Source organism: Phalacrocorax aristotelis, chromosome 5 (assembly GCF_949628215.1).
Source record: "Phalacrocorax aristotelis chromosome 5, bGulAri2.1, whole genome shotgun sequence".
NCBI classification, from domain to species: Eukaryota; Metazoa; Chordata; class Aves; order Suliformes; family Phalacrocoracidae; genus Phalacrocorax; species Phalacrocorax aristotelis.
The window spans coordinates 53,575,412-53,631,501 of record NC_134280.1 but is presented as its reverse complement, the minus strand read 5'-3'; the positions used below and the strand labels follow the sequence as shown (position 1 = coordinate 53,631,501).

The 56,090-nt window shown below is 48.9% G+C and overlaps 2 protein-coding genes across 2 annotated transcripts; both read right to left on the bottom strand.

Moving 5' to 3' along the window:
* Positions 1–679: 679 nt before the first annotated feature.
* On the bottom strand, positions 680–3,940 carry TSSC4 (tumor suppressing subtransferable candidate 4). The gene is made up of 2 exons (XM_075094590.1): positions 3,864–3,940; positions 680–2,797 (listed from the first exon to the last, which is right to left on the bottom strand). Exon 2 carries the CDS (start codon positions 2,713–2,715, stop codon positions 1,678–1,680), a length of 1,038 nt encoding a protein of 345 aa, XP_074950691.1. The 5' UTR covers positions 2,716–2,797; positions 3,864–3,940; the 3' UTR covers positions 680–1,677.
* Positions 3,941–13,578: 9,638 nt separating this feature from the next.
* CD81 (CD81 molecule) lies at positions 13,579–46,761 on the bottom strand. The gene is made up of 8 exons (XM_075094585.1): positions 46,610–46,761; positions 34,275–34,389; positions 22,348–22,445; positions 20,356–20,430; positions 17,473–17,580; positions 16,923–17,021; positions 16,498–16,587; positions 13,579–15,797 (listed from the first exon to the last, which is right to left on the bottom strand). The coding sequence occupies exons 1-8, from the start codon at positions 46,673–46,675 to the stop codon at positions 15,735–15,737; spliced, it is 714 nt and encodes a 237-aa protein (XP_074950686.1). The 5' UTR covers positions 46,676–46,761; the 3' UTR covers positions 13,579–15,734.
* Between the last annotated feature and the right edge of the window lie 9,329 nt (positions 46,762–56,090).

Here is a 56,090-nt window from a genome sequence, read left to right as displayed (position 1 = left end):
TGCATTCTGCTTCTAAAATCAAAAAGTTAATTTCAAAGGACAGAGCGCTATTACTCATTTTACATTGCTTTCTGCTTCTGCTGCCAAATGATGCATCTGTGCAAACACAAAAACCCCAAATGATTTGGGCCTACCAGTCAATGACTGATAAGATGCTGACACCCCCACACAGGAAGTAACTTCCTCAAATATCCTTCGGTTTGAGTCTAGCAAGAAAGATCACAAATTCTAAAGTAGTCTTTCACTACAGGTTATAAATACTAACATTGGGGTTGGTTAATTTAGAATACTGGCAAAAAAATGTCAGTCCAAACTGACCTCAACTAATTTGAGTTTCAAATCATACAGCGTTTCAAACAATTTCATCTTTCAACCTTATTATATCATTTATTAACATTCTGTGTGAAAAACTACTATACTGGACATTCACTACAACATCATTCATTGTATGACATGATTCATCCTATGAGGTGCTTCTCTATATATTGTAAAATGATTGAAAATGTTAAAAATGCCAATTTTAGAATCTAAAAATATAAAACTTGAGGGAGAAGTTACAAGATGTTAAGCTTAGAGTACCGTTCTAGATTTTCAAGACAATTCTCAAATCTAATAAACAGAGTATCTGTTAAAACTCCTATAGCTGCATTAATCAGCATGGTTCAAAGAGATGAAGTAATCAAGCAACAGCTGAAAGTTTATTGAATCCCAAAGAACACAAAAGTATCCAGTTCTGGTTTAAATACCTCATTCCCACCAAATCCACACGCAGAATCTATGTGGAAGCAGTGCCACCTGGAAAGGACGTACAAATGTGCAGGCCAAGAATCATCATGTCATATCACACCAGTGAGGAAAAGCTGCTGCCCAACTTCCCAACTGAAGCTGTTGCGAATTCTGACCTACGCTCAACGTAGTGAGACTTTACTGAAGCCATCCTGAGCACATCTTCACCAGGATGTATCTAGAGTTGTACCTCTCCACAGGAAACATTATGTTTTTTAAAATCTTTACCATGTAACACTAAATAAGGTAAATACTAAGCCAACCTTAAAATAATACTGGTTTTGCCAGTTCCCCCCTGGGCCCTCCAAACTCACGACTGGGCAACACTGCACTCTCACTCTCAATGGCAATGACAGGATGTATTACAAGAAAAAAAAAAAAAAAAAAAAGGTTAAAAAAAGGGTTTTCCTCCCTGTGACAGGGCCAGGAGAAATCACATCTAGTGGAAGACTAAGTTTCATTCACATTGTTTAAAAATCTCTCCATAATGAGTTCATCTTTGTTCCAGAATTCTAAACAATTTGGGAACAGTTCTAGATTTGGGAGTTAGTAGAAAGCCTTGCAGCCTTTTAGCTAACACATCTTTTTCTTTGGCTACTTCAGCTCCAGAGCAAGCCCCAGGGAGCTGCTCAGGCAAACAAAGCACACCTTACTCTCTCCTGGTAGGGTGCAATTATCCTGTGCCCACAAAATTCTCATGAACAAAAAGTTTGGAGTATATTTTAGGTAGCTTAATTTCTAACAATATAAAAAGTTCTTAATGGCTACAGTGCAAACCATTCGACAAAACGCTATCACATGGTTTCGAGACCAGAAAAAGAAGTCAGAGGAAAAACTGAACATATGCAAAGACAATACAAGTCCTTGGATGTCTCCAGTGTGCTCCATCCTTCAGGACTCTTCCTCCTCCCCTTCATCATCTACTTTAGGTCGGAAATTTTTCCTGTTCTTCTTCTTACTGCAATGGAATCCAACTGTTTCCACCAGTGGCTCTTCACCTGCTCCACTAAACCTTGCACTAAGCTTACCTTCTACATTCAGGTCCCCTGCCATCATGCGCTCCTCCTCATCTGTTGCCTTTCCACTTCCACTATCTAAGTGCCCCAGCTCTACCTTATCCTCATCCTTCAAGTCATCAGTCATCTTAAGAGATTTTCCTTTCAGATCTGTTTTCATGTGTTTTTTATCCTCCCCTGCTGATGTTCTCTCTTCCAGTCCATCAACACCCCTTTTTGCTCGTTTGGTGAAGACAATCCTCCCAGCCCCACAGCTGGAAGGGTCCTGGTTGAAGCATGGGGTGTAGCTATCTCGGGTAGCTGAGCTTAGTTCCTCCCCTCTTTTCTTCAAACCCTCTAGAAATTCCATGGCTGCTGCCCTGTTTGTCTTGTCACTAGACTCTGAAACTCCATCTAGGCTGTATTTGGTCCAGCGCTCTGGGTGTGCCACATAGTCCGGCACTGCAGGAGAGGTTTTGGGAGCCTGCACTGGTTTGGCTTGCTTTCCCTGGCTTTCTGGAACCATGCTACCTGAAACTGTGGTTAGAGGCAATGGACGCTTAAACCTCCCATCAACAACATTATCTTCAGGCATTGAGGGCACAGACAACTTGGCTGCCTCTTCCAGGCAATCAAAAATGCTCTGGCTACGGAGAGAGAATGTAGAACTCATGCCTCTCAGGTGGAATGGCTGGACAGGAGATCTGTAACTGCTGTTTGGCGGGTCGGGGGTCTCCCCCGATCTGTAATCCCCATCATCTACAGGTGGCTCCTCAGGAGATATTGTATCAACTTCTGCTTCATCCGCTAACCCCAAATCATCGGAATCCGAATCACTGAGTGACACCGTGTCTGAGGGCAGGGCTCCTTCGTAGTCTGTGGTACCACCAGCCACTATCCCCAGAAAGGGTTCACCTGCATCCTGATCTCCCATCTTTGAGCGGTCACTCCACTGAGGTCTTTGATGTGGGAACAGCTGTAAATACAGTTTTCCAAATGCCCAGCGAGCTTACTGCCTAGAATACAAGGGAGCATAAAAATTCAACTGTGAAATGAGAACTAAGTGAGAGACTATCATTCTGTGCCATGCAAAATCATTATTATTGCAATATAACAGGCAGCTGCACTTCAGAGATTCCTAATCGATTTTGTTTGAAAGAAAAACATTACTTAAAAAATGAATGCACATTAAAGACTTACACAAGACTCAATACAAGAATACCAAGTAAATAAGAATAGTGTTGCACACCAAATGCCATTAAAGGTTACAGCAGGTCCAATTACTAAAAGATGAGCATAATGTTTTTGAGCAAATCTGAATACCCCATAGCAGTCTTTCACATCTTCCAAGTGACAGCAACAACCTCTCCAGATTACACCCTGCACTTATCATACTGTATAAATCCACAAAAACACATCCTAAACTCTCACACTTTCTTTTGGCCATTATTATCCTTTATTGCATTAGCTGCTGTACCTCCTGCACCAATAATCATCACCTTCTGCCTATTATAAAGGACGCTATGACTGACCGAGGTCAGTGGCAGGGAAGCACAAAAATATCAGGGCTACAGTTTCAGGATTGCTTTAAAGTGATATAAAGTGCAAGCTCCACTCCTTCCCTGGCCTTAAGCTCTCATGCTATTACTAGATTCCTGTAATCAAAAACGAACCAGCTCAGGAAATCAATCCCACTGGATTAAGAAAACTAATGAGCCATGCTTGTGCATGGAAACAAGGGGCAGGCACAGCCAAGGGTCTGGAAGAGCTGGCCCTTCAGTCAGTAAAAAGACAGTGTGTCTGAAGCCTGATCCAGTAGTGGCTGGAACACCTGATTCACTCTTCCACCACTCTTCCCTGCAAAGGTAACCTTGCAGAACTGAGGCGGTTGTTGGTCACACTACTGCTTGCCGGGCAATGAGAAACGAAGTCAGCAAACACACAGTTCAGTTCTACTCACCAAAATGTGAATTACAGAAACAGTTCCAATATATTATCAGAATAAGCTCAACTACCTAATTATAGGTTCTTCTGAAACAGTACAGTAAACAGACATGGAAAGTCTATTAAATAGTCACTCACTTTCTCTTGAGACTGAGTCAGCTTCCCCTTCTGAGAGTCAGTTAAATCCACCAAAGATCTCAGCAGTTCCACCCTAGAAAACAAACATTTCCATCAAGATACTGGAAATGTAGTTTCAGAATGAGTTTTAAAAATAATTCCTTCTCCCTGAATCATCCAAAACTGCAGAACTGAGTTCTAAATCTGACACAAACTCATGCAGGTATAAAAGTCTGCAGATATTCCTGGATTTTTGGCAAAAGAACAACACACAGCTTAATAAGGCAGGCACCACTATGTTTACTTGCTCTCCACATTCACATTGCCAACCTTATTCTGTAGTACAGAAGAGAGGTTTTAAAAAAATAAAACTGTAACTTGCACGTGCAGTAAACCATTACTAAATGAGCAATATTAAAAGCAGCTAAGAAAATATAAAAATAATAGTTATGCAATGCAAGTACTAAGTGCTGCTAGGTGGGAAGACCAGAGATACCACAGGCTTCTGTTTTCAAAGAACAGTCATATTCAGTTAGGGCCAGATCTTTGTGAGGCATTAAAACATGGAGAAACTTCTGAAGAACTCAACGGACTGAGTGCTACATTCCACGTAAAGCCTGGCTGTCTTTGACAAAAGGGATCTGATGCCTACTTTTGAAAACATGGAACTGAGTGTAACCCCTAAATGGGAAATAATAATCTGAAAATTACACATTTTTCCACCTGGCTTTACAACGCATAAAAAGCAATGCCTACATCCCAAAAGACACATTGAACCACATAACTTGACTAAAATAGCTGTTTTCAGTCATCAGTGTAAGTGCTTATCACTGGCTGTGAATCAGGGTATCTCTTATCTGAGGGCAGTTACACAGAAAGGAAAAATTTTGCTCCTAAGGAGATGTTTTAGCCTTAACAGCATTAGTAACCGAACACACTGACCCTTAGAGCACACCAGACTCACAGGTTTGTTAGGGTGACGTGTTCGCACCACAACTCGTATAGGATGGTGTCTCTCTGGATGGGAAGGTCCCCGTTGGACTCTTCCATCCTGGTCTTACCCCAAAAAAAAAAGGCTCTGTGCGTCTTCGTGCAGCCTGTGAGAAAAACAGAGACCCCAGTCACTCCCAACCACGGACACGAGCCTGCTCCCATCGCAGAGACAGCACTGCAGCAAAGCCGGCCAGCAACCCCGCGCCACCAACAGCGCAGCCCTTCGGGTCGGTGCTCACACGGGCCGCCATACCAACGAAGAGGGCAGCAGCCCCCGGGCCCTGAGTGCACACACTTGGAGGTGTGAGCGCCCCCCCCACCCCAGGGAGAAACCAGAGCCCACGGCCTTGCCCAACACGACAGGTGCGGCCCACAGCTTCGGCCGTCCTGCCCGTCCGCCCCGGGCTCAGCTCCCTTCCCCGGGCCGGCATCGTGTAAGGTACAAACACGACGCCTCCACCCCCCGCAGGCCTCTGCGCCCTCGGGGGCTGCCACCCTCCTCCAACCCCTACACCTTTCTCCTCACGACACGGGGGCACCTGGAACCGCCCCCCCCCCCCAGGCCTCTGCGCCCTCGGGGGCTGCCACCCTCCTCCAACCCCTACACCTTTCTCCTCACGACACGGGGGCACCTGGAACCCCGCTCCCGCCTATCACCGCACAAGGAGGCCGCCAGCCCACCGCCACCTCCGAACAGACAGCGCGAAGGGGGGAGACGCGCCCCGCACCTCCTCACAGCGCCCGCACGCCTTTTCCGCCTCCTCCCCTCCCCGCGCGGCCTGCTGGGACACCGAGTCCCTGGCAGCTGCCGCGGGGCGGCGGGCGCGGCGGCGAGACTACAACTCCCAGCAGGCAAAGCGGTGCGGAAGGGGCAGGAAAGTAGGGGCATCGGCACCTCCCTTCACCGCCTCTCTCTCCTTCGCGTCCCGGGAGTTGTAGTCGCCCGCTTTTTCCCCCGGCGGGGGACATTTTGAGAACCGGGGAGTCGGAAAAATATCATGGGCCTGCCGCAAAACGGGGCTGAGCTCTCCCATCCGCCGGCGGAGGGACTACAGCTCCCGGGGTGCACCGCGCCGCACGCTCGCCCGCCATTTTGCAGCCTGAGATGAGTTGCGAGGTGCCTGCGCTGCCGCCGGCGCGGGGGCGAGTTTGGGGCTCAGCACCCCAGAGAGCCTGCGCTGGTGGGGGCTGGGAATGGCGGGGCTGGCTCCGCCGCTGAGGGGGCTGAGGCACGGCGGCACCCCTGCGCCGGCCCGGGGCCCTGAGGGGGCCAGCGGGGCTGGCACGGCGCCGCCTCCTTCAAGTTTGGAAAAAAAAAAATGTCAAGCAGCAGGTTTTTTTCTCATCAGAAAAGCAGAGTTTGGCTACAATGAAAACTTCAGAGGAAGTGTCTGGGGTTTTTTGTTCGATTTTTTTTTTTTTTGGTATGTATTTCTAACCAGAAAATCCCAAGTCACTTGGGGCATAAAACCACTATCCATTAAAAAAAGAAAAGTTTCCATTTTCTGTCCCAGAAGAACATTTTTTGTGTGTGCATCAAGCAGTGGAATTCTGTCCAAAAACATTTTATTGGTGTTGGCCAAAGACGCCTGATTTCTTTTACCCCCTTCTTAAAGCAAAAAGCTTAAATTTTCAGTGGAAACAAATTTCCTAAATAGGTTCAATATTTAGTTTGTTTACCTTATGTTAAGGAGAAAAGGCAAGGCCACTGCACCAGCATGTGGCCCAGCAGCTTGCAGGGCTCATCTCCACTCTTCCCCAGGGTCATGCTCTCTTACCACCTCGCCTGGTGCTGGGGCTGCATTGCTAAATTAAATTAATGACTGCAAAGTGCCTGAGCCTCTAAAGGTCGAGCCTTTATCTCTTCGGATCACCCTGCTCTGAGGGATTTGCTATAGGCCATGAGTATAAGCAAAGCTCATCTATGCCATCGTTTTGCAACAAAAGAAGAAATTACCCTGTAGCCCCACTTTGTCTGATTTTGGTGGTGCTTTAGTTCCTGCTGCCCCTCTCCCTCCCCCTGGCACCCCAACCCTGCTGCACCACTGGTTGCTTTGCCGATGGGTGTGCTAGAGGGAAGGCTGAACCCACAGCTGAGGAGACTTCACTGGCTCCCTTCAAGCGGGGCCTCGCTGTGAGTCACCCATAATATAAACTGCAGCCACTTCATTTGCATTGTCAGCTTTTAGATCTACGCTTTTGCCTGCTGGAGTGTTACTAACTATGGTAATTTATGAGATGAGGGCTGAGTTTGGAATACATTTGGCAGCAATGATGAGGTTAGCACAAAATGTCTTCTATCTGGCTGGAGTCACGCTGTAGTTTTAAACAACAGATCTAGAGGTATTTCCCTGTTTGGTGATCCTATTTTTTCAATGTATACACATATGGTAGTACAGTCACAGGCATTCACATGGGTTCCCAGCTGGAGGGGGGTAGGGAGGAAAACACAAGTCCTCTGGTAGGCGAGCAGGAACAGATGGGAAGAGGGCAGTAAACAGGCAAAGGGAGCCAAGAGTAAACCGTGGGTGAAGGCTACCAGGGCTGGGCAACACTGTCCAGGGTGCCGGGGACACACCTGGCACGAGTCTCAGGGTACGAAGGAGCAGGCAGGAACATGTGGAGTAAGTAGTAGCATGGCCCATTTTTGTACGGCTGGAAACAAGCAGGATGGTGCTCTTTTGTTTTGAGCCCTGGTTTTAACGCTAGATTAGGGGCTCAGAGGGGCAGAAGAGGGCTATACCACCTCCACCATCTTCACCTCCTGTGGATGTGGGTGCCTTCAGAGACAAGCCCCGTTCTTCCATTTCCAGAGGCTACAAGTTTTCATTTTTTACCTGGATGCCTGTGTGTTGATGACCAAGGTCACCTTTAGAAGCTGGCTGTACCCTTTTTCTCCTTCCTGTCTTTTGGCAGAAGATTTAGTATTGCACACTGCAGAGAACCAGGGATGAGCTGCTTTTTCTCTGGCGGCTGAGGCCAAGACAGTTTGCAGTGGTGGATATGCTGGTGTGTTGGGATTTTCGCTATTGCTTGGTGACAGCTGAAATAAAAATAATGAGTCAGACTCTGAAGACAAACAGATGGCAAAGCATTTTACCCTTGCCAGCATGAACTAAGGTGACTTGAAGAGGGGTGGGGGGCTGGAAGGCGGATCTGCGCTGCAGCGTGGGACATCATCCAAGCGAGCGGGCTGTCTGGTGCGTGGGCTCCAAGGGGCCCGCTCCCTTGCAGAGATGGCCGCATGCATCTGCAGGAAGCCTGTGCGTTCCCACGTGTAAGGGCGGTGTGTGCAAATGCATACCAGTCTCAGCCCCATTGCTGGGATCCTCATGCTCCTTTCTTTCAAATAAATCTGCTGTCTGGCCCCCATCCAGTAATTGTTTCTGTTGCTCACTCGCAAGCTCCTGCTGCTCCTGCACTCAGAGCCTAGGCAGGCACCTGGCAGGGACTGCTGGCCCTTCTCACGGCTATAGGAAAGCAGCAGGCAGTTCCCTAGCAGCCACCCAGATCCTGCAAGCCAGAGTGATCAGATGCATTTTCAGCATCTCCTGTGTCTGGAAGCAGTATGGAAGTTAGTCTGGTATGGCACCACACAGCTGATGCAGGAGCTCCTGAGGGCAGGAGTAGGCTCCTGCAGGCAAAAAGCAAAGCACAGTAGTGACCACCACATCCTTCTCTGCTGGGAGAAAGCAGTCACACCAAGCCAGAATGGGTACAGGCTGAAGAAAATAATTTGAGTTGCCCTCTCCCATTTGCAGGAAGGAAAGCCTACAAATGGCCTTGAAATCTCCCTGTGGGGCAAATTTCCAGAATTCAGTGCTTGACACCACCTCTCTTCTACACCGAGCTTTGCTTACCTGTTTTACTTTGCACTTTCCTTTGGTCCTGGCTGACCTGCAAGCAGGTTTGATTTATTCGAGTGCTGTTTACCTATGCGGGTGCTTTTTCCACCTAAGGTAACTACATAGAATTAGTTCCTGTGGAGTGACTTTTAATGCCGGCTGGCTAGGAAGGTCTTTACCAACTTGATTCTTCACAGTAACAATGTTATTGCTGGCCTGGAGGGGACCTGCAGGGAGAACCCGCAACCCCTTTTCTGTTAGAGGCACTGCATGTACGGGAGGGAACTGAAGTCACTTAAGAGCAAAATTAATACTCTGTGCAATTATTTGAAATTTTAAAAAGAAACAAAACCAGTTGAGGAAGCGGTTGTCTCTGTTCATTTCAATTTAGCTACAGAATATTCCTACTACAATCCCCCTTCTAATTCTTGCTGCTTTTTTTTTTTCTTTCCTATCATTGGCCCCAGTGTGTCTAATACTAACAGCAGTAGCGGAGGGCTGAAAGAAGTTGTGGGAGCCAGCTGAGAGCCTTGAAGTCAACGTTAAGAAAAAAAAAACAAAACCCACAAAACCCTAAAACTCCCAAGATCTCGTTAGAACATAACCTGTAGGAGCTTCATTAACCAACACAACTTTGAAGCCAACACAGGGCTTTGCATTTAACACCACTAACCCTCACCGGAGGAAATCTTACCAATTTACTTGCAGCCAGCAGGCAGGGTGTTGTGTGTGTGCCATCTCACCTGGCCTAACACCAACACCTCTTTAGTACTCAGCAAAGCTGTGTTCTAACATGAGGGAATACCCTAGCAAAGCAGGGCCAAGAAAGACCTGTGATTATGGCATGATTAAACTCTAATTAGAAATGTTACTTGCAAACCACTGGCACTCGAGCTGGGTCATCTAAACCCCGTGAGAAATGCCAGGCAGTCCACACTAGCATGCGTAGCTGCAAAGTGTATGTAACCTCTAATGTAACTGCAAGTGTGAAAAAAATGTGGGTTTCAGTTATGCAGCAGTTTTAGCATCCAGAAGATGTTTCCTGTTTGCTTCAGGTCCCTGGGGTTTGAAGTGAAAGCATCAGGCCACCTTCATCAGACCAGCTGCTAGACGTTGGCTGAAGAGCTTGCATCAGAACAGTGCTTCTGTGCTCTCCTGCTTAGGTTATACCCCAAGCAAGGTAACCTGATGCTCCCTGGGCTGAAACAGAGGAGTAGTCAGACAAAAGGACACAGATTAACACTGCACCTCTAGTTCAGCTGCACAGCGTGGTACATATGGGGTTCAGGGTTTCTAGCCTGTGTCTTTATCACTTAATCAAGAGCTGGTCAGGTAGTTAATTGTTTCCCTCTCGCCTTCAGCACCCACTGATGGCAAATGTTCCCTCGCTGGGGGCTGTATTTCCACTCTCGCCTCCTCCCTGGTGCAGCCAGAGCTTCCCAGCCCTACCACGACCCTGCCAGTATCTGAGGTTGTTGAAATAATCACCTTTTTTTTCAGAGCCGTCTCGTCTGTTGTCAGCAGCTTGCCCTGGAGCTGAAACTCCCTCCTCTCCCCTAATGGGAAGGGCCAAGCTGCCATGCCCAGCAAAGGAAATGGCAGTTCAGAGCAGGAATGCGAACACAGCCACTGTCTAACACATCCTTCATCTTGGAGCCTGGCAAGAGGAGCTGGCAGATGGAGGGTGCAGCCAGGATCCGGCAGCAAGGGTGCTTTTCTCTACAGAAACCTCTGCCATAAACAGCATGGGAGAGCTAGCTGGGATTTTTCCCTCCTATGGGAATATTGCAAATCTTGGATAGAACTTAGTCTCCTATTGGGGAATGGACATAAGCAATTTATACATTTGTCACAGCTGTCTTAGTAGGAAACAATTAGGCACATTGCTACTTACAAACAGCCCAGAAGAGACGTATGAAATAGAGCTCGCCAAAGCAAAAATACCTCCAAACTGTCTTGTTACAAACAGTCTAGAGAGTTGTTTTTTTTTTTTTTAAATAACAGTTTGGGAGGGGGGAGGAAAAGAATTCCACTGGAAAAAATCCCAACTTGGTCTAGCTTAAAAAATGCAAGCATGAATTTTTCTTTTTTTTTTGGTGAAAATTCTTGTTTCACAAAAACAAGATACCATGGTCATATTCCTAGGAGTCAGAAGTCCACAGTAAGGTCTCCAGTGACAAGTCTTTCAGACCTCTGGAGGAAAATGTTTGAGAGAAGCGTAAGCCAGGGTTGCTGGTGCAATGAGAAGAAGTGGGCTGCAAGCATCCACCCACCCCTTCCCCTCACAGTGGTTTATGCCTGCAGCCTCACATGCTCCTACACAGCAGGACTGCTGTTTTCCAAGAATAACCCATGTCTTCACTCATCAGCACCTTTAAGGGGCCTGGTTTGCCCTGTCCTCTCCCAGCATCTCACCTCAAGCATCACGTACAACTCATCTGTTTCAAGCACATCAGTGTTAATACTCAGACCTGAAGTGCAGAGGGGACTGCATTGAGCCAGGGGAGGTTTAAGATCCCAGCTATGCTTCCAGGCTGAGGTCCAAAGGCACACGCCCTGAATGCCAAACACGCACTGTGCTTTGCCAGTTAGTTTCCACTATCGTTTCTCTCCCTGTTGAACACCAGCCTGAGTCTGACAGTGACTCCCATCAGCTTTATCATAGCTCCAGAGGCAGGAATAATTTTATCCACATCTGGAACAACAACACAGCACCACAATACAAATGTTTTAAGGCATGAAGCAAAGAGCATCACATTCATGGGAAACCACCTAGAGGGTCAGCTAAGGACTGCATTCCCTGCAGCCCAAATTTTGCTTGAATACAAGAACGAGACAAGCCTGTTCCCTTGGAAGACATGGCAGAAATCTGTACACGATGGAAAGAAACAAGATCTGACAACACATTGTTAAAAGTCCACTAACAAGGGGTTTTGCATTGTTTCTTTATTATTGTTTTTAAGTATCACTTTTTCTTTTTTTCTTTCCAGAAGTCATTATGTCTGACTCCATTAACATTCAGGTAAACAAGGTAAACAACAGATGGGCATGATCTCATAGCACGGGCACAGCCACCAGGAGCAGGGCTTGCCTTTCTTTGTGGCAGCTCAACATCACTCTCCTTCACCTGGTATTCCCTCCCTCTCCATACCAGCATGAGCAATGACTGGTGGCCACTGCAGGACATTCCTGCCTCAAATGCAGTGAGGGCAGAGAAAGGCAGGCAGTTGTGGGATCACAGCACTTGGCCTCCCCCCTCACACTCAGCCAGGCTTTCCCCGATGGTGCAGAGGGGCAGGCAGTGGCAGCAATAGTGGCATTACCAGACCATCCACAAAAGTCAGACCAGCCTGGCCCAGATGGCAGCAGAGGGCATTTTGGGCCATTTTCGGTCACTTTAGGACAAGCCCCTTGAGTGTGTGCAGTACTGCCCCCACAGCACCCCTGAATTTCAACACAGTCACCCTATTTCGCACTCTGCATTAGCTCCCCCACAGCTGTGCCCCCCTTCCCTTGACGGGGGCACAATTGCCACAGCCACCACTGCCAGCAAGCAACCTTTTTGCCTTCCCTCAGCATCATTCTGAATGCATCCCCAGCCTGCCTGCAGGCCCCCATCCCAGAGGCTAGAAAACCCCATGCTGTTGAAGCCTGATTCACAAAGCATCCTGGTGTTAAGGTTAAGTAGTTGTAAAACCGCAGCGGTTCATCACACTATGAGAAATGTTTATTAAATCGATTTTTGTTTTGTTTCTTTAAAAAAAAAGGCAGAAAAGTTAAACACACTGCTTTGTGGCATGCTCCACAACATGAAAAAATCCCAAGCATTCAGTTAAGCTGTCAGCGGCTCTGTTTGATCTTTCGATATGGTCTTTGAACTTCGACCTGGACAGTTGACTCTCCTCTTCCTCACCAGCCTCTCTCCTCCTCCTCTCCTCAGCTCACAGCCATTTTCTCAGCTGTCAGCAGCTCCAGGAGGATGCTTCCCTGGAGAGGGAGGGGTTTGTATTTACAGCCCAGTTTCATCCTTAGTTTGTTTTTTCAGGGTGTGGAGGGGAGCAGGACAGGGCCCCATGTTGCACACACAAATGCCCAGGTATACAGGAGAGGGTCTGAGGCAGGGCATGGGTCCCACCTAGTGGTTTTTTCCCCTTCACCTCAGCCAGCTTTGGGACTGACCAACTGGCAGAAAAGCCCTGTCACTTTTGGATCCTGAGTGCCTGCAACAGGGCGAGTCCCCTCAGGCCTTCACAGCCCCCTCTCTAGTTTGTTTGAACTCAGATCCAGCTTCACAGGGGGCTGGACTAAGGAAGACCCAAGTGGGTAGGTTTTTTCATAGGGGCTTCTCAGCTACTTCATTGTTCTTAGGCATGACAGTTCTCTGTCTCTATTCTCCCAGGGCTGACCCCTCCTGCTCAGCAGACGACAATCCATCATGACAGAACATGGGGACTCTCAGCTAGAAATTCTAAAGAAAGCATTACCCCCTCCCTGCAAAACTCATTCTGCCCCCTCCCATGACCTTCCCAGCCGCTGGCTGTTCCCCTACTGCAGCAGCCACAGGGACAGGAGGTGGCCCAGGGAGCTTCCTCTGGAGCTCCCCATGGTGACAAGCCACCTCTGAAATGAACCAGAGGGAAACTGCAGACCGTGTGGGACGTGGTCTGAACAAATGTCCTGCTCTTCCTCCCACAGCTCTCAGACTCCCTCTCCAAGTACCACTTTCTCCCAATTGCTCCTGCCTTGGACAACCCAGACCCCTAAAGCTGCAATGACAAAGGACACAGCTGACCTGCATAGAGACCCAGTCCATCTTCAAACAGAGTTCCAGCTACATACACAGCATCAACTGAATACTGAACAATATCAAAAATACAGTATAAGGAAAGAAAACAGAATTGAAATGCTTAACGGCATATTTATACGCATTTATCAACAGTCAACAAAAAAGGCGGCAAGTTACACATCCATTCTGTATGCTAACAACCCCGATGCACATATATGTAAACACACATGCTTGGTTGATGCATATACATATAGCCACATAACAGAGTAGATGGCCTGAAGGAGCTACGCTGGGGAGCAGGGAAGGGGTTAACTACTGCAAAACCTTGTCTCATTCTCGATGTGCACAACGTGGACATTCAGGGCAGTGTTGCTTTAAGGCTATTTCTAAGGCTGAATCTTTTCTTGTCCAACCTCTCAATCCCAAATTCTGTTGAAGCACTTCCTCCTCTTACCCAGCAAAACTTGATATATATATATATATATATATATTTACCTATATACTTTTAAAAGGCCCTATATACTAAAAGGCAGGAAGAAGAAAAGAGGAAAGGGGGAATGGAAGCAGGGAAAAAGCCTCCGAATGGATCGGTTTGCCCCACTGCAGGAATTTCCTATCCTCTAGTGGCAAAGGCCACAGCATCCACATGCAGTGGACAAGGTACTAGTTTAAAATGATCACAGGTGTCCCTCCCTATCTGATCTGAAACTCTTTGTTGCAATGAAACAGAAATATTCCTGAAGTGGGGAAGGTGATCCCTAGCTTCAATTCCTCCCCTTACCTGCTTTGAGGGGGCAAAGAGCTGAGACTATAATTTCCAGCTCAAGTGCCCATACAGCTAACGAAAAGGCTTTGCTTAAAAATATATATCTATAGAACTATACATATAGATCATCTTTTTAGAGACACTCTGATTTTATTATATAGCTCCTGGGACACTCTCCCCCTCTATCTACATGGTAACAGAGTGGCATACAACAGAAGCCACATACATCGAATTGGCAATCAAAGCTTACCAGGTCACAAGAAAGTGTTTCAACTGGTGTGATCTAAAATCCTGAATTCCCTTGCTTTGATGTAACTGGAAGGTCTTTAAAATTTTTTTTTTTCAAAATTAGGTTATGACAATTTCCCAGCAATATTACAGTGTGCGACAATATGCTATAAGTAAGGATTAATTCATTGACCAAGAGAGTGATGCAAAAATGAAATTTGAAACAGGTACGCATATGGCTGGGAACCCAAGCGTCATCCTGCAATACATAAATGCCGTATTTCCAAGGTTAAAGAATTTTTTTTCAAGTTTTCTTCTTTTTTCCAATATCATTTGTATGCAAGCATTAGCTTAACAGTGGAAACTTAGTACAGAACTAGACTCTCCCAAAAACATGTCTATAAAGAAACATTGAAGGAGGTTAAAAAAGTGACTTTTCAGTTTCTTATATTTGAAAAGCTGAGAATAAAATTCACCCCCAGCCACTGACCCTTAATGGGTCAGTGATCAATGGCAATGAACAGATTTATAAAGTTATAGCCCCCCCCCCCCAAAAAAAAAAACCCAAAAACAAAAAGCCAAAACCATTCCCACTCTTTAGAGAGTAAAACAATTTAAGCATGACTTCTGTTAAGGATTGACCTAGAGATGCAAAAAAATCAGAGAGGAACAACACGCCGGCGTTCCCCTCAGGACGCATCACACCCAGCCGACAGGGGCTGTGCTCTCTCCTCACCTCTCCTCCAGGTTTCAGCAGTCAGCAAGGCTTCCCTACAGACTGCTTGGAAACACCAGGGAGTTGGGGTGATGGTAAGAAAAGGTGAGAACAAATGAACAAAAATGCTAAACCCTGCTTCAGCATCCAATTACATATATGAAAAAAGTCCGTGTTGAAAAAGAGAGTAAAAACCAAGGCAAAGTTTTCTGATCACAGGCTGCAGCCTTCTCCTCTGCACATCTTCCACCAGTGCTGTTTCTGAGTTACAGGGGGTGGGGAAGTGGGAGGAAGGACTCAATCTCTTGCTACAGCAGCTTTCCCCATCACACAAAACTGATGTGTAACTAACTTGGCCACAAAGATATGGGAAAGTTTTATTTATTAAAAAAAAAAGTACTTCAAAATAAAAATTAAGTACTGTATGGTAATATTTGAAGTATTTATATACATAGTTTTCTCTTTTGTTGAAATGTCTCCTGGTCACTTGGTGGCAACTTGGGGTCCCCTCTAGTGTCGTCCGCCCTGCACCCCCGTTCCCCTCCCCAGCTCTCACGGCTCAGTAGACGGAGCTGTTCCTTATGCCACAGCACAGCACCATGCTCAGGATCATTTCAAAGATCTGTTAGGAGACAAAGGGGCACCAGTGAGGCACCAACCACTACGATGCAGGGGCTCACCCCTGTCCCAAGCTCCCCCACTCCACATAAACACTCTCATGCTAGAGATAAGGGCAGAGATGCTACACCTGCACTACTGTTTTCTTTAGAAGTTGGCCAGTTCAAGATAAGATGTTGTTCTTTCCTCTTTTGCTGGCAGCAGTGGTGGTATGTTGCAAGCCTCCTGACTACCAGCTACACAGCAAATGCTTCGAGATCCGTTCAGCATTACAGCCCAGCCTTCACACAGGCGCTGGGTTACCAGCCCACATCACCCACCACTCACTGGGGACCCTACCCACCGTGGCAAAGAAAGCAAATCCCTTCCCACCGCAGACCCCTGTGACAAAACATGGCGGCCTGAGAAACGCGCGGTTTTGGAGGCAGCAAGGAGGCTTGACAGTGCTCTGCCCTTCTGGATGGGATTGCAGATGCTCCTGCTTTACTGTGCTCAGCAGGCACCTGCCCAAACCTTGTGACCCCCCAGAGGGGGTCTTGCCACATCTCTGAGCAACTGGGGTGCAGACAGCTGGTGCTGCATGATGAGCCACAGCAGCATCCGGAGGAAAGGGATGGATCCAGCCCAGCTGGAACAGGACTGGGGCAACCTGAGGCAGCTTTTCCCCATCCCACTACAGCAGGGTGCTGCAGAGTCACACTTACCATGATCACGGCGACCACAATGGCAGCGATACCAATCAGGTACAGCTTCCCGGAGAACAGCTCATCGATTTTTTTGTGGCAATTCGAGGACTGAAGCAGAGAAGCACGCCAGTCAGAGAGCCTGCTTTCCCCTCACCCACCCTAAGCACTCAGAAAGGCAGGTCTGCTTCCCCCAGGTCTGCTCACATTCCTGGGTCCTGGCTGTAGAACTTCCCTCCAGACTTCAACCCTGTGTGCATGTCTGCCAGCCCCCTCAAGCAGGAACCGCAAAGGAATAACCAATGGGGACCTCTGACATCCTTCTACACCATCCCCAAACAAATTAAATCTCTACCCTTTATCTAATTCCCAGTAAATCCCCAAATTTCCATGGCAGCCGAGTTTCCTTGTAGGAACTGCTTTGAGTGAAGAGCAGCCATGCCTACCTGAAAAAAGTTTTTCAGGAAGTCCTTCTTTGGGCACAGGTCTTCTCTCCACAGTGGAGTGACAGCTCTCATTCCATTATCAGGACCACAGCAGTCCAGCTACATGGAGAGAGGGGAAAAAGAACCCAACCCACCCAAAAAAACAGCATTAGCAGACAGCAAGTACTCATGCAATGCCCTCCCCACCATTAAACATCCTTGAAGCCACCCAAGACCGAGGAGGCATCTTGGAGGTGAAAACAAGGGAAGGGGAATAACTCTCCAAATTTGATGTTTTTATTTCCATGCAATGCAGCTGCTTCCTGCAATAGTCCCAGACAGGTCTGGCATCAGTATCCTGAGAAGAGTGCTTATTGCCCCTGCGTCGGTGGGGAGGATCAGTCTATGCACAGTGACAGTCGCTCCTCACCACTTACCTGCTGACAAACCACACGCAGGTGTAACCCGGTGTAATTCACAGCACGCAGGATCCTATCCATCAGCGGTTGCTTTGACCAACTAACTGCCCATAACCTAACCAGAGCGCGGAGCAAGACCACCAAAGTCTTACCGTTTCATGAAAGGTCTTCACTACAGTTTTCCCATTGTTTGTCTCCGATTCTGCCACAAGCGCTTGTTGAAACGCTTGATCGTAGAACTGTTTCACGTCTTTGGCTATCTAGGAAAGATGGGAACAACTCCCTTTCAGCCGGAGGAGGAAAGCCATTCAGCAGATGTGTCTGAAGGGGACAGGTTCCCTCTAATGGCACTCGCAGGTAGATGAACAGTTTTTAAATAGATTTGGACCCTGTTTATTTGCACAAGTGTGTGAAAATCTTTCAGAGGGCTCAAGTGCCTCCAGACATAGCATGTTAAGAGCAGCAAATACTAAGAACCTCATCCACCAGCCAGCAGGTTCCAGCCAACGCTATCCAAGTGCTCCACAAGTTCTCTCTAGCAGGCAAAGACAGCCAAGGCCCAGAGGGTGAACCGCAAGATCTGAGATAGTCTTCAGCCCATGTGTATTTGCTGTTGGGCTCAGGAATGCAGAAACAGCTTGTTCTGAACCACCCAACACATGGAGACAAAGCAAGCAGGCAAGACATTCCCCACTGAGGCCACAGAGGCAGGACATGCTGGGGAAGTGAGGAGGAGGAGGTGGGGTGCGCAAGCAAGGCCATCAGTAAGTATGGGCACCTCAGCTCAGTTTCTGGCTTGGAGGGGACGGCAGGAATTTGGGAGAGATTGCATGCTAAAGCCTAGTGAGGCAGCTCATTTGGATCAGGAAGGTTAGGTGCTTTTGGATGGACATCAAACTCTGGCTGGGTCCCTACCTGGAACTGGACACCCCCATCCTGTAAAAAGTTATATGAGACGTCTCATCTGTCCTCTAGCCCTACCACCTGGGCTGGCAAACTACAGCCACCCATGGAGGTCTGCTCCACAGTGCAAAAAACTCCTCATTTTCAGGGAAACTGGCTTGTGGCTTCTTCTCTAACACCCTCCAATATTTTGGGAGACAGACAAAAGGAGGACATGCAAGAGAAGCAAAAGAAAAAAATACAAGCAAGCACAGAAGGGAAAATGCTTTCTAGAACATCTGTTCTTGGCAGTGCAGGCTGGATTAGCACATGAAAAAAGAAACTGCAGCAAGAAGGAGTATGATTTCAATCAATTATCCCAGCATTTCTCCATCACTGCTCAAAAAAGTTTGCTTTGGAGCGTGATGTTCTTCAGTCAAACCATTCGATTCTGGTATATGGGAAAAATGAAATAATAATCCCACTTCTTTCCTCACCACCCTGTATCTAAAGCATCTCCAAGAAGGCAGGCTGAGGGAGAGTGCCTCCAGCTTCATGGAAGAGCATCCTGTGCCTGCATGATTGGAGGTGACTGTCCCCTCAAGGGGCTGCAAACCAAGTTGGAGCGGAGTCCCCGCTGGGATTAGCTCTCAGTGGCTGGGAGCATTCAGCACTTCCCTCCCAGCCTGCGTTGCTCCCGAGATACCCCTGACGGAGGCAGGAAGAAGCAAGCGCCCTGCCTTGTGAGTGGGAACTGCCAAACAGCCCATTCACCATCAAGGCTGCAAAAGCAGCTGAGGCCAACAGACTGCCACCATTCATTTTTTTAAACTGCAAAATTAGTTTTAGGGGCTGAGGTCATCGCTCTTGTATTGGAAAGTCCTAAATTTCTCAGCTTTGTGCTCCGATGGCCAAGCGCCTTCTCCCCAGCATGGAAAGCAACAGCCATGGGGTCCCTCCTTACTCAGGCTTCACTTTTTTTTGCTGTCAGTTCAGTTGCACATCTTAGACTCTTCAAGATTCACAAACTAACATCTGCAGGAGGCACAGCCCCTCTACAAAGGTTAATTAGCTCACTAAAGTTGCTAGGAAACAGCACCCTGCCTGCATAGTAATACGTTTAGCCACGGAAGAGTTTATTCCAGTGAAGTAATTTTCTCTCCGGTGAATGACTATAAGGGTGTTCCCATTCATGGCAGAGCTGGTCATCTGTGGCCTACATGCATGTGAAAGCTGAGCAGGCCACCACCTACTTGCACAGCTGGCTTACGTCTCTTAGTAAACACATTTCCCACTCTGCCAGAGAGTCTAAACTTGCCTTTGAGCACAAGCAGTCCCCTTCTCCAGACTCTTGAGGGCTGAGTGATCAACACCCAGCACGCTGCTTGCTGCAGCATGGCCATGGTTCCCACACACTGATAGTTTTGCTCTTCAGGACCAAACTCTGCATGTGTGGGAGCACATGTGTCTGTAGCAAAGGGAAGGCGAGCAGAAAGGGAAGGTGAAAAGCTGCAATTTTCAGTCCTACCCTTTGGCTAACCCCCTCCAGCCAGAGGACCTCATCCAAGCAGTCCCTAGCAGGCTGCCTTGGACAGACACATGACTTCTGCCCCTTGCGTGTGCACGGCATATTGATAAGCAGCATGCTCGGTCCTGGCAGATGAACAGCCTGAAGCAGGTTACGTGATGCTGACAAAGAGCAGGAAGCATCAAGCAATGCCGTTAATGCAGACGCAGGCTCTCCCCATATGCTATTCCCTCCCTTAGGGGCCATGCAGCTGGGTTCACTCTTTGCTCTTTGGCACCTAGGACATGCAGATGGCTTTCCTTCAAAACTTCATATGTGAATCAACTCACACTGACTGACAGTGTGGCAGCAAGGAGGAGACAAGTGAGGCAGGGTTATTTTTATTTCAGACATTGCACTATATACCGTAAGGATAGCTGCTACTATCAAGTGCTCACACTTAAAGTTCATCAGCCCAGCCAAAAGGAGTTAGGTGACCTGCCTGGGTCACACAGCTAATCCAAGCCCCATGACTCAGTCAGTCAGTCCAGGAGCGGCTCGCGAGCAAAACAGCTCCCACCAGGATCTGTGGCAGTTCTACCCCAGCCTCCCAGCCCCACAAACACAGGTTTTGGAGTCATCTTACTTGGTCTTTGTTGACAAATCCCCAAATTCCAGCTGCAACTTCGCAGGCAAACAGGATCACAAGGCAAGTGAAGAACTGCAAAGACAAATCAAGAGAGGAACACTTAACATACCCATCTACAGGCAAAACCAGCAATTAGGTGGGTAGAGGTGTGGAGCACCTCTACTGACAGAGATCACAGCGAGGTGTTGCCTGACTTCAAACCATTTTCTCTCTCATACACATGCTTAGCCCAAACACATTTTCCTATAACTCATCGGATGCCACCCCATGTCTAGACTTCCCACGAAGATGGCTGAGTGGGAATTAGCAGAGCCCTTCCCACACAGGGACTGGTGGTATTCAGATGTGCTCCTGCCCCTTCTGGGGAGCAGCACCTGCTCCATGTGAGCAGCTCCCTCCTGCCTTCCTCGGGTCTTGCCACTCAGCTTCTATGCTGCCTTCGACACAGGACTTTGATAGTGTGGAGGTTCCTGTACTTCCTCCTTTTGCAGTAAGTCTGTAGTCACTCCGTCAGCTGGCTGCAGGAGAGGGGAGAGCAGCTGCTTCCCTGCAACGCTCTAAGGACACTGCCTGGAAATGTCCTTGGAGCATGGTGGACACCTCAGCCAGCGGAAAGCGTCACTGTGAGGCATCTCCAGCCTTCTTTTGGCAAGCCAAAGTGTGAGCAAACACAGGCAGGGCACAGCAGCTAGAGCTGCTAATTTCAGCCAAAGCAGCCGGTTTCCCTGTCAGGCCTCAGGTATATTGTCCCATCTGCCCTTCTAATCCTCTTTCCAATTTCAGGAGGGAGTGACGGGTAAATTCAGGTTCTGTAATCACTTGTGTTAACAAAAAAAATAATCCAAAGCTGCCAGACCTCGCTACAACAACCCCTGTCAGATTTGTGCACTGGCTCCTCCTACTCTCAGCAGCAGCGATAATGCCTGCAAACTCCTACAGCGGCCCTCATCCACTGACGTTCAGGAGTGCTTTATAAAAGCTGGTGAGAAGCACCCCCTTCTTATTGGGAAACAGAAGCAACTAGAGGTGAAGCCATCTGCGAGAGCGCAGGGAAAGCAGCGCCATTTCCCTCTGCCCCAGTTGAATCCACACCCACAGGTCACTGCACCATCACTAAGAATCTTCCAGCCCAACAAAGCCAAGTGCTGGAAAGTCCTTCCAATTATTTTTTTTTTAATGCTTTATGCCTCCGACTTTTTTTTTTTTTTTTGCATTGACTTTAAAGCTGAACCACGTGTGAGAACTTGCTTTAAATAACTGGGTCTCCCTTACCCCCAAGGCAAAGGCTTTTGGTGTGGCTACAGTTTATACAATTAAGATCATCCCATGCCAGGAATCCCGAGCTGCTGCCTCATATCAAGGACGCCTGTAGTACTTCAGTAATGGATTTTCCAGGATGTACCTAGACATCCTCACTAAGATATTGTGGGAAATCTTTGCTGTTTCCTTGTCCAAACAGATAAAAATAGTAGATGATTCTTTCAAAGAACTGGAATCACCACAGGCAGCCTTGAAACAGAGTGAAAGGGGAAGCTATAGGGGACATCAGGTAAGAAAGAGTTTAGTGGGTGCTTGGTAAGACAGCCAGACCATGGCAGGTGAAAAAAGCATGGGGTGGGGAGTGGTGGTTTCCACATATAACAGAGAAAATGAACCTTCAGGAATCTTGCTGTTCACATCTCTTCTGCTATGCTGCTGGCTTCAGCCTCTGTCCTCCAGCCAGGCACAAGCAGGAGTTTGCAGCATGTCTGCCAGCTCAGCCGGTGCTCCAGCAAGTCGGGCAGCGATGCCCTTGGCCAAATAGTGCTGCCTTGCTCCTTTCAGAGGTCAGCTAGTGCCCACCTACGTGCCCACGCATCCTCCCAGGCCCGTTCATTGCAAACGTCTCCAGCAAGGGACGCGCAGCTCTGTGCTGCCTGGCAGGGATGTGGCAAAGACATGGTGGGCCATCATGGTGCCAAGCAGCATCCAAAGCTTTGTGTTTCTTACCGTTCCCAGAAGGCACTGAGACTCCTGAATAGCACCGTAGCATCCCAGGAACCCAACGAACATCATGACAGCTCCGACCGCAATCAGGATGTAGATTCCTGCAAGGGAGAGCAAGAAGCAAACACGCTACTGCAGAGCTTTGTATGGCAGCACCCTAGCACCTGGCTGGACACGCTGACCGCCCAGGGTGGCTAACTAGGGGTGTGCAGAATTAAGGCCTAGGAAATTCGAGTAGAGGTGGCGGCAGACAGAACAACATAAATGAGTCAGATCTCAAAGTGTTTGAAGGTGCTAACACTGAAACTTAAAAACCCCATCACCCCCAAAATCAGAGGAAACGCAGAGAGCTCTAGCAGTAGTAGGCAGAGGGTGCAGCAGGGAAGACAAAGGCTTTACAGCATCCTCAAAGCTGCAGTATGGGAGTTTCCATGGTGTACACACTGTTTTAAGTATTTAAGCAGAGGAGAATAAAATTATTAGTATATCTTTTAAAACAAACAATAAGGCATATAGTTTATTTATATCAAACCTCATACAAATATTTATCTAGCCAACATTTTAAAGACAGATGAGCCACAAAACTAAGGGAAAAGCACTGCTTAAGCATCTAATTTAATATAATCTGGCTTTTGTTTATTATAGGTTCTTCTATAGAGAAGACTATGGTTTTTACTTCAACTTATTAAATTTGCACAGTCAACTTACTCCATAACTAGTTCAAAGACTAGAAACTAGGCATTGGAGGGGGGCTCAGAAAACAGAGGAATGGGAGTTTATTCACGAGGAAACAAGAGCTTTAGCTCAACATTCAGGTCTGCTGCCACTAGTAATCACCATGGACTCAGCAGCCAGGAGATTGGTGAGACCAGGGTGATTACTTGGCCAAATGCTATCAGCTCAGTTAAATTTGTATCCTTTTCCAAAAACACAGCTTCCTCCTGATGTATTCTGTATATTTAGGGAATATTAGTTAACAAAAATGCACAAGTATTGTGGTTCACTACTTTGTAAATGAATCCTACTTCCCATATGAAAAGCAATTTGACACATGCAAAAAGTAATTGAATAAATAATTACAAACGAAGCAAGACTGTAATCACCATTTTTAATTGACAGTGAGGAAAAAAAAATCAGGATGAGAATAAATGTACATGCGGCATCCCAGAGGTAAGAGCAACACAGTGCATCTTGCTAGTGCTTGGGAGACACATCCCTTCAATTAAATATCATCTTTTGCTATGCATCAAAACATTTTTATAGTTATTAATCAGTCTGTCAACTCCCTTTAGGAACAGTACTGAAGTACAACCAGAGCTCAAGATTAAAACTGCTTGTGCATGCCCATCATGTTTAAGGCTTTTCTTATCTTTGTAGCTTTTAAACAATCTTCTGATAATTAAAGTGCAAAGTCTAAAGGGCATGCACTGAGAGCAGAGTTAAGCCAAGTTAAACTCTTCTCTAAAAACTGAGATACATAATAATGCTCTCGACTTGTTTAAGATCCCCTTACAGACATGTCAAACTTGGTAAGGGGTCAACTTTGGCTCCCACTTCTTCCCTCTTTAAAACACAAGTCACCAGCACCCAAACAACACAAGCACCAACACAGGGGCCAACTCAACAAGAGGCGGTGACGGAAACGCGGCCCCAGCAGCCCCTGCGCTGGGACCCTCCAGACGGCGTTTCTCACCGGCACCACACTTGCACAATGCCTCCCGCTATATTTAGGTGCCGCAGGAGGGAGGAAGCCAGCTGCAGGGGAAGCGCCAGCACAATGGAGCACACTGACCCTGCAGGAAGCCCCTCTTCAGAAAACCTGACAGACTCTGCGACTGGTGACCAACATCCTTGTGGGAACACTGCCAGAAGAAGGAGGGAAAAAAAGTGCTAGTTGCACCTCCTGCTGTGTATCAAAGGGGCTTCAGCAGTGCCCCGTAGCCACAAAAACCCAATAGGCAACTGGGTTGTTGAAGCTCCCTAAGAGGCGACAGGAAACCTCCTTGGCTGGAGGTGTGAAGAGAAAGGAAAAACAAGCAAAAGAAACCCCCCAGGAGAGTTTCTTGGAAAGAGCAGTCCAGCAGTTAGTTTTGTGCGCCTGCCTGAAGTAGAATTAGGTGATTTTATCCCTATGACATACGGTGGAGGGACCCGCAGTGGCAGTTGGGCAGAGAGCCAGTGTGATGAGCAGTGGGCTGGGGTGTGCACTGGGAAGAGGGGCCCCAAAGGGGCTAGAGGTGATGGGAAGGCATGAACACATCTTGTAAAATGAAGGCTGTCTGCTGGATACCTGCCAAGCTCCACAGAGACTGATGGAGATTTTTGGCTGCCACATAACTGCTGTTTCAAGAAGAGCAATGTATCAGTAGTGGTCTCTCAAAAGAAGGTCTGCTTAGTGCCACCAGAATCTGCTAATGCCCAAGAACCAGCCCTCACTGCTCCAGCTTGTACCAGTGATGCTTCTGGTTTAGGTTTTCAATGCAAATTACACCAGGTTTTTCCATTTTTCAGCCTTGGGTGGCTCCACTGGAGAGTCTTCATCAGAGTCCTGCTGGGAAAATCAACTTCTGGGTGCAGCAGCTTCTGACTTCTCCTCACATTAGGTCAGCAGAGGAGACAAAAACAGGCTGGGGGCAAGTAATTTCAACATCTGAGACGTCACCATTCATGCTAACCACCATGGTAGATGGGTAACAAGCAGTTGCAGCACATCTGGAGGCCAAGCAGCATGACACTGCAAGAATCCCAAACAGGTCACTCCCATGGATGTACAGAAGATTTTCTTCTCCAGTTCTTCAAAATTAACACTGAAGGCAACTTCCAGGCTGAACAAATATAGTGAGGACATCACAGGATCATAAAGCAGCCCAGATTGGAAGGGACCTTGAAAGATCACCCGGTCGAACCTTTTGCGAGAAAGGAAGCCTAGATGAGACTATCCAGCACCCTGCCCAATTATATCTTGAAAATCTCCAGTGATGGGACTCTACCACAGCCCTGGGGAGCTTGTTCCAGTGAATTATTGTTCTCACTGTAAAAAACGTCTTTCTTATACTGAGATCATCAGGAAAACGTAAGAGCCACTGGCAGCTAGGAAAGTTTTGCTCTGAAAACTAGGACATAAAAGCCCAGCAAGAACCTCAACTGATGGAGGAAACTAAGAGGGAACAGAGGCATTTGCCATTTTACAGAAGTCTTCCAGAGGCCTCTGTACTTGCTTCTTGCTGGGATTTGTGCAGCTTCAAAAAAAACAAAGCCAAACCTGACCCGCTGAACTCCCACCCCAGACAGGCTGTGCAAGCAAGGTCCTGACCTTCCGCTTCTCTCCCTGCTCATGCTTCGCCAACTCCTCACCAGAGCCAGCACCACTGTCAAGTAAGCGAACAGCAAGAAGTAAAGGAAGGAAGGGAAGAAGTGCTCCATGTGTGGTTTCCTGACTGGAGCTCAGTGGATGTGGCTGGTGGGGTGGGGGCAGTAGGAACACGCAGCCAAGCAGGGGAGAGGGTGGTGATGACTGGCCTGGACTCCAGAAACCACAAAAAAACCCTCGAAGGCTTTTGGGATAATGGCCAGCTTCATTCCCAGGCACAAACAAGTGTCTGTTATGGAGTCGCCCTTTGTTACGGAGGGCCAGAGCACTACAGCCTCCTAGGAGGCAATGGAGTGGGACTCTGCTCTGGAGTTTATTTAAGAACAAGCACAAAATATTTAATGCAACAACAGCAGCTTGTACGATGAATGCTAGTGGTGTTTCTCCTCGGAAATGCCACACTGAAGGCTGCAAAAGCAAATGCAAGCAATCAAAGCACCCAACCACACACTTTGGAGGGTGTTTGTTTTCCCACACCCATCCTTCTCCTCAAGGGATAGGGCTGGCGAGGGGTCTCTGCCTCCAGACTGGGTGCCAGGCAGCTTAGGGGCTATTTCATGGCAGTCACAGCCCAGACAGGAACGACTAAGCCCTCTTCTCAGAAAGCAGCCTGACACATCTTAGCTTTCATTCCCAGCAGATGCTGAGGATGAGGGCCAGCACAGTTTTGGGCTCCACGTCTGTGATCAAGGCACCTGTCATCCCCATCCTGAATGGCACATTATCCGCCTTAAAGCCAGAGGAGACTAGACTTCCCCCCAGCCCAAGTCTCCTCACTATTTAAGCATCAGAGATTGGATCAACTCCTGCTAGCCTGTCCTGGGTGGGAAACTCTTCACCAAAGCAGCAACCGCTCCTTCAGGGCTTCACCCGAACTGGCACAATTCTGCATGAGCAAGGCTCCATCTGCCTTTTGTATGACACTTCCCAGCCCCCTTGTATTGCAGCTTTCTCAGGAGTTTTAAAACGAAAAATGCTGTTTGCCATAAACAAAAAATAAAATCAGAGAGGTATAAAATGCATGTCATGCTGCTCCATCCAGCGGCAGCAGGAGATAACCCTGGGAACTGCCAGAGCTGCAGCAACAGGTACAGTGAGCAAATAATTTCTAGGTGTTCACAGTACCAACATGCCTCCACATCCTTGAGCAACATTACAGTGTGATATCTAATCCTACGGCACAGTTCTTGGTTAAGGCAGCAGTAAGCATGATTGCTAAAGCTGCCACGTGTAACCAGCTGCCCACAAAAGCAAGCCGTGAGCTGCAGGACCTGTATCTTGGAGTCTGGGAAGTCACAGGAGGACTCACAGGGACAAGTGCTGTCAATATTGCCTGGAGTCCTCTAGGCATCCTTTTGAGATGGACCCTTGAAACAGAAAGCTTTAGGAAAAAGACGGACAACTGATCTTAGTTTCATCTCATCGTTACAGAGATTCAGACTCCTGTCTGAATTCGAGGCACGAGCACAGCAACTGCGATAGGATCTCTTCACTCAAGAGCATCAGCATGTAAATGCATCAGAAAAAGCAGCAGCAATGGATGAAATATCATCCCCCTTTCCCTGATACAACCAGGCCATGTTTTGCTTTAGGCTGCAGGGACCTCCTACAGCTTTAGCCACAATTCTGGGAGCAGGAAAGGGAGAGAAGGAGGAAGTATTCAATGTCAGTACTTGCTTTGGCATTAAAGCAGCATAGCTGGTGTCTGCAGGGTTGCAAAACCTACATCCTGTCTCTACTGAGATGTTAAAAAAAAAGGCAGAAAAAGCAGAAAAAAACAGAAAAAAAGAAAGAATGAAAAAACAAACGAGTAACAAGCACAGCAGAGTCCCTTTAAAACAAGCAGGGAGGGGGCCAGCCCCAACCAGCCCTCCTCCCCGTGCGCCACCATCCCCACTGGAGATGCTCCGGAGCTCCAGGCACGGGCATTCCTGGGCAGCGCCCTACCTCTCCCCCCGTTTCACTGTTCTCCTGGCATCTTTAACTTGGTAAGCTAATGGAAGCCAGTCTCTTCCCCCCTGTCACCATGGCAATGTTTCCAAAAGACAAAACAGAAAAGAAAAAAGAAAACCCCCCCCAGCACCACACTGTGCTTCCCAGGAAGCCCGGGTGGCTCTCCAAGCCGTGCCTGCCCTCCCCACAGGATGATCTTTAAAAAGGGGAAGATATTTTCGGGTTTACTGTCCTGACAGACAGGTTCCTGGGGGGATACTCTGCACATCCAAGTGTTTTGTAAGCCTCCGAGGGAGGGAGGGCAGGCTGCACTGCCTACCCTGCCCATGGCTCCTGGCCTGGAGATGCTGATCATCACGGGGCTCACCACCACCCCTGCTGCAGGGAAGGGTGGGTCCATCAGACAGTGGTAGGAGGGAGACTCCTTCCTACATCACACTATGAAGCCTGGAAGAACATCCTCTCTGTACCAAGAAGTCCTGACCACAACATGCTTCCCTGTGACTTGGGGACAAGATACAGGCAGGGAGTGGAAGGTCCCTCCAGGATAGGGGTAGCAGCAGGGAAGGGGTGGCTACACCAGCCAGCCAGCGAGTGAGGGAGGGACTCCTGGACATATTTGTCCAGCTGCCCTGTGGAATTGGCCCAGCAGAGCCAACAGTGCTTTCCTGGAAGTGGGGCAAGGAGGAGAGTGGGGGCAGAAAAAGAACGAGTTTGTTGGAAGACAAGAACTGGGAAGCCCCTCTGTTCTTCTCCACCCCCTTTCCCAAGAAAAACATTGCTGCTCTGTGGCTGCTAATGACTTCCAGATGGAGAGCTCTCCTGGAGGCATGTGGCTCACAAGGGGAGATGAAAGGCTGTACATGCTGCCCTTGTCTGCAAGAACAAGGCAAGAAGGAAGCAAAGGACACCCCTCCATCAGAAAAGCAAAGGGGAGGTGGAGAAAAGCCCAAACAACATCCTTGTGTGTGCACACTCGTACTGAAACAGACTCCACACCGAGAAGCCACAGTCAGATTTCTTCTCTTCCGCCTACCTGGGAAATGCTGGAAGGAGGCTTTAGTTTCGTTACGTTGGTGTGCCCACAAGAGCTGGGAAGAGGTCTGCTGCACATCTCCAGCTCTGGAATGGACAATGGTGACTCAGCACAGGAGACCCGGCTGGGCAGGCCGGCCCTTCCTCTGCTGCCCCAGCCTACAACGCTTCCAGACGTCTCTACATGCCTGGGGTCTCACCCACTGACAGAGCCCAAATCCCGCTGGAGGATTTCCTGTGGACTTTGCATGCCTAAACATGTGGCAGGTTTTCAAAGGAAAACTGTCAATGCGACGGGTTTAAACAGCTCTGAAGAGCAAGGAGCCACCTTTGGCTCAGGTTCCCAGTGGCAGAGCTAATGGGAGGGGACAACAGAGGAGAACTACATTATTTGTAGTTGGAGAGATCTGAACTCAAAATAACCTGATGGCACAAGTTTATGCCCTTAAGTCATAACCAATTGTAGTCTACAGAATAAATGAATCTCAGGAGCTGGTCACAATGAAGGTAGACTGAAGTACAACTAAATACAAGTTGCTTTTTTAATAGAAATTGAATTCTATGGTAAGAATACAAAACCAGGATTTTTTGTATTGTCAGGTTCATGGTGTAAGCCAGATACTTAGAGGGAAGTACTGACAAAGTGTTTTGCCTCAAAACTACTGTTTTAAAAAGAATTCCACTATTACTGAAGGAATTGATCTGAAAGTGATTAGAAGAAAATCTAGAACCAGTAAATCTCAGCCTTTTTTTTCCTTTAAAGGGATTAAATAATTAAATTGCCCTTAACTCTAAATAAGTTTTGGAAATAAAGAGAACAATGCATGTACTTCTATTATTTAAAAAAAATCCACATATATATATTTTTTTTAAATAATCCATTTTGCTCACTGTAGTTCAAAGCCAAATAGAAACCTTGGTTTCCACCCCAAGCATGCAAGCCAGGCCACAGCTCGTGTCTCTACTGGTAAACCACCAACACACAGAGCCTTGAAGAAGTGGAGCACAAATGGGTGGGACAAGACTCCGGTGCTGAACCAGCTGTGTGCATCCGCAAGGATTGCTGCAGTGCCTCACGCCAAAAAAGAAGGTGGTAAAAACCCACTAGTGTTTGTTACAGGACCTAGAGACCAGGACTCCTGCGCTCTTCTCTAGCCCTTTCACAACAAGTTTAGCAAAAGATTTGCTGTTGAGCCTAAACCCACAATATACAAAAGTTGGCACCACCTTTTAAAGATGCTTAATATTTCTGGAAGGATGGGGACAAGGATGGGAGCATGAAGAGAAACCAAGAACTCCCCAGTGCTCATGGCAGGTCCACACTCACTGAGCACTGCTGGGTTCCAGAGCCTTTGCACCACACCAGAGCTCAGTGCAACCCCCTCTGCAACAAAAAAACATGCCTCTGAAACCCTGGACACCATTGCTCTTTGTCCCAGGCAGTCCTGGAAAGGCCAGTTAAGAAAAAAAGCTGCTGTTATGAATAGAAGAGACAGCTCCTCCATAACTGCTTAACCAACGCAAGTCTGTTTGGTTGATGTGCCAGGATGCTCCGCACTGCTGGCCACATCTGGGACCCATGGCAAGAGTGGCCAAAGCATCCTCACATGCTGCAGGGCCCGTGGGCAAAACCTGGGGAAACTGACGCAGGTGTCCCAGTTCCTACCCACATACACAGTGCCGCTCAGCAGTCCCTCCTCTCTGCAAGGGTCAAACCCCCTGAGGCCAGCAAAGCCTCACGACAGTACATCCAGAATTCCTGAGGACACCTGTGAAAGCCTGCCAGTGATGGACACTGCCCTGGCAAGCGTGCAGATGCGACTGCAGCTCAACTCAGATGCGTACTCATTTGTGAGAAAGACTTCAAAGCATCCCTGTGCTTTCTGGCCCATTTCTTCCAGCCCAGTCTGCGTGAAAAGCAGCTTGAACTCATTTCCAGGGCAGAAATTATTATCCTGAATTGTATTTTTACAGAGCAGGATGGCAAAGAGTCTGTGATTCACCTCATTAGAGAGCCTGCGCTCCTGTTAGCCAGTCTCCCCTCCAGCACTACCACAGCACACCGCTTTGCGGGCACACTCACAGCCTTAAAATTAGCCCAAAGCCATTGCTGCCCCCAGCTGTGCCCCCCTTGTCTCCCACAGGCTTTGCTGCCTGACCTGCTTGGGAGCCAGATCCACAATCATCAGCCCAGTTCCTAGGGGAAAAAAAAAACCAAAATAGAAAAAAAAAAAGCCAAAATCAAAACCTGTTGCTTTTCTACTGGGGCAGAGACACCCAGCAGGACAGCAGAAAAAGGGAGTGGTGGCAGCACACTTGGTGGTCAAGTTTAACCTGCCATTGCATGCCTGTCCGAAACCTTTCACCCTTCCCAAGGAATGTCGGTGCCACCACACTCTGGGGTGGAGGCACTGGCCAGCAGAGGATGTACTAATAAAACACAGAAAAACCTAAACAGAAGCAAAACCAACCCCCTCTCGCCCCCAAAGCAACGGGGGAAACCACACCCCAGCTCTGGATGCCTTTGCACTCTTCTTTGTGGCTGGCCCCGCTCCCAGCGCCAAGCTAATTAGAGCTGCAGGTCCTGTGGCCCTGTCACTTGCTGTGAGCAGCTGGATGCAGATTTCCTATTTTGGACCTGGCGGGTGAGAGTGAAGCGAGACCATCCAGCTGCCGCACTCCGCTCCTCGCTGGGCAGCTGCAGGGAAAGCATGGGAAGGGCGGGCAGCAGGGATGGGCACCCAGCAGTGCTCCCAGCACACAGGCAGCCCAGCATGGGGGGAAATGTGAAATCTAGGGGTGGAGATGCAAGGTGAACAAGACTCAAGGCTTTTGACCCCACCCTGCTGAAACCATTTCACCCACAGCACCCATCTCTGAGCATCACATAACCAAATCCTTGAAGGACTGGGATCCTGGCTTTCCCCTGTCACGTTACCTTTACTACTATCTCACCAAGATGGAGCAAAAGCAGTAAGTCTGGTGTCACTTGCCTCTTCAGGATCCCCAGGGACTCTTAACACCAGTGACACCCCAGGACCAACTTAGAGAGATCAGACTGCTCCAGTTTGTACTGGTATCAACAGAGATGGACCAGCTCAGCCTTCTCCCACAGCCTCTCATAGCTCATTGAATCACAGGGTTGGGTTTTTTGGTTGTTGTTTGTTTGTTGTTTTTTGTTAATTATTTTAAAATTTTTTTTTTAATAGTGCTTTATGTTTAGGGTCAATAAATAGCTAAGAATTGGTTAACCAGTTATTCGCATGCAACTTACCAATGCCTCTACCTATCTTCAAGGATGCTTTCTGACCTGCTATCAACACCTTGCCCGGCCTCCAGACATGCAGAGCACTTTAGATGCAGTGTTATACAAGGGCAAGAGGCAAGAAGGATTTTAGTTTTTCAACTACAAGTAAAGGACATAAATGCATATTAGACCATAAGCCAAGCTCCGATGACAAGCAAATATTTTCCTTCATAGTCACAAAAGCATGAAACTATGGTGCTCCAGCTACCTCCATCCCTGGTACCGCTTGGTCTTTACAGCGCTGAAGCAGTTAACTGGAGCACTGGGTCCACAGCCAAAATGGAAGTGCCAAAGGCCAAGACTACAACAAGTGGTTAGGGGATCAGATGGTTTGCAAGCCCTGCTGAGGAAATGCCCAATAACAAGAGCTTGTTTAATACTCTCCCAAGCCAGCCCACAAGACAACTCTTTGGATGCAGTGCCAAAGTGCCGGGGAGGCCATACTGCTTAAAGAAAACCCCAACCCCAAGACTCCATCCTCGTGGGCTGGATGGGTGAGCAGGGGAACAGCTGCCTGTGCCTGCAGGGCTGCAAGAGCAGATGCATGCGACCATCCAGCTACTGAGAAGCTGAGAGCAAGGGCCACTCCTCTCCTCCTGCACCCTTGCATGGCCGGACCCTTTCTTTCCCAAGCAGCTCTCCCCTTTGCAAGCAGCAAACTCTGCAGTGGGGCCTGGAGTAAGCCTGATCCATGAATGAGAGCTGCAATCAAGGGACCTGAGCAACAGCTGAGGTGGAAGCCTGCCTTATTTCAGAGGAGAAATTAAGCCCTGCAGCAGGATGAAAGCATCACGCCTGGTACCCCAGTAGCTCCCCTGCTGCCCCCACATCCTCCTTCCTCCGCTTCCCCATTGCCGTCAAATCCCCCACACCGACCAGCTATGTTAATTATTTTTCCTGTCCTGTAACACACAGACACCCTGGGAAAACAGCCTTTACGAAGCACCTTTAACTTTGGGGCAGAGGAAATAACAGAGAAATCAGAAGACACCAAAGCGCCGCTTTCCCACTCCCCCTCCTCACCAAGTACAAACCCCATGGCGCAAGTTTTCCTCCTCCAACAGCTTTTATTTCTTCCCCCTGTCCTGCAGTGCCATGGCAAAGGCTGGCTGGCCTTTAAAAGCCTCCTGAGAGATCCTGGGACGAGCGTCTCGTGCCAGATGCCAAAAGTGGTTTGCCCGAGTGGGGGCACCCAACAAAAAACAAAAACCAGCAGCTCTGGAGGTCAACACCAGAGAGGTTCCTGCTCCCAAAGCAGGAGCATTGTGTGCATGCATATGTTGGATCCCAAAGGAGAAAAAGGAGGGAGTGTCAGTCGGGGAGGGGGGAAAAAGGGAAGGAAAAAAAAAGAAAAAGGAAAAGCAAAAAGAAATCCCAGCCTTCAGACTCCAGAGGGCTGGCTGGGAGAGGCAGCAGCTGAAAGAAATGCTCTGCTGTTATTACTGCATGGAAATTACAGCCACCAGAAGGAATCCAGGCCGATCTGTTGCTGAATATAACTTCAAAAAGACAGCCAGCATCAAATCATGGGCTGTTCATGAGAGTCATAAAGCCAGTGCAGTGGTGGGATCCACAGTCCATTCCCCATCGCCTTCTAAATAGCAAAGGTCAAGGACAAACAGGACATTGGATCAGGTGGGTCCTCACTCCCAGCCCCAGCAGCCTGCACTCCAAGCCAGCCAGCCCCTCCTGCAAGCTGCTTCCCTCTTGCCTGCAAGGGATTGTTGAAGAATAGGGCAAAAATAAGGGTTTTCATCTTCCAGCAAGCCAGCATGCTGTCAAATTAGTAAAAATCATGATAAGCTTAACTGTAACACACAGAGGCTCCACCTGCCCCCCCGGAGAACATGAGTCACAAGCTCGCCGAGCTTCACTTTCCACTGCCAGCCGCTCTGTTGGCTACTTTTACATCCCTTTGGATAGGAAATGAGACACGCTTCCAAGACATTCCCCCCTCTTCCCAAATGTGCTCTGGGGGAGACCGCAGCAGAGAATGGCACTGAAGAAAACCCGCTATGCTGCAACATGTCTTTTTGCGCTTATTACTGCCGTGACTTTGCTACACTTGGGCCAAAGCCAACATTTAATAATGCTTTGATTGGTTCGGCAGGGGATATTTTTGGGAGTATGGGGGAAGTGGGAGGTATTTTCAGTCCAACCCCCTTGCTGCTCACCCAGACTTTCCGCCCTGCTTTTGGGCATGATGCTGTCCACCATGGAGCACGACGCCCACGCAGCAACGCCAGCATCCCCAGACCTACTTACCAACGTAGAATGTGTTGGGGGCCTGCTTGTCCCCCAGCTGCAGGTAGAGAATATTTGTTGTCTGTGAGTCATGCCGGAGCCACAGGGCCACTCCCAGGATGATGCCTCCTGCCAGCTGGGGAGAAAGCAGAGGGAAGCAGGCATTATCCACTGCTCTGGCTGCACCAGACCTGGAGCAGCAGTTTTCAGGCAGGAGCAGAAGGCTTGCTTTTAATCTTTCTGCAAATTCCTATCGACTTCTTTCATGTACAAGAATATCCTTCCTAACCATCGTTCCGCCCCTGCAACATGCTTTGTGCCCCACAGCATGTGAGCCACACGATCCACCTGCTTTATGAGAAGACCCCTCATTCTGGGGACGTGCAAAGCCCTTTCCTGCAGATGATTTCTTTCCTAAGAGCTATGTTGTCGCTCTGTTAAAATGGGTAAGGCTGAGCCTTACCCAAGAAGCACAAGATGTGCGACTGAGGCTTTTAGGAGAACTTTTGAACAGACTTTAGGATCAGCCCCAATTAATCCCTTTTCCCATTTCATTTCTCTGTGATGTACAAACACGGTTTTGGGTTTTGTTTGATCTGCTGAGAACTGGGTAGGGAAGATGGGGAAACCGTGTCTCAAAGTGGGGGGGACTGTCAGTTTTTCTCTCTGCCCCCAGGCTCACACACACATTACTTCCCATCCAGGATCAGGCTTCCAGTCTGAGCAGACCAAGTGGGACAGAGCTTTCTGCACCCCCAAAAGCTGCTCTGCCTCAGGAGAGCCTTATGCAACCAACGTGACACCAAAAGGCAGTAAAACTGCTAGTAACGCAGAGCAAGAGCAGAGACATCGTGGCTTTGTACTGCTGCCACACCCACTCGCAGAGGATCCAAAATACCTCCAACTCCTGGAAAACACATTCTTCACTATGTCCATGTCTTGACATTTAGCAGAGTGTTTAGGAGAACATAGATGACTAAGAAACCACACTCTTTGTGTTATATCCTATCACTCCTTTCCCTCTGCATCTTGAGGGCGTCCAACATCAGGAGGGGACTGTCCCGGTTTCAGCTGGGATAGATTTAAATTTCTTAGTAGTAGCAAGTATGGGACTATGTTTTGGATTTGTGCTGGAAACAGTGGTGATAATGTGGAGATGTTTTAGTTGTTGCTAAGTAGCACTTACACTGGTCAAGGTCTTTTTCAGCTCCCTGTGCTCTGCCGGGTGCACAAGGAGCTGGGAGGGGACACAGCCGGGACAGCTGGCCCAAACTGACCAACGGGATATTCCACACCATATGACATCATGCTCAGTATATAGAGCTGGGGGAAGGAGGAGGAAGGGGGGACGTTCAGACTGACGGCATTTGTCTTTCCAAGAACTTGTTACGTGTGATGGAGCCCTGCTTTCCTGGGGATGGCTGAGCACCTGCCTGCCAAAGGGAGCCAGTGAATGAATTCCTTGTTTTGCTTTGCTTCCATGCGCAGCTTTTGCTTTACGTATTAAACCGTCTGTATCTCAACCCACGAGTTTCCTCACTTTTACACTTCCAATTCTCTCCCAGTCCCACCAGTGAGCGAGCGGCTGCGTGGTGCTTGGTCGCTGACTGGGGCTAAACCATGACAGGGACAGACAAGGATTCACACCAGCTGCCCTTGCAGCATCACTTTGATTAATATCAAGACTTTTTTCAAGGTGTCCCATGAGCACGGGAACCCCTGTGGCCATCACTGCCACTGCTCAGTTCACTGCCCATTTAATGTCATAACACAATAGAAAAAGAGAAATTGTAACGCAGGTTCCCATGGGTGGCCTGCGAGCTGGGACTGTGCTCTCCTGCTCCTCTGGTAAGTATGGCTTTCCTTAATGTCCTAATACAGGGACTGAAGCAGAACAAAGCCTTGGTTGAGGCCAAGGGACAACTACATTGCTTTTGGAGGCTACCATGAAGATGCTCAACAGAGCAGAGCAGCTCTGTGAGTTGACAAGGCTGAAACCACTGCCTTGCCTCCACCCTTGTCTAGCAGAAGAACAGAGCACTCCCACACACACAGGTGTGCATGCAGACACGCAGGACAGAGCCCCAAGGGCAAGGATAAAAACATGCTTCAAACATGGGAGGAAATGTTCTGCATCAACCCAGCTTACTACTGGAATATTTATGTCCAAATAATGTGAAGTTTTATGACTGACTTCCTCACTCTTTTTTCTTCCAGGGAGGGGCAGGGAATGGCAGCAGAGGATGGGGGCCACTGCAGTGGGGAAGGTGTCACTGAGAGGAACTTGAGCCAGAGCATTTCCAGCAGGACTCGCTGTGTTCTCCATGACACCCCCCTTCCATTTAAAACCATGAGAGAGAGGTGAAAAAAAAATAAACACACATGTAAAAAAAAAACCACACAAAAACCCAACAAAACCCAAAATAAAACAAAACCAAACCAAAACAAAAAACCCCACCCCTAAACAACCAAACCCCTAAGAATTCAATATCACTTCTAGGAAAGGCTGTAAGCGCCTGTTCAAATGCTGATTTAATTTTGAGCATCCTAAATGCTCGATGCCATTCATCTTGAAAAAGGGAAGATTACTAAAGAGTACAGAAGCAGAACCACGATTTTTTTCAAAAGGGTCTAAGTCGGGTCAGCTACAGCATGAGAGGCATCATGAAGGTCATGTTAAAAAAAAAGAGTTTGTTCAGTAGAAGTGCAAAGTCTGCGGTTGTGCAAGCGCAGCAAGCCTCAGTGAACACTCAAGGACTGGGATCTACAAGATAGGCTGTTGGTGGGAGTCCAGCTTTACCCCTCGGAGGTCAGTTTTCCTCCTTGCTCACTTTTACAAATCCCAGCCAAGAGATTTGTACAGGGGTACCCATCCAAGCTGGGAGAAAACCACACATTTTGTGCAAAACTCACTGGGCAAGCTGAGCAGGGGGCTTTTCCGCTTACCAGAGGGAGAAAACCCTCACTAGCTCTCTGGAGAGGGAGGGAAGATTTTACAAGCCTTTCCTCAATTTGCCACCAAAATAATCAGCTTTTAACACTTCTCCCAGAGCAAGTAATGCAGCTTCCCCACTGGCACGGTCCCCCATCCCTCTCGTGCTTGGGAGAGACTGAGGTTCTCCAAACACCGGCTATGGAGAAAAGTCACAAAACCTGGTCCGTGCTCAAACCCAGCTCCAAATAAGGCAGCTCATGGCTTCACAGAAAATTACCCAGATCCAGCCTAGCATGGCTTGTTCATTGTCTGAAGACATAATGAAGCCCATGTTTATCCTCTCAGGCGAAAGAGAATGTCCCCAAATTAATCAGTGCCACTCTTAAGGAAAAGGTCTCTCAGTGGCTGGTGGCTTCCAAGGCAGAAGAGGCCCTGAGGAAGACTGGGCTTTCTGTGCTGACTGGGAGAGGTGAAGAAAAGACTGCAGCCCTTTTTGATTTGCTCTTCCCTCTGCAGGGAAGCATTGCTCTGCCCTGGCACACTGCCCTCTGCACTCAGCAGTACCCACCCCAGCACCCCGTGCCACCCACGGCGAGGCTGGGGTGACACCAGTGCAAGGAGCGGCAGCTGATTTCCAATAAAATTTGCCCCAAAATGCCCAACACCAAACCAAAAGCAGGCTGCAAGCTATCCTCAAAATATTTCTTAATCATTTGGGAGCATCAGCTGAAGGGATAGAGCCTCTTCTGACTCATCAAGCCCACCCCAGTGGTGAGGCCTGCCTATGGCAGCCAGCGGAACCATCTCCAGATGTTCCCGGTTTAAGCCCGAATGTGCCCCAGGAACACCCCACCTCTGTCTCTCCCACACTGCCTGACTCCACTTGCTTTTTTTTAACAGAGTACAGAGAACCTCTGAATGGAAGTTTTAATCCAACAGCAGCTGGATTTCTTAAGAGAAAGCAATGTTCACTTACTAATGAAAACAGGGCTCAGGCTACAATGAGTAACTTTTTCCATTAAAACCATACATCCTTCCACCACCAAGAAGCACAGAATGTAATTAAAGCATCTTTCTTCCCAAAGGAAAGAAGGCAAGAGGGAGAAAACATCATCAGCTCATAGTAACCCTGCCTTCCACTGCACCTTGCTTGGGATAATCTCATTTTTAACACAACTTGTTCCAAACATAAGCTTGGTATTTTCTTCCCTCCCCATCATTCAACCGCTGCTGTTTGCCAACACGAGAGCCAGAAGGGCTCCAACCACCAATGGCAGCATCCCGCTAGTCTCCAGGCTGCATATCCTCATACATTAAATGCCCCCTTTTTTTGCTCCTGTAGGGAATCCCCGTGACCTTGTGCAGGTTACCTCATTGCTCTGTGCTGGCCCAGCTAGTCAGACAGGAATGCCTCAGAGGCTGGGGCTGTCACTTGTTGCAGATATACCCCGAGCACTCAGCACAGCTCGCCATTTAGATTTCTGTGGACTGCTTTAACAAAAGCAATAAGCTAAAAGCCGCAACTTCATCAATGCCAGCACTGCATTGCTTAGATCTGCTTTCTACAAGCCTACCTCCCCATCCAGCCCTTCCCCTGCTAGCGCAAAGGCACTTGCAGAGGTGGATGCTGCTGAAACAAGCAACTGCTCGGACTCCAACTTGGAGCATCCAGATTATTTTCCAGCATTTTAAGTGCTACTAACTTTCTCAGCTACTTTCACAGCCTTGCACTCTCTGCCCTGGAGTGTTTTAAGTTTTCATTCTGCTGCCCACCCCTACCTGCACTTTTGTATGCCTTTGTTAAAATAAAAAAAAAAAAAAAAAGATCCCACAGACACCCCTCAAATCCCAAAAGAAAACAACGCCTTGATGAAAACAACACCTCCTCCATCTTCTTTGACCCTTCAAAAGTCCTCTGCGAGCCTAGAGGGGCAACCAGTCCACGACATGGTATCCCCACTTCATTACTAGTCCTGCCCAGGACAAGGCTGACCCTGGAGATTGCACCCTGAGCAGCCTGCCAGCACAGCAGATGTGGTGCAGCAGGCTCCAGTGTTTCCTCTTTACTGCTGTTTTCCAGCTTCCAGAGATTTATTGCTTCTTCCACAGACAGCCAGACTTTTCCAGCTGGATCCTGCCTGCCCAAGGCTTGCTTTTTGCAGGGAGGCCATTCCTGCTTGACACGGCAGGGGGAAGACCCCATTGAATGCTGCCTAGGGGAGGGAAAAGGCAGCCCCCAGCCACCTGAGAGGTGCTGGGGTGGTATCCCATGTGATGGGGTATCACCTTCTCAACATCGCAATGATGGTGGGCATGCAGCCTTCGTTTGCCTCCCCATCTACCATACACATAGTGGGGCTCCCTTCCGGATTGAGCCTTACCAACCGATATGCTGTTCACCCCAAAATTTCCCACACCCAGCTGTGGGATAAAGGAACAAGCCTGTCTTTCATGGTTTAGTCCCTCCTCCCGTCCAAAAGGAATTCCCATGATTTAGGGATGCAAGGAACAGCCATGTTCCCTCTGTTAATGCAGGGCATTCTGTATCTGAGCTGCCCCCACCTTCACCTGCTGCTCCCCTGACACTTGTGTATGCCGGGACATGCATCACCCTCCTGTCCCTTCCGCTGCCCCCAGCCCTCTTCCTCCTGTTCCCTTCCCTCCACTCCTCTCCAAAATAGGTTTCCTGGCAAGGAGGAGGAGAAGGAAGTCCTGACTATAGGGTGGCTTGCCGGCATGTCAAAGCAAAGCAGACATCCGCTCAAGCCGCAGAGGAGGGAAGCAGAGGTGCCAGCAGTTTCACAATGCTGTATTTTTAGCAGCACCGCTTCCCGCAGCCATGGCCAGTCCTGCCGTCGGGATGCTGCTTCCCAACCCGCATGAGCCCGAGGGCTGGGAGAAGCTCCTGCCTTGCTGTAAAAATGCCAGCAGCGGAGTGTGCACCGCAATGCCTGTGAAATACCACAGTTACTTACAAGAAGCAGGATGCTGCCAAGAAAGATTAACAGATTTTAGCTGTTTTATGATTCAGGTAGATGAATAGAGATTTTTAACAGGCTTTCATGCTGCACAGGCTTGCAGCTTCCCTTACACCGCCTGGAAGCTGAGCCCTTTTGCGGATGGGGAGCAGCACCCAGACCCTACTCAGGGAGCCCAACCAGGGCTCCCCACAGCTCCTCTCCAGCTCAACCTGCAAAGCAGCCAAGATGGAGTAAAACTGAATCCCCCTTCTTTTAGGTGTGGGGAACTGGGGCACAGAAGGATGAAATGGCTTGCCAAGGCCAAAGTATCTTGCCACACAAGAAGCTCCTCACATCGCCAGGAATGAATTGCTAATTTTGGTTTCACTGCTTTGCTCCCAGGCCATTTGTGGGTCTCTACGTGGAGGAGCAGATGTCATGCTCTCCAATAGGAGCAGCATAAAGAATGAAACATCATTCTGATGCTGCACCTAGCGTGAGTGGGGAAAAAAGCGATGGAAATTACCCTTGGAATGACAATACTAGCCCTTGAAAGATGCGTGCTAGGACCTTACAGGCATTGTGCTACCACCTTGAAGACCGAGGTGAGAAGCAGATGACTGTTGGTGGCAGGCGTACATGAACAGGCAGCACTGAGCCTGCCCACACTCTGAGCCTCGCTTCCTGGAAAGCACAAGTTGGATTTCTTTTTTACTGCAAATAGATGCACCCTGCCAAAGCGCTAAAAGGGCTTGGGGTGCAGCAGGACACTGAGAGCTGAATGGCAGCCCATGAGCCTGGGAACTTCGGTTTGATGCTGCGACAGCCTTCATGTTATAATGGTGGGACTTCGTGCCAAAAATTCACTGAAAATTTTAAGGGGAGAAGCGCTACAGATCGCCCCTACGCTGCTTGTTGGAGCGGACTGTGGGATGCCCTGGATCTCCAACACATCAGGATCCCTGCAAGACTTTTTGGCGGGTTGTAAGCAGGGGAAGTGACTTAAATCAGACACAGTTGCAGTTTGGCAGTTACACCACGCAAAAGCTTCTCTGCCGAGCTCGGCACAGGCACTCACAAACTGCAGCAGCAGACCAGACTCTTCTTGGAAAGCACAGGTGAGGTCTCTCCGCTGCCTTCCACGGCAATCGCACTCAACGGCCACCAAAGGTCAGGCTGAAAGCTTGCAGGCAAGGCCTGCCCAGGGATTGCCGAAAGGGTGTCTGTGAGGAGCCTGGTGTTCTGCAGGCAGGAGGAGGCAGCCCAAGCTTCGCAGGCAGCCGTGCAGCCACCGCCACCTTCCAGCAGCAGCTATTAATAGAGCTGCCTTGCTGGGGTGAAATTCTCTGCTGGTGCCTATAGTTACCAGCCCCACAACACTGCAGGGCTTTTCAAAACAAGCTCCAGAGGAACACTCCCAGAGAAGCAGCATGCCAGAGGCCAAATAAAGCTTGATAGATGGGAGAAGAGCAGGAATCCGGCACCAAAATCCAGGAGCGGGGTCCTCCGATGGGGAGCACAGAGCCCACAGGTTGCTTCCTGCCAGCTGCAGCCCAATTCCCACTGCAGATAGAAGTATTGCTATACATTGACATCTACCAGCAGGGTTTAACTGCCCTCAGCAGAGGGGAAAACAATTTCAGATATTGCTTTAAAATTAATTTGGCCCCATACATAAGCATTTAACTACAATGGTAATGCAACTGCTTTCCCTTTTTAATAACACAGTGAAAGGCACTTGCACAGTACAGGTTCAAAGTGTTTCTCAAGGCATCATACACGGGTTAATGCTCTTGCAGGAAATAAGCATTACAGTGGTTGATAGAAGAATAACCTCAGGAAAACAGAGCAATCCTCACTACCAGCCACCAGCAATGCTCCCTCCTTCCGACTGCAGCCCAGTCCATGAACTGAAATCAGGTACCCCGACAGGGCAGGGCATCGGTCTCTTCAAATGACCTGATTAAATAACCTTTTGCATGCAGAGGCTTCAGAATAGCTTTCACAGGTGATGGTAGGACTGTGTTCACTTGTCAGAGAGCCCAGAAATACATCCCAGAGAGCCACCAGCAGGGAAATGTAGGTCCAGATACTGAGCCTACTAAGAAAACCTCTCCCTTGACCTTCAAAGTCAGGCATTAAACAGCTGCAGGGTCAAACACACATGGAAATACACTTGCTTGTACATGGTCCCAGGATACCAAACCCAAAGGCAGTGGAAGAAGATGCTGGGTCAGCATCACATCCTGGCTGATCACAAGGCTCTGTGACTTCCAGGGAGACCAATAACCAAACCAAACCCCAACCCTGCACTCCACAGCAAAGCAGCCTGCTAGTCACTATCACTAATAGCATTTCAGCAGTGCTCAGTGCAAGCCTGCACCCAAAACAAAACGCAAGCTGCTCTGTGAGTCTAGGGAGTTATTTCAAACCTGTGCTTCAGAGCTGCACACTGCATGAACCACCAGTGCTTCCATTCTCCATTTAAACCTGTGAATAGTGGTACCCAGCCACCCTCCTCATCACACAGAGTGTCATGAGGCGTTCAGCAGAGTTGTCACTGTGGGACCACCACCACAGGGAGCTGCCACCTCCCTCCACCGTCACCTCTCGTCACCAAAGCCAAATATCTTTGTGCATACTTTGCAGACTCCAGAGGACAACTGACAGATTTTCCAGCATCGCACAAGAAAATACTCAACAACTCCACCTCTTCCCTTCCGATCACCACTGTCAGGACAGACTTTCACTTCTACCTTCCCTCCCCTTTGCATCCTGACTGCATCACATCCCCTCAGCACAAGCAAGAGGAAAGAGTTATGCAGCGTCTGGAAAATGGCATTACAAGCAAGCTCTTCCTTTTCATTAGACACCTCTCTGGTAGGGCAGTCAGCCCTGATCTAGATCTGGAAGGCTGCCATGCGCTGTATTAGCTAATAAGCTGGGCAATTCTTCTCCGAGCAAGCCAACTTCTCCTTGGTTATGTTTAATTACATTTTAAAATAGCTCTCTGGCTTCCTTCGGCCTCTCCAGGGGCTCTTTGCAGCAGTGGTCAGTTCAGCTCCACGTGCTGAGCTCTGCTATCGAATTCAGATAATTCAGGAGAGCAGCTGAAGTCTGGCCGTCTACTAAGAGTGGGATGGAGAAGCAGCTCCACCCTGCTATGTGCCCAGCCCAGCTCCGTTTTGGGCTGCAGGCTGAGCTGGGACTACCCACCGCAGCAGCAAAACCACCCAGTACCAGGTACCACCAATGCTCCCTCTCACAGGGCAGGGAAGCAGAGCATCGCCTCACCACTGGCCACTCCAAGGTTTCAGGACAGGTTTACAGCACAGAAGAGCCTTTGTCTTACCAGCCCTGTGTTTTACTAACCCAGTGAGATCCCTGGGTGCTGCCGTGGCCACCTCCACTGTTTCAGTGAGCAGATGCTGCTGTGAAACATGCAGGGATCTTCTCTTTCCTGGGATCGGCATCCATTTGTATGAGTGCTCCGGGCAGCAGCCACTGCTCCCTCCTTGACAGCCACCCCAGACCGAGCAGGTAACCCCAGCAAGCCTGCCGTCTTTTTTTAAAAAAAAATGCATGCACAAAGGAAAAACAACCCTAAACATAAAATAAAAACGAAACATCTCAGGCAGAGAGGGCTGCCGAGGCATCCCGGGGAGCTGGCAGTGGGGCCGCCTTTTCCTTTTGATTTTTAATACAGCAGCTTTGTGAAACTCCCCCTGCACTGCCAGGGGAAGGAAGAGGGGGAAGCCAGAGGGGTGTCAGTTTATTTACACTCTGGCAGGACAGCAGAAGCACTTTCAAAAGTTATCAGAGTTTCTTTCTTATTTGTTAACACTGTTAAGGCTGAGAATTGCTTCCTTTCTTCCTCTCAGACACTACAGCAAGCTCTGTGCAGCACAGTGCAGCGTCTGCCAAACTTTGGGCTCTGCCTCCTGCTTGTTTTCACCAACAGTGCCTGTCCTCAGCTGGGTGCAAGGCAAATGATAAGCAAATGATAAGCAAGCAATAAGCAAATGAGCACGAGGAGCCCAGCAGCCCTTGCATGCTAACCAGCTGGCAGGACCACAGGGCTGTGAGTGCCCCTTCTCACACCTCCCTGGGGTCCCAACAGCCACTCGGCAGCAAGGGTGCTCAGCACCGTGTCCAACCTTCAAATGCCACCCTATAAAAAGGGCCTTCACGCTATGGTGGCGACAAAGGCGTCCCTCCCCAGCTGGGGATGCAAGGTTGGCTGCTAACTGTATTTGCTTGGTAGTAAGGCTAAAATTCCCCTAGACTACTTGTTTAAAAAACAACACAAAAGGGCTTGAAAACCATAAGACCTGGCGTTCAACCACCCTTCAGCCAGCCAGACTGACAAAAAGCATCATTAATTCTAATGAAGCCAGGCTCCCCATCCACTCAGGATGTGGTCTGAGGGGACTGGCTGTAGGCGAGCCCAGTGCTGGGAGGTGTTCTGGGGAGCTGGTGGGTCCCAGCTCACAGGCACCCCTCCCTGCGAGGAGCTGGAGCACCTCCCCACAATGCTCACAAGGAGCAGGTGTCAGGCTCCCTCCAAGGGATAGGGCAAGGTACCAGGAGTCCTAACAGGGAAATTAAATGGATCGGCTATTCCTCTTGGAAGCAAAATGCGTGTTCATAAGAGATAAGCTATTTTGCAAGCACACACTGGGAAAGTGAGCAAGCTTGCTCGGAGCATCTGCGCAAAGCCCCCTGCATCCTTCCTGCCACCCAGGAGACCATTCCTCCCTCACATCCACACCTGGCGGCTTCAGCGACAAGAATGGCAGGAAATTAGGACCAGAAGGGAAGAAAAAGCTCTAGGACAAGCATGATAACTCGGAAGTAAAAACACTTCAGTGAAGGGCTTACCTGCCTCTGTCCTGCCATTTTAAGCGTGGAGGAAGAGGCTAATAAAAAAACCAAAACCAAAACCCAGGACTGTCTGGCATTCGTCTTACAGCTTGCAACGCATCAAGTATCAGTTAACACCACTGCTATCAGAGATCATCATCTCTCCCTTGGTCGGCGTTATACCCAAAATCAAGGTAAAGAGGGCTGAAATCAGGCCGGATTTGACAGCGCTCGCTCCCACGCGGCAGTAAGCCCTACCCCTCCCAGAGGTGGGGGGACAACTGCCCCAGAGCTTCACTGTGCACCCCTGGGGAGAAGGTGGCAGATACAGGCTCCAGCCGGGCAGAGCAGCTCCCGGTGCCGAGGCAGGGTTTGCTCTGGAAGGTACTGCTGTCCCCCAACCCCACCTCTGCAGCCCTCCTTGCTGCGCTCACTGCTGAGAACAAACATCAAGAAAAACCCCAAACTTCTCATCAGCAGAGCAGGGTATCAGACAAGGGGTGCGCATCCTGCCCATGCAGCCAGCTCCCAGCAAGCAGCGCCTCGCCGCCACGGGGTGGGGCTGGGCTTGCTTGCGAGAAGAACAGCATTTTGGGGAATGGAAAACAGCCTGTTTAAAATGAAAAAAACAGCCTGCTCGGGCGCATCTCGTTGCTCCCAGGCACAGGAGCGGGGAGAGCGCGTTACTTGCCATGCCAGCCCTCGCTGCCAGAGAGTGTTCCTAACCAGGACAAACCCTGTTTGCAGAGAAACTGGGATAGGCTGCTTTTTGCCAAATTAGCCGCGCGTCTGGATGGATTATTTAATAAGAAACTTTCTCAGGAAAGGCAACATCTTCAGCCTGGGTAAAATCTGCATCCTAAAATAACTTCCCAGGCGGCGGAGGCAGCGCTCCCCAGCTTGAGCCCGGCCCAAAGGCGGGCGTCGAGGCCGGGCTCCCGAGGCGACGCCAGGGCCGTCGAGCCCCGTCCGCTCCCCGCCAGCTCTCGGGGCGGGGAGAGCAAAGGCAGCCCCGGTCGCCCATATTTTTGGAACACCCTCTCCTCCCCGGCTCCTCTGCGGCGGTCGGCTGGACCGGCGCCGCTCCTCCCGCCGCCTGGCAGCATCCTTCCCTCCCTCCTCCCGGGCTGAGACCCGCCGCTTTCCCCTGCGCAGACCCACGGCAACTGGGGGTTTGGGAGCGGCAGCCCCCGGCGGGGCGGCCCCGCGACCCCCACCCCACGCCAGCTCTGCCCCGCGCCCTTCCGCTCGGAAAGGATGCGTATAAGCACCTCTCTCTAGATACAGCCTCGATATAAAAATATATGGAAAGAGATATGCATGCGCAAATAAATAAATATATGTATGCATTTAAAAAAAAAAGCAATGGATAAGCCGACATACAACGACCCCATCCCCCCCCCCCCAAAAAAAAAAAAGCAACCCCTAAGGCATATCCCAGGCAGCAAGTCTTAGTCCTGGGCGGAGTGGGGGGTGGGAAAGAGGTTAAAACCAGGCGCAGGCAGATGAGCCATATTGGAACCCCGTTATTTAAAGCGCTGGGGTGGCTCAGGCCCCGCCCGCCCCCCCCCCGCCGCCGCCGCTGCCCCGGGGCTCACCCAGAAGATGAAGTTGAAGACGAAGAGCAGGTATTTGATGCACTTCGTGCAGCCCTCCACTCCCATGGCGGCGCAGGCAGCGGCAGCAGCTCCCCTCAACGTCTGTTGCCGGGCTGGGGCGTCGGCGCCTCGGGCGGAGAGGCCCCGCCCCGCCCCCCGCCCCCGACACGCCCCCGCCCCGCCCCCGCCCCGCCCCCGGACACGCCGCGCCCGGGAACGGGGGTCGGCGCGCACCGCCCCACACCCCTTCCCGAAACCTGGGGCCGTCTGCTTCTTTTCCCTTTTTCCTTTCCTTTTTTTTTTATTTTTCTTACCCGCCTTTTTATCTTTCCTTTTTTCCTCTTTCTTTTCTCTCCTCCTCTTCTTTCTTTTTTCTTTTTTACTTTTTTCTTCCCATTTTTCCTTTTTTCTTTTCCGTTTTCTCTTCCCCCTCTTTTTTTTTTTTTGCTTTTTTCCTTTCTCTTCACCTCCTTGTTTTCCTTTTTTCTTCCCTCTTCCCCCTTTTCCTTTTTTTCTCTTTTTCATGTTGGTTTTTTTTCTGTTTTTTGTTTTCTCCTTTTCTCCACTTTTCCCCACCCACTAGGGGCGGCTCACAACAAAGAATTTCCTACATGCAAGTGGCAGCCTTGAGGAGGAGTGTTGGGGGCTGTGGCACCACCATCTCTTAAACCTCACCACTGTCCCCTAAACATCAGCAGGCATCCTGGGGTGGGGGGAGAAACCACTGTGAATGGGTGTAGGGTGCAGCAGGATTTGTATTTGTATATAGAGAAGTTTTAGGTTACATCCATGAGGGGGCCCTGACACACCCCCTCCCCCAAGAAAAAAAAAAAAAGAGAAAGAAGGGAAAGGATTTTTACATTAAAAATTGTGAGAGGCAGAAAAGGCCTTGACTCCATACCATTTATGTCATGCTCAGGTCCCACACTAACCAATACAACCTTATTAACCACCCCACCCTCCCTTACCATCCTTTGATATAATACACAGGTATCCTTCCCTTAGTCTATGGACTGTAAAATGTCCACATGCCTGTAAAATGTCTTTGAAATGTCCACAAAATTTCCACTGAGTTAATTTGATCCATGACTTTGGGCTCCATCTGTTATGGTGGTCACTCAGGGCAGGAGAGCTGGTGTGCTGCATAGAGTTCCTGGGCACCAAAGCCAGCTCAGGTCAGGTCACTGCTGCCCTTGCACTGCTCCTTGTAAGGCTTGTCCTCCATTGGTTCAGGTGGTTCCTGTAGTAATTCCTATAACATGCAACCCAAATCCAGGGTTATAACAATTTAAAGGTAAAACCATTACAGTCTCCGCTCCTGGTCCTTTTGGACCAGACCATTGGGTTTAACATTGCAATAAACTCCTCCCCTTGCCCCTGCTCCAACATGTCCTTACCCATGGCTGCAATCCCTTTGGGGCATATCTACTCTGCCGTGGGCTTATCCATGGCCACATGCTTTGAGGTGCTCCAGCGTGACCTCATCTACAACCACTGATGCTTCAAGGCGTACCTTCTCCAGTGTGGAATTATCCTTGGGCCACAGTCCCTTCAGAGGCATACCTGCTGTGGCACAGACATAACCACGGCCACAGACACTTCAAGATGTACCTGCTGTGGCATGGGCTTATCCACAACCACAGACACTTCGGGGTGTCCTGCTCCCAGGTGGACTCATCCGCAGGTCACAGTCTTTTCGACTCAAGTTCGCACTGGAGTTCCAGCCTGCCCAGTACAGCAGCACAGAAACAGCAGTGATGCCCTGGCTGTCTGCCAGCCCAGGCACCTGGCCATTGCTGTTATCAAAATGTTCCCATGCAGAACACAGTAAGATGATAAGCAGTACAGCAAGCAATGAAAGAAAAAAACAGCTGCTAAAGAGCACTTACCTTAATATATAGTAAAGCAAGCAAGCCCCATGGCAAGCACAGAAGCCCTGCGAATTAATAGCTAAACAGCAATAACCTCTATAAATTTGATCTAGCACATTCCAATCAAATCTATCATTATCTCAAACCCTTTGAGCCCCACACTGGGCACCAAAAAAGACTGTTGTGATTTAAACCCAGCTGGCAACTAAGCCCCAACCAGCCACTTGCTCACTCCCCACTGGTGGGATGGGGGAAAGAATTGGAAGAGTAAAAGTGAGAAAATTTGTGGGTTGAGATACAGACAGTTTAATAGGTAAAGCAAAAGCCGTGTGCACAGGCAAAGCAAAACACGGAATTTATTCACTACTTCCCATTGGCGGGCAGGTGTTCAGCCATCTCCAGAAAAGCAGGGCTCCATCACATATAATGGTGACTTGGGAAGACAAACACCATCACTCTGAACATTCCCCCTTCCTTCTTCTTCCCCCAGCTTTATATGCTGAACATGACATCATATGGTATGGAATAGCGCTTTGGCCAGTTGGGGTCAGCTGTCCTGGCTGTGTCCCCTCCTGGCTTCTTGTGCACCCCCACCCCCAGCCCACTCGCTGGTGGGTGGGGTGAGAAGCAGAAAAGGCCGTGACCATGTGTAAGCCCTGCTCAGCAATAAGGAAAACAACCCTGTATTATCAACACTGTTTTCAGCACAAATCCAAACCATAGACCCACACTGGATACTGTGAAGGATATTAACTCTATCCCAGCCAAAAACAGCACATATTTCCTCATTTGTTTCCCCTGGCTATTGTATCCTAAGATCTGATCTGCTGAACTCTTTTTGCCTGAGCTTGTGGCTTCCTTACTGTAAGTGATTGCATCAAGTTTAGTAGAGCCACTCAGGATGTTTTCCCTCAGTTATTGGGTTGCATGCGCACCTGGGGGGCTTCAGGGCTGCCCACCAAAGAGATTTGGGTCACACGTATCAACAGTTCAAGTAAGCCTCACATTACGGCTGAGAAATTTTGGTTAAATTTTAGTTTAAAAAACTCAAAGCTGTGCAACAGAAGCTTGATGAACTTTCCCAGTCTTTTGGCTGAAATCTAGTTTGGCCCACTTGCTTATCCCTAGAAAAATAAATCGCTCTCACCCCACGTTATGCTTCCAACAAACTCATTTGTTTCTTCTAAGGGCAGGGCAGTAGGTCACATAATCCGAACACAGGAGGACTTCTGGTAAAGCAGCAGCCAGCAGCTCCAGCAAAGGTCAGGACCTTACCCTGCTAAATATTAACTCTGTACCCACCTGCAGCATTGCATGTGGAAAACTGCCCTCTTTCTGTGTGCGCAATTTCCCCTAGCGAAAACATTTCAGGGAGCAGCTTCTGAGCCAAACATTTTCACTCGGTGGAGTCTCCCCTGCCATGCATCCCGTAAGCAGGAATGTGCTGTTCGGTAACCGCACATTCCCTACACATGTATGCTGAAAATGAGTCAACTTGTTCCAAAATCATCCCGTTGTCCTCAGGGATGAGTTGGTCCAGGGTTTCATCATGTTCATCAAACCCTTCTTTGCCCCTCAGTCACAGCCCATGGCAGTCTGGAGATGAACAGAAGTTGACCTTGTTCCCCAGTTACTTATGCTGAGTACCTCCCCAACTGCAGGCCTGCCATGGATGCATAAACCCTTTGTCTCTAAGCCACATTCTCTCATCCAGACTTACCAGTGAAGCTGGAGGTTCACGAGGCTATTTATGTAAGTGCTATCCCAAATTATTGGTACAACCCATCTGATCATGGCAATAGCTGTAATCCTGTGTAGCTCTTGCTCATCAATCCAAAGGATAATGGCAGGAATCTGAAGCCGCTCATTTGCTACATCATAGCATCGCACAACACCTTTTTTTCTGCACCTTCATCCTTTCCAGCTATAAATATTAAAACAAAAATACCCCCCCCCAACCAAATGGAGAGGTTGAAGATAGGAGGCTACATGAGCCAAGGAGCCTCTCGTGCACTTAGGTGGCCACTTCTGGCTTTTCCAGAAAACAGCTTTCTGGCCGTTTCCAGAAAAATTTTTGGAGGCACTGCTTGGAGAGTCTGTGTGCAGGAGAGGAAGGAACCAGCTGCAAACTGATAAGGCCTTCAGCAGCAGCGGTCCCGCCGGCCACAGAGGAAAATGACTCTCAAATCAGTTTTTGTACACTGGAGAGCAGGCAACCCCAGCTGCAACCACTGCCACAAAGTTGTCATTGAAACTACTTTTAGGGAGCTCGGGATTTTTTTTTTGGTCACTGTTGCTTTTCCTTTCTTCCTTTTTTTTCTCTTTTCTGTTGGGAAGTGAAAAAAAATGGAAAATGAGAAATAAAGCTTTTCAGTCCCATTTCTGGGACCTTCCTTCAGGCTGTGTTGGAGCCATGTGCTGCCTAGGGATCAGGTACAGATGTGGCCCTGGCTTGGGGAGCATCAAGAATCTCCCAGTTACAGTCTAAACTGGGTTCACCCATCTGGCCGTACCAACAGTGTCTTCTCCAAAACTTGGAAGTGGAAAAGGATTTCAAGCTTTGTCTGATTTTTTTTTTTTGGGGGGTGCGGGGGGTACCTGCAAAAACTTTGACATCAATGTACAGGAAGGAAAAAAACACCACTGTGGCACAGTATCAAGATAACATATAGTGTTTCCTAAGATTATGTGTGATTTCAGTTGTATATTTGTCATGCTGTACTACTTGCTGTGAAGCCCATAAAGTACCAGAACTATGTTTCAAAGACTCTCAGTGGCTTTATCAGCTCCTTATAAAATGCTGCTGTATAAATAAGGAAAGCTAATTTGCACAAATTCAGTTAATATATCGGTGTCACATGCTGGTATTGAGTGTCAGTGCTATGAATGGGGCTGATGACTTCCCTCTTTAGGAGGATGGGCTCGGTTCAAGTGCTCAGCAGTGCGCCATCATAATGTATAGCTGTTTACAGAGCAGCCAGCTGCAGGCAGGACTATGAAGAAGCTACATACCTCCCATGCCTCGCATCACTGAAAGAAAAAAGTAAACTCTAAAAAAGTAAAAAAAAAAAAAGCCGCAAAACTCCAGATTAAAAAAACCTCCCTGCCCCCAAGCAGCCATTTGTATTTGCTTTTGCAGGTGGGTTTGCAGGCAGGGCGAAGCAGCAGAAAGCAGAGGCACTTGCGGTGTTTCTCCTCTGCCTGCTTGTGACGGATGCGCTCGACCCCTTGACCAAGCCCAATCCCCAGAACTTCGAGCCTGCTTCTTCCAGGGAGATGCCTGCCACCCTTCCAGCAGCTCCACCTTAAAAAACCCCTTGTGTTTTATAAAAAGCAATGGAGAGAGGACAGACCCGCATCCTCCTTGCCTCGTACGCATGCCTGGAGAGCTGGTGACCAAGGTGTGAACTGATAGCATCAAGGGAGACTCTAAACACCTAACACCCAGGGTCTCCAGGAGATTTGGGAGAGCAGATGGGGGTCCCTTGTCTGCCAGGGACTGCAGGATAGCTGCTGATGTGGTACTCTGGCTGCATGGCTTGTGATTGCATGGCAATACCCTTGCCCTCCTCAGAGCCAGCACAAAAATGATGGACAAACCATGGGAATAAAATGCGGGTGAGGTCCTAGATAGCTTTTAACCACCACATCTTATTTTCTGTGGAAAATATGACAGAAATAGCCTGGATTTCCAGTTTACCTGTGGTGGTAAAAAAGGAAAAAAACCCCAACAAAACCACCAAAAAACAACAGCAGCATCACCAAAAATTTTTAAATAGGACATTTTGGAGATGCATGAAAAGAGGCTCAGAAATTCATCCTGCAGGAAGCTAATAGTACCAGAGTGCTTCAAGGCAGGCACTGGGCGAGGGCAAGCTGGAGGGCATGGACTGGCCTATGACAGTGGGAAGGTGGAGATCCATATCCTCAGAAGAGGCCCACCTGCACCCCTGGGGAGCCAGCCAACGCCTTCATTTTGAGTAGAGAAAAAAAAAAAAAAAGATTCTCATCCACTCATCTAAGCGGGCATCTCCAGATATCTGTTCTGTGGGCACTGCTCATCCGAAAATCCTTGTGCCCAACTCTGCAAATTCAGCCAAGGCACTGTGATAGCCTGGGGGGGTCACGTTAGCCTCACAGCCTTTTTGGAGGGATGCTGCCAGCATAGGCCTGTAGCTGCGCCTGAAGTTTCTGTTTCTAATAAACTCAACAAATGGTTCCCCTCTGCACAGTCTGTCTCTGCCATCTTTAAATATTTATGTCAATGTATCTATGGTGATGGGTCAGGTTATATAAAGAGGAGGAGGAAGAGGGGGGGGCAGTGGGGAAGGACAGGATCAACTCCCACTGGAGCTGTGGCAGAGAGAAAGCAAACCCAAGCAGGTTTCCCCGTCCAGCCCACGTGCTCTCACTTCTCAGCTCAGGCTCTGCTGCTTGTGAGCCCAGAAACTGAACATTCGTTTTTCTCAGGGCATCAGAGAGGGTTGAGCCACAGCTGGGCTTAGCTGCGCTTTGCAAGATGCCATGTGGGAGAGCAAGAGCCCAGCCCATCGATGCAGAGAGCTTCTATTGTATAATCAATGTATAATTCATTAGTAGGTGAATAAAGCCTGGAATAGCTTATTGCTGATGTAACAGGGCTAATAAGAAAGCAAGCACGTCCGTGAGCAAGCTGGTGCACATGGGGGTTAAACAATAGCATTTACTGATGCTAAGGGGAGAAAGGGAGGATTTTGCCTTGGGACAACATAAACAACCCAGCAAACGGGCTGCCAGTGACTCCAGGGATGGCAACACAGGGATATGCATGGTCCTGGCAAAAATGCTGGGAAGGACCCTTCCTTTTCACTTGCTGGAGTCTAAAGTAATAGCATCTGGTAGACAGGAGGGTATTAGCTGTGGGTGGGCACCTCCAGGCTCGACTGAAAGTATCTCTCCCAAGATGTGCTGATTCCTCATAAGCCGAGCAACCACCCTGTATCTCTTCCAGATAAAAAGATGGGTTTTTTTAACTCATGACCCTCCTGACAGGGGCAGATATGCAAGTTGCCGCCAGGCATTAGTTTGTTTGGTGGACCCCCAAAATGCTGGGTGACTAAAGATAGCACTGGATTTGTGCTGGGGTTGAGAGGGAGGTTGTGGAGCAGCCCCACCAGCAGGCCTGCAACCAGTCATGCGTTCGGCAGCTACAGCTGAAAGCTGCAAAACATACACCACTTTTTTTTCCAAAACAGCATCTGAGACTGCTCTGGGGCTCCCCCTCCTCACTCCCATGCTCTCCCCCACTGTCCCACCTGGTGCTACCTCTGCCAGTGGACAGGGTTCATGCTCACTGCCCGTTGCTCAGCCTCCCAGAAGAGGAACTACACAGTTACAAAAAAAATCCCTTTTCATCCCAATATAGCATTTTAGTAAAAGAGAGAACTGCAACAACTTCATGTGAAAGTTGCAGGGCTTGTGTGATACGACCGTGTATTTAAAGCAGCTTCTGACCTTACCCACCTTCAGCTGTGCTGGCAGAGATCTCCTGCATGGAGCACCTACCACCCTGGCTGCATTTCTAGAGGAGAGTTATACCAGCTGCTTTTGCAAACGCACTGCTTCTGCACCCGGTTAAAAAAAAATGTGTCTATCAACTATTTCTTAAAAAAATATTTCCCATGGCTGCAGCTTGGAAATGCAGCTTTACCTTGGCAAGAGATGGCATCCTTACCACCTCAGCACTGCAAAGGTCCACCCAAATTTGCCAACTTATAAGGCTTTGGAAGGACTTGCTCAGCAGCGTCTCCTTTGGGAGCTTACTGCAGGCATGAACCAGAGCTGCACAGCAAAGGGGCTGTTGCACAACGAAGTTATATTTTGACGGCAGTGGGAACTGGCAGACACACAGTCAGTAGGGCAGGAAATAGCAAAATATTTTGAGGCCAAGCCAGCCCAACATGAGGCTGAAAGATTCCCACTGTCCTCACCAAAACCTTCCAGAGAGTCAGTAAATTGCTTAACCTGTGCTTTTCACAAGTGCTCTGAGGTCCTCAGTTCTTTTCTGGGTACTGAAAAACTCAGTTTGGAGAAGCCCTGAGCCTCTTTGGCTGCTGTGCAAAGCTGCACCCTGCTCACCTGCAGTTCTACATGAGAAGTACATTGAAAAAGCAGAATCTGCTGCCATCGGAGCAGGCACTGGGAAAGCTCCCCTGGCTCATAAGCAAGCTGTGGTCAGGCTACCCACGGGCATGCAGTGAGCCTCATGTAAAGCCCCAGGGGAAGCTAACACTCACACTGGCAGAGAAGGACCTGAGCAGTGCGTGGGCAACGAAGGATGGAAAGCAGCACAAAAGGCTTTTTGCAGCTGCCATGGGCTGATGCTCCCCAGCCCCACGGTTAATCACCTGGCCTTAGGGTGCTCCTTCTTCCTGTGTCCTCAGATAGAGCTGAGGGGCTTGTCTAAAATAAAAAGGGTAACACATGAGCACAAGCTAACAGATACCCATAGAGTGGCCAAGCTGTGATTGCCCAGGTGACCTTAGCAGAGCTAATTGATAATTGCTGGAGCTTAACTGACAGTTAATTGGAGCCAATTCACAATTAAATATTTAACTTTTCACCTTGGGTCTTGCTTTAATTTTTTTTTTTTGTTTTGCTCTTGCCTATGCCTACATAAACAGGGATTTCTTTCCTACCAGAGTTTAAGTGTTGACATGTTTGTAACAGCCAGCTTCCACTTGTGCAAGCCCCAGGAAGGCTCAGCAGGTCTGCCAGCATTTCTAGCCTGGCTGCTGGCTTTGCATCCCCTCTGCTCAACTCTATGCTCTTATCCTGAACAAATCTCTTTTTTGCTCTTCTCAGTACCAGGTGAATATCGGCAGCACTTACAAATAGGTTCCTGCAGTTTTGCTCTGGTTGCATAAGACCTGCAATTTTCCCACAGTGAGCAGCAAATTAGGGACTAGTAAGTGCAAGCGCATTGACTGCAGGACAGATATTTTGTTGGCACGGGTGTAAAAAAACCCACCCAACACCTGCCCACCTCGCAGCTTCCATCCAGCCATCCCTGGGTGCTGCCATTTCTATTACAAACACAATGGTAACGCTGCACTGTTCTGCAACAGGTTGCTAAACACTGAGGAGTCAAAGGTATCTGCTTTCCTGCTCCCAAAAATGACAGCGAGGTGCCATCACAGGGCAGCAGGAGCCCCCGCTGCTACACACAGCACAAACTCTGGTAGAAGAGCATGTCCAGCCAGGCACTGCTCTGTGACCCGCTCGTTAAAGATGCTGCTCCTTGCAGGGGGACTCCAGCAGCAGGGGGAATAGGAATAAAGGTCACAATATGGCCAGCATGTACATACAGAGCAAGGTTTGCTTTTTTTTTTAAATTATGGTTTGTTGGAGTATATTGTACCAAAAAAATTACCTAAACCCTGTGGTTGGCTATCAGAGGAAGAAAGGGAACTTCCAGCTCCCTGGGACAGGAAATTGCATGCTTCCAGTCTGCTGGAAGAAGAAATGACAACTCTCCAGGCACATTATCCCCTTGTGAGATGGTTTGGTGCAGGTCATGTTCTCATCCCTGCCACAAGTAGCAGAAATCATTACAGAGGTGTGAAAAGAGC

Bases quoted from the DNA above. Each gene is read 5' to 3' on its own strand.
- CD81 (XM_075094585.1), bottom strand. From the start codon at position 46,675: ATGGGAGTGGAGGGCTGCACGAAGTGCATCAAATACCTGCTCTTCGTC. The intron at 17,581-20,355 runs GTAAGATGACTC...CATCTTTCCTAG, and splicing joins GATTTGTCAACAAAGACCAA to ATAGCCAAAGACGTGAAACA. The intron at 17,022-17,472 runs GTAAGACTTTGG...CTCTCCATGTAG, and splicing joins TGAAGACCTTTCATGAAACG to CTGGACTGCTGTGGTCCTGA.
- TSSC4 (XM_075094590.1), bottom strand. From the start codon at position 2,715: ATGGGAGATCAGGATGCAGGTGAACCCTTTCTGGGGATAGTGGCTGGT.